General features: G+C 42.9%; 2 protein-coding genes across 4 annotated transcripts; both read right to left on the bottom strand.

Moving 5' to 3' along the window:
- Positions 1-19,413: 19,413 nt before the first annotated feature.
- Positions 19,414-61,063, bottom strand: svild (supervillin d). Of its 3 annotated transcripts, none has more exons than XM_027289277.1 (30): positions 60,710-61,063; positions 60,354-60,484; positions 48,955-49,456; positions 43,582-43,616; positions 40,612-40,667; positions 37,539-37,645; positions 36,434-36,536; positions 34,645-35,207; positions 34,175-34,307; positions 28,729-28,876; positions 28,122-28,205; positions 27,821-27,907; positions 27,481-27,664; positions 27,038-27,210; positions 25,735-25,896; positions 25,078-25,214; positions 24,816-24,963; positions 24,568-24,713; positions 24,154-24,329; positions 23,805-23,940; positions 23,280-23,580; positions 23,048-23,202; positions 22,843-22,939; positions 22,555-22,762; positions 22,333-22,466; positions 22,076-22,231; positions 21,822-21,965; positions 21,442-21,554; positions 20,961-21,110; positions 19,414-20,702 (listed from the first exon to the last, which is right to left on the bottom strand). In XM_027289277.1, the coding sequence occupies exons 3-30, from the start codon at positions 49,320-49,322 to the stop codon at positions 20,616-20,618; spliced, it is 4,491 nt and encodes a 1,496-aa protein (XP_027145078.1). In that variant the 5' UTR covers positions 49,323-49,456; positions 60,354-60,484; positions 60,710-61,063; the 3' UTR covers positions 19,414-20,615. The 3 variants fall into 3 exon arrangements, with proteins under 3 accessions (XP_027145078.1, XP_019127502.2, XP_010743893.3); XM_019271957.2 differs by having other exon boundaries at positions 60,354-60,397; XM_010745591.3 differs by lacking the exon at positions 60,354-60,484.
- Positions 61,064-61,512: 449 nt separating this feature from the next.
- Positions 61,513-69,048, bottom strand: LOC104930723 (glycylpeptide N-tetradecanoyltransferase 1). The gene is made up of 12 exons (XM_019271947.2): positions 68,970-69,048; positions 68,758-68,866; positions 68,443-68,587; positions 67,785-67,912; positions 67,566-67,657; positions 66,287-66,403; positions 66,000-66,170; positions 65,259-65,367; positions 64,934-65,104; positions 64,679-64,846; positions 64,425-64,562; positions 61,513-62,703 (listed from the first exon to the last, which is right to left on the bottom strand). The coding sequence occupies exons 1-12, from the start codon at positions 68,984-68,986 to the stop codon at positions 62,680-62,682; spliced, it is 1,389 nt and encodes a 462-aa protein (XP_019127492.2). The 5' UTR covers positions 68,987-69,048; the 3' UTR covers positions 61,513-62,679.
- Positions 69,049-72,089: the final 3,041 nt, after the last annotated feature.

Below are 72,089 nucleotides of genomic sequence, written 5' to 3'. Positions count from 1 at the left end.
ATCGCAAAAGCACAAGTGCAATGAACTTAATGGACAGATATGCAGTCGGTGCCTGAGGGGGAGCACTGTTAAAACATTTTATCGTGTCCCATAGCACAGTGCATCCACCTTTAGCGTGGACTCAAACGTTTAAATGGGTTTGTGCTGAATTACCCAGAGTGAGAATACTGAGTGGGCAGAGGCACACACCGTCGGGCTGTTTAAACTTGTGACCACTCAGAATTAACACCAATGAAAAGTTCTTTTCATGAGCCAAGAGCAGCAACACTAACGTCACCTGTAACGACACCGACCTGTCAATCAAAGCTGTTAATGATGCATAACTTTAAGCCTTAATATAATTTGAACAGGTGAGTTGCATAGAAATTCAGCCTCAGTACAGTTGGGGGCAGTAATATCAGGACTTATGGAGATTTAGGACTTATTTAGCTCCTTTCTGTAGCATGTAGCTCTATAAAGCTGCCCTCTATGAGCTGAGATTAATTTGTCACCCAAGATTCTGGACGATTTGCCTGTAGATGAGTGATTGTTGAGTGATTAAAATAAATCTAAATGCTAATTAACATCGGATAGCAGCAGTCAGACTATCTGTCACCTGAGCGCTAACTGGCCTGGATTAACCATCGTGCCATATGGAGTCATCAGGAACAATGTCATCAGTGATTCAACCGTAACAAGGACTACATGCAATATGTGTGACGTGTGCGGCAATGGTAACTGCTTTTTAACGGGCTACAGTCATCGTGATATTTTAGATTCAAATTGAGGCTATCAAATTTTAAAACGCAGACGATCGTTATGCAGATTCGGCTCTTTATGAAGAAAATGAAGGCTCCTTCATAAACTACTCATTGGTAACAATTTCATCCAAATGAAAATGTAAAAATCTTGTAAAATTTCTAATAAAACAGGACTCGGAGTGAACGGCTACACTAGCAGCTCTTTTTTTTAGAAAACACACTGGTTCTCTACTATAACAAATATCCACTTATATCTGTCAGATTTGTGTGAAATTATTATAATTATTGTTTAAAATAGTCTCAGATCAACATGATACACATGTTTTGGGTGGCTACTATAACTTAAGCTGGAGTTAATAGATCGATAATGAAGTTAAATGATCATAAATCCTCAAAATAAATGAAAACTGACATCCTTGATCTCCTACACTACTGAATAAAACAATGCTGCATTAAACATGCTCAGACAGTAATTCCACTTTCACTTCACCTGTTTGTTTTTTTTGTTTGTGTTAGTTTTTTCCAAAATTTAATTAAAGCATAAACCGTTGGGATGAACCGTCTCATTTTCAAGAGGGCCCTCAGGCACAAGACGTTAGACAGTTTGCAAATATCAGACAAAAAGCACCTTTGGCGTGCTAATGATTGTCAGGAAAATTAAAAATGAGATTTGTTCATTATTATCTTTCAAATGTGATCAGAGACGACGTGGTTTTATTAAAGTACGATGTCTGTTATGACGGGCTAAATTACATCTGCCTCAGACATTTTTCTTTGACCTTCAGTCGTGCCAGGCGTGTCTTAAACATCCTCTATAGCTGAACTCACTCTTGTTGTTGTTTACCTTGTTCAGCGTCTTCATTTAGCACGCTTCAACTTCAGGCTAAGTGGCCATTTATTTGAATTGAATCACACTGGGGACTTTTTTTTTTCTTTGTTTATACCAATTAGTAAATGTTCGATAATGTTCCTCAGTTGTGACTTGGGAAGTTGCGTATTAGCCCATCAGCGATCTGTGCAGTTTGCAGAAGCGCTGACTCTTAAATCTGATAAAAGTTCAAGTACACCTGAAACTGTTCTGCTGGGCTGCTGCGACTCGATTCGCCTCTTGGCAAAGATGAGACGAATGAAAATGACTGTGTGCAGTATTTTTAATATGAGGTCAAAAACATACTAGCTTTAGTGCACCATTCCTGAGAAGATACAGGAATAGATGAACTTAATTTGACCTTCTCTAAACTTTTGAAGGCACACGTCCGACTGTTCAGTGTGTCGGTGCTTACTGGACGGCATGCTGTTCTCTAACAGGGTGATTAACCGCAACAATCACATCCATGAATCGACCAATAAATGTTCTGGTTCAATTAAATCAAATCAAGTTTATTTGTATAGCCCTTTACAATAGCCGAACGGTACCCAAAGTGCTTTACAACAAAGCCATAAAACAATACATAACAGATACAATTAAAATAAATACAATTAAAAGTGCTGTAGCGCTGCAGGGTATTAAAAACCTTCCAGAAATACATGGAAAGGAGCAGAGAGAATGAGTATACCTAAGTAAACAGTACTGCCCTGGTCAGGATTGAAACGCCAATCTAAAAAAGTGAGTCTTAAACTTTGATTTAAAAAGGCTGAGATCAGTAGTGGTGCAAATGTCAGGGGGCAGTTTGTTCCACAGTCTGGGAGCAGCGAACGTTCGCAGCACCCTTTAAATCTTGACCTAGGGACCTCTAAAAGAAGCGGCCCCGAAGAGCGCAGGGCTCTGCCACAATTGCGAAAAATTTTAATCTCTGACTGGTAAGAGGGGGCCAAGCCATTAATGGCATTAAAAACAAACAACAGAAGTTTAAAATCCATTCTAAAACAGACTGGACGCCAGTGGAGTGACGACAGCACAGGGGTAATGGTTTGCGTCTGGACGTGCTCGTTAAAAATCAGGCAGCAGCGTTCTGCACAAGTTAGAGACGAGAAATTAAGGACTGACTGAGGCCAACGTAAAGGCCATTGCAGTAGTCCAGTCTGAAACTGATGAAAGCGTGGATTGCCCTCTCGAGATCCTGCCGACTGAGAAAAGACTTCAAGAGACGGAGCTGAAAAAAGCTCGTGCTGACAACAGAGCTGATCTGCTTGTCAAATTTGAGCCTGTTATCAAATGTTACCCCAAGATATGTGATTTAAACAGAGGGGCCAGAGTTTGTGGTGAAAACATTCGACATAGATGGTGAACCAAACAAAATGCATTCAGTTTTGCTGTCATTTAAGTGTAAGAAGTTCTGTGCCAGCCACTGCTTTATATCGCTAATGCAGCAGCTTAGTAAGTGCAGTGTTTTCATTCGGTCTCATGGGCAAATATATTTGCAAATCATCTGCATAAAAGTACAAAGACAGGTTGTGTTTTTTTAGAATTGATCCCAGAGGTAGCATGTACAATGAAACAAGGATAGGGCCGAGAATAGATCCCTGTGGCACCCCACAGGGCAGGGGGGGCACTTAAGTGGTCACCAATCATGATAGAGAAGCTCCTGTTTGCCAGGTATGACCTAAACCACTAGAGAGCGGTGCCACGGATGCCAACGTGCATGGTCGACTGTGTCAAAGGCCGCTGTGAGGTCCAGCAGCACCGGCACAGCAGGATTCCCAGCAACCACAGACAAGACAATATCACTGTGCACCTTTAACAACGCTGACTCGGTGTTGTGTCGCGATCTAAAACCAGCTGGAACAGACCCTGAGCTAAGACAAGTGTTTATGAAAAACAAGCAGACTTGACCAGAACAGAACTCAGAACCTCAATGACAGTTTGCATTCAAACAGTCCTCTTCATCATGCTGCTCACATTTCGACATCATGAGACCGAGACGACACCAATAACAATCGATCAACAGTAATGAGGCTTCAGACGGGATGCACTCAGAGGAAAGTTGTTTCAATAAATTGTTTGAGATGAAGAAATTACCTTTGCATGCTTCCATAACTTCCATACGCTTCCGAACTTTTTGTAACTGGCTTTTGGCCTCCTGTCATTTTGCAAGTGTGAATCCTCGGGCAAAGCAAGTTCAGGATTTGCTAATTTCCAGTAAAAAGCTACAGCTGAGGCTGAATGTATGTTGTCAGTTTTATGGCAGTACGCCAAATACCTGTTGTGCTATTACAGTCTCTTAGCATGGGTTAAAAAACACAGGTTGACTGTGAATCTCTACCCTCCCTTTCTCTCTCAGTGAGCTGAGAAAATGGGCCAGTCCTGAATCTTCAGAGCTTCTGTAGTATTCCCGCACCCAGTCCCAGAAGTGTAGAGCAATCGTGCATGAATTTTTAAGCAGCGTGTAGTGCGTGTGTTGTGTTCAGGTGCAGTGAACGCATGTCTTGCTGTGTGAGTGAATACGTTGTAGGTGCACTCTGTGTGAAGGTTCACTGCCTGAATGGTGTGCATCTCAGCAGGGAGCGGATAGAAGAAACAGGGGGTGGATTGATCAGTGGAGTGTGTTTTATGTGCGTCTGTGTGTGTGTGTGTGTGTGTTACGTGTACGTTGACTGAACCTCCCATGGTTGGTTCGGTGGATAACCATAGGGGATGAGGTGTCCATGAGAGCTGTCGCATGAGCAGGTGACATGAAACAGATTGACTTTGTTGTCGTTTAAATGTATAAAATCTCATTTTAAGACGCCCTTTTTATTACATTTTAAAGCGGAAGATGGAGATTATTTTCATATCGGCTAAAAAGGGAAGAAAGCCAAGCTAAGATTCAGGCTTTGGAGCCACGCTCAGAATGATTGAAGGACCTGAATTTTAGGAAACACGCTTATTCTTTCATGCCGAGAGTTACACGAGGAGATCGATACTACTCTCTTGGCTGTGGCTCAGGAGGTAGGGCGTGTCATCCACTAATCAGATTCGATCCCCAACTCCTCCGGTCTGCATGTGGAAGTGGCCTTGGGCAAGAAACTGAATCCCAAATTGTAAATGTAAATCTAACTCTTATAACAGCAGCTAACCTGTTTCTGCTTTAAAGGCAACGAAATCAACCTCTAAACATCACGCTATATACTTTTTGTCTCCAGCCGAGACTCAAGAAGAAGTCCAGCACATGAAAAACAGCCATTCACAACCCGCATGAATGAAAAGGCAACTCATTAACACGTTTAATGGGATCTGGAGTAGAGCTGTAATGTGGCTTCAGGGCAGTTATAAAGAAGATATCTTAAGTCAGACGAATGTGTACAAAGCACGGGGCGCGAGGGTCGCTCATAATAAGATGCTGAAGGTCTTTATGAATGGCTGGCTGGTGCTTATAAGCGCTTTCACTTTTTTTTTTATTTGTACAGAAACTGAAAAGTCAAAAGGTCACTTTTGAATGCCTTTTTTTTAAAACAAGGTTTTATAGGACGTTTGAATTCCAGTGTAGCAATTTCTCAGTTCGTTTGACAGACAGACTGTACAAGGACGCTTTTGGCTCTAAGATTCTGCAATATATATAAAAAAAATGACTTTAGCTCATTAATGTCTTAAAAAAACTGCTGCAGCAATACCAGGTGTGTACGCAGAGGCGCCGCCAGGAATATTGGGCCCCATGACAAAAAAAAAAATCAAATTGGGCCCCCCACCTCTGTGCAGCTGTTGTCACCACATCTCTTGGACCTAACTATCCCATCAAAAGCTTTACATAACTCTAATTATTAAAGGCTTGCAACTGTTTTGCGTCGTATAGTCCAATACTAGTACTAGCAACTAGAAATATATATACTCAATGATGATGGTTTAATAATTTTATATTGGTGTTTACCTATTTGTTTACCTGTCAGTCATGGGCCCTTGGAATTGTCCTAACTTTTCCCCCCTATACGGCGCCGCTGTGTGTATGTGTGCACATGCAGCCGAGAGCTGATGATAATAATATAACGCAACTGTGCAACTGTGGTTTTTTTTACACCTATATAAGACTCGCCTCCCATCTATCAAGCTAACCCTAACGGATCACAACAGAACACACAGATTGCGTTCCTTCCTTTGGTGCATTAAAATGCTGCGGCGGCGTTGCAGGGTGACCTCGGAGTCACGCTGAGACGGATCAGGGGCAGGGGCAACAAATGCATCTATCCCGCTAGCAGCAGCGGAAATCATCAGGGAGGCTGTAAAACAGCAGGAAAATGCTTTTGTTCATAACCCCTTGTCAGGAGGGGTCACAGTACAGATTATTTCACAAACATGTCAAAAGCATACGGGGGCCATTATCGGAAACACACGCTAGCGGCTGGAAATGGGGAGATCATGGTTATTTTTTGTGCCCGTAATAAACTCCCTTGATAGCGAATGCTTGTAATGGACTGCAGTGAGGTGAGACGTGACACACAAAAAAGAAGAAAAGCAGCACAGAGAATCCCTCGATGCTGCTGCTGAGTCTCTCAGTGAAAACTGCTGATGTTGTACTTTGTCACTGCGTTATATATAAAACAAGTGAGAAGATTCTGCCAAAACAAATCTCCCTGAACATTTGTAGATATTAAGGAGGAGGAAGGCGAATAAATGAAAAAATCTAAATCATCTCCTTGACACTTCACCTTCGACGTTCTTTTCGATTTAAATGCACATTAGCATCAGAAGCAACACGAGCGCGGGGCGTGAGAGGCGATGGCGTCGTGCTGCTCGCGGGAAAATTACACTCTTGAGGAAAATTGAAGTTCAGCGGAGGAAATAAACAGAGAGAGGGGGTTTGGGACTGAGAAGGGAGAGACGGGGCTCTTTGATGTTGTTGAAATGAAGGCTCGGGTTGTCTGTGCCAGGGAGAAAACACTTGACTCGTCTGTATCCGAAGAGGACGGGGACTAGTTTTAACTTACGAAAGAGCGCGCAAGCATGATGTCATCTGTGTACAATACAGAAATCCTCCGTGGCGTGTGCGTGCTCTGACACATGCTTGAGTCAGCTTGCCTGACTTCACTTCGGTTCCTGAGGGGCCCCCAATGAGGAGCCTTAGCTGGTCACTTTAGCACGGAGGCTTGTGTTCCCATCGATGCTACCCCGCTTGTTGACGCACAGCATTCATCACAATTACACACTCATCATTTTTAATAACGCTGCGACTCTGTCATCGGGACAGCAATAAAAGCCTGCAAGTAAATTGTGATATTTTTCACGTTTATAGCCTTTGACACTGCGAACAAATGAGGGGGGGCCTGTTAAGGGGAAACAATTTGAGACCTTTAAAGAGCGGTTTTTAACTCGAAATCAGATTAATCAAGCTCGGAAATAACAAACAAGCAGACAAAGGTCCGGTATCTCAAGGGACGAGCGTGATAAATATCATATATCCCGTCTCTCTCCGGCGAATAAAAGCAAATCTTTCTGGTAGATATTCATCCAAGAGCCTGTTAGTCACTGAGGAGACCCATCGAGGTTGAATTACCCAACATTTCTTTGTTCCATCAGCACTTTGAGGCGTATACAACGGCACCTCTGACACCAAATTGCAGATGCCGGTGTTGGAACACAGGTGGGAAAATATCCTCTATCTCCGCCGCGGATGATTGTTGAAGATTTAAAAGAGATGGAGAAAAGGGGGGGGGGGGGATGGATGAGGGAGGGCGGCTGATGTATTGAAAAGAGGGAGAATGAAAGAAAAGGAGGGAGGACGGAAAGAGGAAAACAGTTTTTGGAAATAATACGCTGCATTTACAAACCACCTGCAGAGACACTGAAATCCAACTGAGCGTATGCTGATAGATAAATAATTTGAATATTTTGAGGTCAGCATAAATGTGTGTGTACGCGTGCAGTAAGCGTTACGGGCAAAGGTAAACACAACTATGAAAGCAATTTCACAGCATCTGCGTAGGAGAATGAGTTTGTATAAAACCATAGGAGGCACATATACTGTAAAAATGAATTATTTTGAAGGCTGAACGTGGTGAAAAATAGAACCTCATCAGATACTCATGGGGAAATACCTAATTTAGAGGAAAATATCAAAGCTTTGGAGTACGAAACAGAAGACTAAACCTCCAAACCTCAGCTTTATCACACACATCACTCGTGTCCTCTTGTTGGACTGTGTGTGTCACAGATGATCTGACCTTACAGTGTCCTTGATGAAGTCTAAGTACAGCATCAAGCATCAGCTGTTGATTAGTTTTTTTTTGCAGAGAGGTGCAGAGGAATAATATCCGAAAGGTTTCAATTCAAATTAGATTATCGCGTGAAGTGGAGGTCGGAGAAATGGATTCCGATTTCAACGCTGCAAAGTTACAACAGATCGTCGACGGTAGATCGCTTCTATGATCTAAAACTTTGAACAAGATGAAACTTCTATACATCTTCTATTATATTTTGTGTTTGGACCCCGAATGTCCAGATGGAGGCCGGTACAGTTTTAAGAAGGTTATTATGAGAGCAAACACATAAGCAGGTGGTGGTGGAGTCTGCACAACAAAGCAAAGCTGGCAGTCTCTAGAAGCTTAAAAGGTGCAAACAGCTTAAGCCGCAGCATGTCAGCTACAGGTACAGGGTATTTTGGCACAGGTGTGGTTGTAGCAGGAGTGACTCCTCACTACTAGTTAATACAAAGTCATATTTTTTGTAAACAGCTACACTGATTGGGGTTTTTTTCTCTCTCCACAAATAACCAAATGATTGGATCCATGCTCAGATCAGTCGTTATTTGTCACTGGTTTTAATAGTCAAATCTGAAACATTGATTTCAGTAAATACGCTAACAATCAAACCCTTTGTATATATAAAAAAAAAGTAGTATCTGCTTGAAATTTGATAAATTCTCCACAACTGCAGCAGTGAAGAGGGAGAAACATGGAGATAAAGACGGGCCGAGGGTGAAATGGACATAAAAGAGACAGAAAAAAAAATGACACCGAATGTTCTCTGCAAAATTACTATCAATTTGTCATATCTTTAGACATTTAATACTTTCTCTACAGTTCCTTCGGATTCTTGCCATCAGTCAACGAGGAGTAGTTCACGCTCCAAATAGTGGGAATGACATTTCAGGGAGAATCTATTCAGATAAAAAAAGTGAAGGTGAGAAAGAAATGAAGAGGGAACGATGGCAGGGACCCTCGCAGAACTAATTCAGTGCCCAATGCGTCAGAGTAGGTCACTTCATATCAAAACAGTGGACAAGTCCATTTAACTGTGCCAAAGAACCCGATGGGCTTAGAGAGGATTAGACGACAAGCACACACAAAAAAAGGCTCCCTGGCTGTAATAACTAGACAGAACAGGGTTACAGTCCCATCATCATGCAGAAATGATGGTTCAATTACAAAACTGTCTGCTGCTCCTCCCTAAAATCCCAAGGCACATATAGCAAAAAGCAAGTTTCAGCCTGTGGTTATTGGAGTCGTTGTAGTCACAGGGTTGTATTCTCTTTTTATATATTATGCATAAGTCGACTGTGTCGGATGACATGCAGCAAAGGTCCTGTCATGTTTTTTCCCCCCTCCCCTTGTGTTTCTGTCAACCTCCATCAAGCGACAACCTTCACGGCTGTGAAGTAAAGTCAATGCGGAAATGCCAAAAACTTGCAGTTCCTCAAACGTCCACTTGAGGCTGGCTGCAGAACGAGTCAGTCTCCGTAAGCCCCCCATGGTAAAACGTCCAACTTTAGATCTGATTCTTCACATCTCGCTCTTCTCTAATTAAATTTAGCTCAAATTTCTGGCTGAGACTCTGGGTAGAGAAACCGTCTCTCTGTATCTCTACGTATCAGAGCCCCCATGTTTCCTGTGTTTGGATAAAAAGAGAAAACTGATGTGAAGAGGGAGTGAAAGGATAAGGTGTGTTTAAGTACTTGAGATATGGAAATGCGACGAGTTCAAGGTGTGGTCCTTGTTCCTGAACCTAGTCATTAAACTGATTAAGCCTCTTGGTTCATGTTTGGTCGCCTCACAGCAAGAAGATTCCTGGTTTGAACCTCGGCTTTGGCCTTTCTGTGTGGAGTTCTCCCTGTGAATACTTCGGCTTCCTCCCACAGTCCAAAGACGGTGACTCTAAATTGCATCAGTAGGTGTGAATGTGAGTGTGAATGGTTGTTCCTGTGATGTGCTGGTGACTTGTCCAGGATGTCGGCCAAAGTCAGATGGGAGAGGCTCCAGCCCCACCGTGACCTTGATGAGGAGGAGCGGTTACAGATAACGGATGGATGGATGGATATTTGAACGTTAACATCTGAAGCAGAGTTCATGGCAATGCAACACAAATAATATAATAATAGTGTCATAGAGACACGTTAAAGTCAGAGAACCAATTTTTTTGCGCCATTTCATTGATTGTATGTTGAGATAAAAGTGAGAGGATCACAAATAACTTATTTAATAATAGATTTATCTTTTAGGGACCGTGAATAGTTCATGGCAATCCACTTAGTCACTGTTCAGTCTGGACTGAAGAGGCAGACCGTCGAGCGGTATCTCTGGACAAATAAACTCTGACCTGCAAGATGTGCAGTCTTTGTGAGTTGATCTCCTGTCTCATCTGTTCTCGCTCTACGTAATCTTAAAATTGCTTTTTTGAAGTGTCTTCCTATAAGAGGTAATATCTTTGATTTCCCAAAAGCGGAACATCTCGCCGCAGCCTCATATTAACTAGCGAATCCACATTATGATTTCTTATCCATCAGTGAGCATTTAAAAACCTTTCTCCGGTACTTCATCTCGCTCCGTGAAGCGCTCGTTCGTCCTGGCCTTCTTCACGACTCTTTCAAGGAATGTTTACCTGCTTTACAGCTTCGACCCTGCCACTCATTTCTAATGGGTGAGCGAGGACTTCTATAGTTTCTCCTTCTAAAAATCTCGCTGCAGACGAGAAGGACGTGCGGCCTGTCGACAGTTTACTCAGAGTAAATTCAGTTAGTTGCGACTGTAATTAACCTACATGAAGAGTTAGTTTTGACAGCTGGAAATAAATAATGAATTCTTTTTTTTCCCATGTAGCCAATTATTTTTTTTACACTTCTATAGTCGTTGGTTATGTGAAAGGACACCACAAGGGACGTGTGTTGAAAATATATAAGACATTTAAAAAAAGATAACCATGATGCAAAGAGTTTTATTGATTCAGTTAGTTCATTATTAATCGATGAACTGTTTTAGATGATAACTAGATTGCCTGATGGCAGACAGGTGTGATGATTGACAGATGGACAGAGACAGACATGGACACAAACAGAGACGGACAGAGACGTTATGATAAACCAGTTGTTTTAACTGTTTATCATTATGAATATTTTCAGGCGTGGCCGTGGTGAAGATTTCTCGTTCGGTTCCCGACTCCCCCCCCTCCATGTTCAGTCAAAGTGTCCTTGAGCAAGACGCTGAATCCCACTCCTCCTGATTGCTGTCACGTCCGGGCGCAAATGTGCATGGATGGGTGAGCTTGATATGAGCGGAGGAGGCGCCTGCGTCACTCTTGATGAGCTGTTGACACTTTCCATGGCCGTCTCAATGCGAGTGTGTGTGAAGGAGTGAGTGAAGCACTTTGAGTGATCGGTAGATGAAAAAGACGCTAATTACCATCCCCCCGGACGCCAACAGTTGCACCATGTGGCTTTAATGTCTCTAGCCTACTGTGCATGTAGCCTGTAGGTAACTTGTTGAATATTGTGACACTAGATTCACAAAAAGAATCAACATAGAAATGTAGAATTCTTTTGGGATGTTTATTTTTCTCCTAAACACAAAAATATGGATTTAATTATATAAATCAAATCACAATTTCCCCTCCGTAGCTGCAGAAGTACACCTCTGGGTACAAGTACGTCGTTGTCAACACAACAAAATGAATTTATTACCTTTAATTTTTGTTTGTAAGTGAGTTTCTTTCACCCGCAAGGACATCGTGTAGGTGTTTCATTTCCATTACCTCAAAAAAAAGTCCATCCGCGTGTTGATCTGTCCTTGTGTTTATTATTATTGTGACTGTTTCGCTTTCCAACAGACACGATTAGGAACACATAACCAGATATTAATGTCAGTTTTGCTGCAGTTTCATCACGGCAGCGTGGAATGGATTTTAAAATCCGAATACTACCGGTCGTGATATATCTTTAGTGGCGCTTTGTGTTTCACTTGACCTCGCTCAGGTACAGAACTTTTGGCATTTGCTTATCAAACTGCTCAATAACATTCAGCATCAGCAGCAGCAGGAGGAGGAGGAGGAGGTCTGCTACCTGGATGTTCAGAAAAACAAGGCCGACTTAACGTCACTTTTTATTAATTGCGGCCAAAGAAATCGTTCTCCTCTTTGCTTTCTGTCAGGGTAGTTATGGCAGAGCCCCAGCTGCGTTGTCTAAAAAAAACCCCTCTGGGTGACTTGATGGTCAGGGCTGGCCTAAGTGGTTTTCTCTCTCTTTCCAGCAGATGGATTGAACAGCAAGATGATGATAAACAGGCAGAAATGATGGATGAGAGAGCGAGGAAGACCTTTCAATCAATCTGTCATCCACAGTTCCTCTCTCGAACGCAGGAAACGGGGACCGATGTCACGGTCGATACAGGCGAGCTTTTGTCACTGTGTCCATGAAGGAGGGGGGGGGGGGGGGGGGGTTTATGCATGGGAGTGGTGTACAGCACACTCTGTCAGGCGGCGGCGGCTTGGGCAATGGGAAGGGTATGAATTTGTTTGTTTTCTGTCCGTGTGGTGGAAGTTTGTGTAGTTGTGGGTGTGTGTGATATATATGTGTGCGTTTGTGTGTGTGTTTGAACGTGTTGTGCTGAAGTTAAGTAGGCAAACTGTCACCATCTGCTGCCTGGAAATACCCGCTGACATTACACATCACACAGTATAAATGCTCACTTCAGCAGTTGGCTCGGTGGGAGCAGCTCTCCTAATCCAAAACATGTGTGCTGCGCATGTGTTCGCCTGTTTGATCTGATTTCTTTTTAAAGTCACTCACAAGGAGGTCACCGCCTCCTCCTCGCGTTAAGACTCCATTACAAAGCTTGACTTAATAGAGGATGTATAGCTCTGTCGCAGGTGTAAATAATAATAAAAGGAACGCTGGCTGCTTCAGATTCATGCTGGCTCACCGTCATGGCCGACTGGGACACTTCAGAGGCGACGTCAAGCTGCTGTGACGCATCGCTGTGAAAACTCTGACATCTCTGTACGTTAGGGATCGGATATAAGAAGTCAGAGAGAGTCCGAGTTTGTGAAAATGAAACCAAGGATCTCCTGAAACAATTTAAGGAGGAAACAAACTGGAAAAAAACAAAAATAATGAGCCCCAAGTGGAAACCTCTGTGGCTGTGAAGCAAAGCCGGTGTGGAGGTGCCAAAAAACTGCAGTGCCTTAAACGTCCACTTGAAGCTGGCTGCAGAACAGATTCAGATTACATTAAGGCTTAAAGTTATGCACGATGAACAATGTGGACAGAAACCAAACAGCATTCAACCAGGAGGCGGAAAAGACGGCGAGAGCCACCACACTCGACTACATCCATCCTGTGTTACTATGTTCCTCTCTTGGTTGGTGGTAATTTGTTTACTCAGTCAAGGTTATGTTGACACACCATTACTTTTTGGCAAATCCTTCGAGTTTAACAAAATGTTGTCCAAAGGGACTCGACGCTGACAGTGTGAACATTAAATATGGTTGATTTTTGTGTGTATTTATTTGATGGATACTATTCTCCCTCCGGACATTTTGATGTCGATTACGTTTAACCCTCTGGGGTCCAAGAGATCAACCAAGACTGCAGAGGCTTCACAGAATCGCCATTGATCGGACCCCAGAGTGTTAACTGACAGATATGACTGACTGATATTTTAAAGATGCAGTTGATGCAGACAAATGTATTGTGCCTGTTGGTATAGAAAAGAAAGTATGTTGATATTTTGGTATATTATTAAGTGTTTGTTGTAGTTACTATATGAAATGTGGTTGTGTTGATTTGAGACAGTTCTAATAATGTTGATAATAATCTTTATTTGTGTGTCATTTTTCTAATAATATGAGAAAACAACTGTAAACAAGCAAGACGTATTGCAGATACGAATTCCCCAAGCTGCCTTAAAAGATTAGAAAAGCCTTCTTTACACATAAAAGACAGTTTTAAAGTACTTACAGAGCTACCTAACCTGAGGTCCTCAGGCAGGTTGTTCCAATGTTTGAAGGCACTGAGAGCAAAGGCCCGTTCACCCTCGGTTTCCAATCTAGACACGACGAAAATAGGCAGATCAGAGGACAACAGGTTATATAATACGGCATGTGAGGTGGGCCAGGAGGCAAGACTTTCAAAACTTAATAAAATCTTAAAATCAATTCTTAATCTGAGCCAGTGAAGCGCAGCTAAAACCATGAGTGATGTGTTCAGATCTTCGTAATTCTGATTTACTTATGTTTTACATGTCGCCACCATACAGCAATTCAAATCTATAAAATACAACGGCAGAAAACCCAAATTTGGCTTGTTATGAACTTTCAGAAAGAAAACCTAGTTAACCCTGATGGATCAGTATATATGCTGAAGTGCACATGCTCAGCTCAGAGAGTTATCCTGTTGCTCCGAGGCGGTTCTGGGAGAACTTGGCGAAATAAATCTCAGCAGCAGGAATCCAGAGCTGGAGTGCTGCTGGGAGGGAAGCCAGAGAGCAACATTGATTAGCAACATTATCACCTTGATTCTCCCCAGTGCACACACACAAACACACAGGCGTCCAAGGTTATTGCAGGTTTGTTTCGGCTCAATATTGGCTGCTGCATTCAAAGAGACCAATGAATTTTTCAAGGCTTTGGATTTCCCACGTTTTTTTTTGCTCTTTCTTTCTTTCAAAGCGAGTCCAGCACTATTGCTTTGTGAGTTATGAGAATCTGAATGACTCACTTGTCAGGTTCATCTCTGCTCCTCCAGCTAATAAACGTGTTATCTTACAGTGAGAGACGGCTCTCTGATTGGCTCTCTCTGAGGCAATCACTTCTCTTAACATGTCTCATTTGGATGAGGCGTTTGTTTCGTCTCTTTCTCTTGTTCTCCTGCTGTTTTCTTCATATTTTCTACTCAGCAATTGTGAATTCCATCTTATATACATAAAATATAAAACGAGACAAAAACATATGCTTGAGATCAGCGCAGAGACAGCTCGTATTCACCCGGGAATATGCTGGCAGTGACAGTTTGACAGGAATTTATAAAACATGCAGAGTGTTTCACGTCTCTCACTTTTTAAACATTCTTTTACAAATAATTTAAAGTCTGTGAAAAGACTTCATTCAGAGTACATTAAATATATCGGAAAATAGTTGCTGCAAACGACTTTGAGCGATATATTACTGAAATGTAGAGTTAAAACATTTTTCCAACAGTTTTCAGTCCAGGATTTTGTGGGCGGTCCTAAAGGGTGGCTCGATGACACGCTGAAGCCACCCTGACCATGTGAGTGGGTGGGGCTTTAGCTCATTCAGTGGACACGCCTCCACAGTCCTGCAGCCAAGAATCATTTTCAGCCAATTTTGACACCTAATTTCATAAACTTGTCGATATTTTTAACCATTCAAATTTGGACTTTAAAGAAACGGATCTACATTTAAAAAAAAAAAAAATACAAATTGGCTTTCTTGCAGAGAAACATGACACCTCTTTTAGACAACAAACTGGTATCATTCTCTCTCTAATTAACTCACAGCAAGAAAGTGAATTAACACACTTCCCAAAATGTCAAACTGCTGCTTTATTGTGTCTCTTAACACTGAAAGCATGTTTTTCTTGACTATAAATGAGCTTCTTTATTTGGGAAATTCAACTTAATGTCTTCAAACTTTAGAAACTTTAGTATTTATGATTATTCAAAGCAGAGAAGAACATAAAACAGTACGTATGGTTGCCCTGGTGAAGCTATTTGCATGTAACATTATAGTTCTATAAGAAAATGTCATTTTTAGGCAGTTTTACTAAAAATGCTGAGTCCAGGCTGAGTTTAGGATGTCTTGTTCAGACAAAATCTGAACCCTGTAGACCATTTTCCCCTCCTAAGATGCCCATTCAGCTCCATCATCTCATATCCAGCGTGTTATTACTCAAGCTAATCTTGTATTAGCAGCTTCATTGTTTTCCGGCATGTCAGCCTCATTGTGGGCTGCTGTGGCACCTGAGCCATAAGGCGGGAGCGATGCAGGTGATTAATGCTCGCAGGACTAGAGTTGATCATAAATAAACAAACCGGCCGCCCATTTGCTGTTCTGAGGAAGCAGCGGCTGCTTCCTGCCATCTGTGATGGAAATAACGCTGCTGCATGTTTGTTGGCATCAGTGTGACGGGAGGATCTATAGAGAAAAGATGTAATATAAGTGCGTCCTTTACAAGATGCACGCCTTTCTCTGTGTGTTTACAGTGGGTCACTGACCCTGAGGCTGTAATGCACAGATGTGCTGCAAATCAGCCAGGCAGGTGTCGTTTAAAGCAGCTACTGTAATGCATGAGTCACGCAGAAGAAAATGGATATTCATGAAGGTCTTGGACACGGTGTTGGAGAAATGTTTTACCGCCCACGTTTTCAAGGAGCTCCCTTACTTTGTTTTTGTTTGCTACTCATTACTTATTGATTATGTATGGCCCAAAAGGCTGCACAGATTTAAAGCCTAACAGGCTGGTAAAAGTTGGACATGCACTGCCCCCTGGTGGTTAAATATGAGCATGACTGTAACTATATTCCTTTGAGAAAGCTCAAATCTGGGGCTTGTTGTAGATCCGTGAAGAGGATTCTTCAGTTTCACATTCAGGTGGGGTGGACCCAGGTATGTAGTAATGGTGGGACTGTTTACCATGCCATTGTTTCCACTTGGTTCGTTGGTGTTTCTTGTTTTGATGACTCTCACCTGAGGTCTGGTGTCGACGATTGTCATTGGCGTCAAGAGGCCAAGTGTGAATTGTTGTTCAGTCTCCTGGGAAGGGTTGAAAGAACAGGGTTGTAGGTGTGGGGGATAAGTGTTGTCGGAGGCATCCTCCTCTGTCAAGAGATGGTTTCTCTACTTTTACAAAGTTAGACCTCCTTCACGCCTCCCTGTCCCAAAATGCAAATTGCATTGTCACTAAAAGAGTGTCCCTTGTCCCTTAGGTGTAAGAAAACTGCAGAGCCTATTCCTGATGAGTTGGCTGTGCTGAGCTGAGCCATGTGTTTGTGCATTGGACCAAAGACACCAGATTGCTTTTGTGGGTGTGGGGACTGCTATTCTTTGGGGTGTACTAGTTTCGGTTGTAGCTAGTTTCTGGGTTTGAAGAACACCAGGATTCTTCCAGATATGTAAGGGGATGACAATGTTGTTTTGTCTATCACTCTTTTCTCCATCACCCATGTGTTGGTGCCCTTCCTCGATCTTGGAGCTGCTTTCCGAAAAGTCCAGATAGCGTATCTACAAACTTTGAGTGTGACCCTCAAATGTTGGCGTTCGTTTTCTTGACCTTGGATACTCGTAGACACTTAGCCTTGCATTGCACGGATCTCATCCCATCATGATGCGATGGATTAACCTGTCTTGTAGAAAGATGACCTGGATAATTGAGAACCTTCACTGATAACTATTTTATGCCCAATGCATTAGTTTCCAAACTAAATTGGCTATCGAGGACACTGAGGTCATGTCTTTTGTGTATTCCATTTATTTGGGGATTTTTATTTTGTTTTTGTGTGGAGACGTAACAGAAGATGTTTGGGGCATTAAATCACAATCAGTGAGATGAAAAATATAAAAGCATAAGCAAAAACAAAACGAGACAGAGGTGCAGAGCACAAGATGTCTAGATATAAGGATAAAAATGGTTATACCAATCCCATTTGTCCCAGTGTTTGTCTCACTTCTCCTTTTGTAGTCGAAGGGTAGAAAGTAGAAGTCCAAAGTCATTTTCTTCATTATGCAGAGTAGAGGTGATTATGCTAATAAGACGGGCGATGGTAGGATTCCTCTGGAGCATTTTGTAATTGTTTCTTTGTTACTTGAAGCCACAAAGATCTTCAAAAAGGTTTAAGTCGCTCTTATTGGCGCCTTTAGGAACTTTACCAAGATACAAAAAGGTAAATGTGAAATCAGACTTCAGGTCCAGAATACGTGAGACGAAATTGCCCACTTCTTTCCAGTGCTCTGGGAATTTGTTGAAGGTTTAGGCAACGTGGTAAGACAACGTGGTGAATATATTGGGCTGATTTGAGTTTTTATTTAAATGTGAAAGGGCAACAAACAAATAAAGGATCCATTATTTGCCAGAGACTTTAACATTAGTAAGATATAATTTGAGTTAACTGAATAAACGAAATGTCAGCAGCTATAATCAATATTTATATATTGACAGACTATTTGTCGGTGAAATGAGTCACTGCTACTGACAAACTCCCAAATTATCACCCTCAGCTCTACAGAGCATTTCAGCATCTGTTGCATTTGTGTTTCCAGGCCGCGGCTTTGCGGTTTGGTTTTCATAGTGTTGTTCCTACTTGTTATCATCCAGTTATCAACAACAACAATGTGCACAACCCGCCGAGTATTAAACCGCAGACAAATCTGGCCACTAGCCTAGCTAGCTGCTAGAGTTCAAGACATTTCAGGAGCTGGAAAACTAAAAAAAAAGAGTTTAAAAAAAAAAAGAGTTAATATGTTTTAAATCAATGAAGTGGACACAAACACGACTCCAAATGAATGCTAATGAGGTTCTGCACCTGCTGTGTGCGTAAATTTGCAACTGTTTGCTGACAAGGCGTTGTTTATCACCTTAAAAGCTATAATTACATCCCAGCCAGGTTCTGCAACCCCTTAGTAGCCCAAAATTATTGCCGTTTTAAAATAGACAAAGACAAATGTTTTATTTGTCTTTTTAAAATAGTGTCTGTGTAAAGGAGGCTTGGACTCATGCCTTTGTATTTCTAAAATCCTGGCCCAGGCCTTGAGCACAGGAATATGACCGTGACCGATCACAAGGCTCCTGAATGTTTATTGAAACGAGAGATTCAAAAACATCCAATCAAACCAAATTATAGAAGCAAAAAAACAACAACAGAGCTTTCTCACAGTGGACATTTCGACACAGATGTTACCAATAACACAAACCTGGCTGTGTTCAATTTACATGGACCAGATCCAGGACTCTGGTATTGCGCCCGCTGGCTCGCTGGCACAGCTTTCCGAGACCCGTACAACGAAACAAAGCCATCGTTAACGTTATTAGTTCCACCTGTGCTTCTGCCACGAACAAGGCGTATGAAGATGTCTGGACAAATAGTGGCTCTGTATTGTTCTTTATTGTCAAACGAACTCGTTAACATCACAGCGATTCTCAGAATCTCCTGCAGATGTTTTAACTGCCATCGTGTCCAGATAGTGGTGAGTGCTTGTGTAAGCCATTACGGACTGCAGCAAAAAAATAGGTCAAGCGGGAAACAAGCAGAAAAAAGACACAGCAATAAAACAGATGATTGTCTACTCGTGGATTTGTACTGCAGCACTACTTGTACCCGGTGGCTGTTAGTGAAACTGATCCCCGTAGGCTCTTTTCACATCAGGCATTTTGACTCGTCATGTAGGGAAAGCACAGGTGTCGCTAATAACACCTAACGATGGCTCTGCTCCATTTAAACAGCCCCAGTAAGCCATCGTTAAATTAATGATTTACACCTGTGCTGAAGTGGCATCAGCCAAAAAAACAAAACAAAAACTCAAACAAATCAGAAGCAAACATTTTTAAAAATACTTTATTTAAAAAGGGAATCTTGAGCGTTAATATCTCGTTTTTTTTTTTCCCCCACCACCAAATGTTTTACTTTTATGTGCCATTACATGAAAATCTGGCCTGGAAGCTGTTTCTCCACATATTATTATTCAGATCTCATCCAAAAAGAAAAAAAAAAGATGCATATTGCAACAAATTAATACATGATTGTTGAGCAAAAACACTTTTGTGAACATCATGCAGAGACATCGCAGGCAGTCGTATCAACAGCATGTTTAACACATAAAAAAGAAAAACACATTCTGCAGTTTTACGTTTGTGGAGTCAGCTACAGCTACAGAAGGCAGTTTATACAGCACAGATACTCTCGCTGTCTCTCGCACATCCACACACACACTTAATACTTTTAAAGTTGCACATTTACACTCTCTCTCTCACACACACACACACACACACACACACACACACACACACACACACACACACACACACAGATTCACAAAAACATTTATAACAAGACAAAAAAACAAATAGATTTGGTCCAAAACAACCAGTTTGACAGAGGCAGTTATTCAGTACCGAACTTGCAGAGTTAATGTTTGAATCTTCTTTGGGATTTTTAAACACATTTACAATATAAAAAAAAAAAGATTTTTCTGTTGCCATGATAGCACAGGATGAGTCACGTGTCCGGAATATAATCTGTCTTTTTAAAACGACAGGCGTTGTCTGATTGATTTTGTCTCTGTCGACCTTTAGGCGGACACATTTCAGTTGAATCCCGGTGAGCTGAGCTGAGCTGTGTTTTTTTTCCATGAAATACAAAAAGCGATCAATAACCCTCAGTTTTAAAATCACGGGCGATTTTTTATACAAACACGTTTTCACACAGAGATCGACACCGTCTGGAGTAAACATAAAAACATTCATTTATAGTATATTACATATTTATAATGTGAGAGGGTAACTAATGTATTTTTTAACCATACAAAGGGAAACGATTAACAATTGCACATAATGGTTGGCTAAAATACCTCGGTGACACGTTGGCACCGTTATTAAAAATAGATCAACATTTGAACAGAATTGTACATTTAACTTTTCTTTATCCTTCACAAAATGAGGACATGATCGTTTTTTTGTTTTTTGGAATTAAAAAATGTAAGAAAAGCTGCTGAGAGCACAAAAAAACCCTCAAACAAAAACCAGACGTGTTTCAGAACAGGCCTTTGCTTTTCTTCAGATTCTTTTGCTTCCAGTTTGGCAGGGCGTTGAACTCCACTCGACTCATCTCAAGAAGCGTCTGCAAGACGTCAGAGTTAACATGAATGAACATGTATCTGTGAAACGTTCGGCGCGTTTAATTTGCTGTACGGTGCATTTATGGTCTTTAGAAGAAACATGCTGACGAAGCTTGTCTGCTATTTTTAGCTTTTCTACTGTAATGATGTCATCGCGCTTTTCTTCTGTCAAGCAGCTTACACTCAAAAACCAAATAGTTTTAATCTTCGACAGTGCATAAACTTAATGTCTTGTGATCTTAAGTAACTCAGCGCCCTACCTTGAAGTCTTGGTCTGACAGGTAATCCTCCAGGCGTAGAGGGTCCACTCCCTCCGGTAGAGGTTTCCTGGTCAGCTCCTCGATGGAGTACTGCTGCTTACTGAGCTTGGAAAGCGCCTCCTTCACCAGCATCACCTTGCTCTTGGGGGCCTGTGTACACATGTAAGGTACAGTGGGTAAACAAATGCAAAACTCCAAACACTACACTTCTTATGTAAAGGATTTGAATGACACATAAATATGTGCAAATTCATATTTCCAAAGAATACAGCGCTCCTGAGTTTACAATCCAACCTCACTATTCACCACTCACTTTATACTATGTGATTCTGCATGCCAGCTTTAAATACACATGTCTGGAGGATGGCACTTTATCTGAACAGATCTGGTTGAGTGAGATGATTTGGATTCTTTCTGGTGTCGACTACATGGAGACAGCTCGCCTAACCCCAACAGACAAAGAAGTGACGAAGCATCCCACCTTTGAAGCGACACTGGTGTCCTTCTCCCAGTATGGGAAAATGTTGGTGAAGGTGAGAGGTTCGCAGCCTGCTAGGACCAGATAGGCCAGAGGGGGGCGCCGAGGGTTCTTCTCTGTAAATCACAAACGTTTAGAAGACATAAAAAAAGCATCCTTTGAGATCGAAAACAAAAACAACAGCAGTGTTTCTAAAGACTAATTAACGTTCAGTGTCTGCTAACATTCATTACAGTCAATGACTGTCTTCTAATTGTTGTTCTGTGCCTCAGAGACTCTCTTTGAAAGACAGTAAACGAGCGCCGGCTCTGATCAATTACTGGAGAGGGTCAATTAAATCCTCCCAGACCATTTAGCCGCAGCTGTCGTCTGCGACCTCTGACCTTTGCAGTACTGCAGCACTGTCTCCATGGCGCACTTCCTCTCGTTGTTCCAGCGGATCTTTGCGGAGCCGGTGCACTGCGTGTCGTCGGGCTGCCAGCCCTGCCACAGGTAAACCTCCATCCGGTTATCGAGCAGGAACAAGGCTGGAGAAGCAACGACACGAGCAGTTACGTAAGAGGCAGAGTACAACATGTCAACAAAATAATACATATAACTCACTGTTATTATTAGTGTTACAGGTGTGTGTGTGTACCTGGCTGTTGTGCCGAGTAGAGGTTCTCCTGCAGGAACGGCATCGCCATGACGCCCTCCGTCACCCTGGCTTGATACAGCTGCTCCTCTCCTTCGAACACTCCGGAGCTGGCACTGAGGCGGAACAGCCGGGGTGTGTAGTTGTACTTCCCTGGATCTGGAGACGACACACACTCACATCAGCTCACAGAAGCAGTTTGAAACGTTCCTTTTTCTTGCTGATAATTTGGGAAGTTGCGTGTGAATGTGAGGACACACCTTGCAGCATGCAGTCGTACGCCTTCTTGTCTTGCGGGCCCAGAGCCTTAGTGAACTCTTCGGGTTCGGCTCCTTCCTCCACCTCCTCCACTTTCAGGCTGCTGCTGCTGCTCAGACCTAACTCTGACGGACACCTTGAAGAAAAACAAATGCAGAAAAATGATTGGTCCACGTACTTTGCGTACATGAGACAATAATATCTGCCTTTCTTTATGCGCTTACCTCTGAGTTACTTTGTCCGCAGCTCTTTTGGCCACCTGCCTGGCACCGGGGTGAGCTTTGCAGCCATGCCATAAGTAGAGCCGGCTTTTCTGAGCGTTAAGAAGCACCAGGCTGGCACGGGAGCGCAGACTGGCACGCTGGCAATCCACCTCCACCAGCGAGGCTTCCACTTCTGCTTCACCACGGACACAGAACAACCTCCAGACAGCTGGAGAGGAGAGCGAGACGTGGTTAGGAGTGACATTTAAAATAATCAGCAGTAAAACAGTGCATGTTTTGTTGTCTTACCGGTGTTTTTATCTTCTCTGCTGCCTTTGTGGATCACCAAACCTCCCTGGAAGAGCTGGAGGAAGCATGGATGCTCTTTTCCCTCACTCACCAACACCTGAACCAGTCAGATACAAACAGATGAAGAAAGATACTTTGATTTAACACACAACTTTTAATTAACACTTTATTGATGTGCATGTGGCTGCGATGGGCTGATACTCACTTGTGACCCCCTGTGGCTCCCCAGCTCCACTGTCATCAGTGCAGAGGTTCCTTTCTCGCTGATGCTGGAGTGCCGGCCTTGCCAGAAAAAACAAGCAATCCTCTCTCTTCCAGGAGTGCCGGCGCTCAGCTCGCCGGGTTTCTGCCGCTTCCCCACTGACAAAAAACAGAAGATCAGAGAATGAGATCAGAACTTCGACTTGAACTTTGCAGACTTCCTCTGTCCCACTCACCGAGCGTGGTGATGGAGTACTTCCAACGGATGATGTAGGCGTCGCCCTCGTGTAGTTGGCCCAGGCTCTCCTCGGGCAGCTCCTCCTCGCCGTGCTCTTTGATGTGCCAGGCGTCTACAGCTACCGTCGCCAGCTCCGCCTGTCTCCCGTCGTCCGCCCTCACCAGGCCGTGGCCCCGCTGCACGTTCACCCCCTCCAGAACGGTCTTCACCGGCTCCGGCTCGTTGTCCAGCAGGGCCTTGGCGTCACATGGCTGCAGTTCCAATTCAAACGGGGAGCGTTCGGCCGAGTGGACGGGGCTCTGTGCGGACAAAGGACGGTTTTCGTCAGTTTAACGTGTGTTACTTCAGTCGGTACATTCATGAACTTCTTTATTCCTTTAAAACAAATACCTACACATCAACAGGCCACAAGAAAACAAGAAGTAAAGAACATATCCGATTAAGACATGAACCCAAAACAGGGACAAAAACCGTTTCATAAAAGCTGTCACTGCTAATTATACGTTAGTCTAATCTCATCTACCTTGACTTCCTCTGCTTGTGCCGCTTCCTCCTTCTTCCTCTCGGCCCAGTCCAGGAACTTCTCTCTGAACAGGGCCGTCTCATTGTGCTCCGACAGTCGGCCAAATAGAGTCCAGCTCGGACGACCCTCCCCCTGCCTGGAAATCACACAAAACACACACAGACACAGGATGCAATCATTTATAAATGTCTTCCTTCTCTGTGCAGCTGTACTGGCAAGGTGGAACCACAAGGGGGCCACAATAACACAACCAATGATCTAACAACCTTTGCTGCCCATTCATGCCCACTGTCACATTCATGAAGTACAAAGTAAAAAGGTGCACCACACAGTGCAGAGCAGAACTCACAGAGGCACATCTTTATCCGTGCAGGAGGCGTCTAAAGGGTTCACTCTGCAGCTGCTGTAGTCATAGCTGCCGCTGTAGAGCTGCTTGCCCAGTTTCACAGCAACTTTTCTGTCACCCAAGGGCACGTCTTTCCCATGCCAGACGTACACCTCGCTTCCAAAATCAAACACCAAGACCTGATGTGGAGAATTGGCAAGAAAGGGGGGGAGAGAGACGGAGATGGAGAAAGTTTATGGCGGTTATGACAACATCCAAAACAACAGAAAGGATCTGTATTGAATTGTCTGTCTAGACTATGAATATCTAGAACTTTTTATGAGCCTCTGCAGATTTTTCCAGGTGTAAAACAGATCAGATTTGTTTTCCACACTTCCACGCAGACAGATGAGGTCATTACTGTAGCGGTGGTGTTACCTCTTTAGAGTTGAGCAAGGAGACACTCGGGATGGAGGCCCAGGCATCTTCATGAGGCACCAGTTTGTCTCCCTCGAGTCTGTACACACCATTAGAGTCTAACACACCACTCTCATACAGCTCGTCCTCCTCTGGCTCCCCAGCTCCTACGACACACACACACAGAGCACAAAGAGCATACGTGGTTAGACAGATAAATCCTTCATCGTGACAGTTTATACGATGTGAGTATGAGTATGTGTTCAAACCTCTGTACTGGGTCTGTCCTCCCAGCAGGCTCCAGAACTCTTTGGCCCATCTGCTGTCGGTGTTGATGCCCTCTTCTAGCACCGTCACCTGGGAGGCCTTACACCCGAGGTCCCTCTTGGCCTGAACAAACGACGCCATCTCCGACGCCTGGTCACACAAAAAGTATTGTACATGTCACAGCTGTATCTGAGTGGAAAGTTTAACACTTGTCTAAACATTCGGATAAAAAATTGGTTTCGTTCTGTGTGCGAGGGTCGTTACCTTAGCTTTCTCTATAACGTTGGCAAACTCTCCGCTCCACATGTAGCAGTGCTTTGGCGTTATGAGTAGGAAGCAGTCGCCGCTGTTTAGAGAGTGGGCGGTGGGCTCCATGAGGCGCACCTGAACGTGCCTCCGACCTGCAGAGGAAACAGGTAATATGTGGTTCCATAGAGTCCATACAAAGTCAGAATAAATATGTGTTCTGAGAAAAAAGTGTTATTAACCACCAGCCAAATTTGAATAATTAAAAATAAGTAAAGATGAGCAGCTCCAGGACTGTGGGGGCGTGTCCTCTGAATGTGCTGAAGCCACGCCCACTGGTGGGCGCAGTCAAGCAGCTATTTTGAAGCGACTGAAACGTGTCAGATGAGTTCCGAAAATGACATGACCACCTGAAACACTCTGAGTGAGATGAATTCATCTCTATCTTTCTGCTCAGGGTGGCCTCAGCGTGTCATCGAGCCACCCTTTAAGGACCGCCCACAAAATCCTGGACTGAAATCTGGTGAAAAACTACTAACCACTAACTCAACATTTCAGTAATATATCGTTCAAAGTATTTACAGCAGTTTTACCACCATATCGCCGTGCATCACACCTGCATTCAACAGCTATGTATACACAATAAACAGATGCATGTTCTTTAGTGTTTCTGACCTTTGATGCGAATGAGCATGAGCTTGTTGAAAGGCAGCGCGCTGTTGTTGGTCACAACTTCGGTGGATTTCACACTGCGCAGGTTGACCTTGCGGAAGTTCTCCTTGCTGGCGAGACCCGCCAAGGCCACGTCGGCCAGGTTTGCTCTGGAGTGTTTTGCCACTTTAAAAAAAAGGAAGAGAAAACAAGACGAGAGATGAGCAGAGCTGAGCTGACACACTGTGTTCAATCATCGCTATTTCTTGATCTGATCGGCCGTCTCGCTAATTATAACAAACAAAGCCGTGACCAGATGGAGACACGAGGTTTTCTTTTACGTGTCACAGCTGTGGTGTTCACTTCCTCTTGTGTAACCTCTCAAAAGGTTTGACCTCAAACTGAGGTCAGGCTAGTCTGTGAAGTTCTGTCCATAAAGAGGAAGTGAATATAAGATATACGCAAGCAGCAGACAAAAATGAAATACTGTATATGAATATCGTGTACCCAATGAGCAACAACAGCTGATTGTTCGACTGTTTGACTTTTGCTTTCATGCAAAGTGTTATTGTGCACACACATACACACATACACACACACACTGAAGTAACCAGGTTACTGTTGGCTATCTGCAGTAATCTGATTCATTAATCATCAACGAGAAACCCAGACTCTAATCAGGGTTGAGGATTAGGGTTTACATGGGATAAAGACGATTCTTTTGGCCACATATATATGGAACTGGGTTACTTCGACTTGAGCCAGTGACTACTGTATGATAAGAAATGATTTCTTTAATCAGAGTACAACTCTGTGCTCTGTACAGTGAGTCTTAACTTACTTGGAGGATTGTGGTGTGCTGCAAGAGTTTTATCGCTCACCGTGCGATGATTTGAGGGCTAGCTTTTGTATTTCTGGTGATTTGTTTCTGATAATAAAAAAAAAAAAAAACTTGTTGTGTTTTAGGAAGGGAACCTGTTCTTTGTTTGCAATGAAGTGCACATACAAATTGAAATGCAACTATAGTTTTGGTATCTTAAAAGCCCATGTGGAAATCTCTATATTTAAATAGCATAACATAACAGTACACTTGGTTTCTAAAAGGTCAAGCACACTTGATTGACTTCCTGTGTATCCTGATGGGAACTTAAAGTTGTTCTCCAGTCACACAACAACCTCCAGAAATCACTAACAGCCACGGGAACCTTGTAAGTTTATCAGGAACAACACGACATTTCTTGGTCCTTGAAAGCTGTCGAGCTATATAAGACTCTTAAGCCCAGGTAGGGAACTTTAATAGCAACACAGTAGATTTAAGCAGTCTTACTCCTCTCCACTTGGATCCTCTTGGCCTCCACCGTAGCTATGTTAAGCCTCTGCTCCGTGTAGACCTGTCGGATGTCGTTGCGAGCGGCCAAAGCACGCAGAGGATTCCTGGAGCCCTGATTCCTTCTGGTCGGTCGCACTGCTCGCTTGTGTTCTGCTACGGCTGACGTGAGCCTGATGAGACACAAAGCAGAGGTGATTTTTAATTCAAACAACCAAATAGCGCAGAATGACTGAGTTATGAGTCATAAGTCAAGAGTTATGGTCATCAAATGATGTAATGAACAATAATACTGTATAATGATGTTATTCATGACAATAATGAACAATAATACTGTATAATGATGTTATTCATGACAATAAAGGGAACAAAAACAGAAAAAAAGTTCTTAGGAAAATGGTCAAAAATGTCATTTGTTATTGTAACAATTATTCTAAACTCACTTCGGTGTATTGGGCTGGATCTGGCTGAGGTCTTCCTCTGTCAGAACCACGCTGGAGTCCAGGAGTGTCGAGGGCGAGACGGTTTTGTAGAAGTTGCCGAACGTCTCCTCGTCATCCAGCGTCATCACCTCTTTCTCTGTCTCGGCTGTCACCTCGATGGTGGATGTCTTGCTTTTGCTCACGCCTGACCCGCCCGCCGCGGCAGGAAACAGGAGGGATGGAAAAGGGAGTGTTACACAGAACTTTTCTCTCGCTAATGATGTTTTGTTTTGTTCAGATCAGATATATTTAATGATGTATTGGATATCCTTTCGTGCGAGCTTGTAGAACAATCCTGTACCTTTATTGTGGAGCTTGTCCAAGAAAGACTCGAGCTTGTCGAGCCTTTTATCTCCTTCCACCTTGACGTCAGTTCGACTGGAGATTTCTGTCCACCAAAAACAAACGGAGGCCTGATTAATCGTGGCTTAGGACAATTAGCCATTATTATTGTTTCAAATTCTTTGACAATTACTAAAGGTTTTAATGAAATCTGCGTCATCTGGACTTAATAGCACACAAGAGTCCAGTTCAAGTATCGTCAACAATCACATGACTCAAATATGACTGATAATAACATGTGTTAAAGGGGAATCTACTACCTTCATGCGGCTTCACAGGTGTGGCATTAGACTTCTTTAGAGTGATGAGAGGAGACTCTTCCTTCCCGGTATCTGACACGAGACCTGGAGGAGCACATCGGAGACTACAATTAGTTATTGGTTATCATTCATTATTGATTAATCTGTCAGTTATTTTCTCAACTAATCGATTAATTGTTGTCTAAAAATGTCAGAAAATAGAAAAATGACCAAAACTCTGAACAGCAGTGCATCAAATTTGTTGACAATTAATGCGGTCGATCTACTAATCGTGTATTTTCAGTCATCTTCATGGTTCCCACATTCGGTATCCAGCAACCCTGAAGATATCAGATCTAATGTGCCTGTGTATGAAGGACTGAATGTGATGCAGCAACATTTCATTATGTTGTATGAGGCCTGCAGTGACTGATTGTTCATTTTCAAAGAATATTGCTTATTAAGTTATTGATTTTTATTTTTAGAAGTGTAAGACCTGAGATACACTTGAAAGAAGGCAAAAGTCCTGCAGTAGCACAGAGAGTCTGCAAAACTGACTTCACAGCAGAAGCATGTGTCAAGCCACATTGAATAAACACACACACACAGACTAGTTTTATGGTCTTACCCCGCTTGGCCATGCGTCCAGCCACAGTGAACTGGATGGAGTCGTTGGCTGCTCCTTTGCCCTTGTTTTTCCACTGCTCCTCCTTGTCTTTAAGGATCTTCATCCTCTCCGCCAGCGACATCTTGGCCCCGACCTCTATGTTGGACTTCTGTTGGAACATTTATTCAGTCGTGAGCAAGAAAGGTTGCGTGAGTGTGGAAGAGACTACTAGTGATGGTGAAGGAAGTTTTCTCTGAGATATTGAAACTAACAAAACAAAACAAACAAAAAAAAAAGATGAAGAATGTTGAGGCCGGCCAATAAAACACCAAAATCCCTGTTTATACACATCCATCCATCCCGGGATTCAGTAGAGCTTTCCTTGTGTGATTTACTCCTGCTGCCACTTTTGCACCTGAACTCCACCATTAAAAATGAATTAGCGGAGGTTTACTGGTCCCCCCGGTCCCTCCGGACCCCAGGAGCTGTTACAGTAATTAATGATATTCCACTCCTAAATATTTGAAGCGTTTTATGGCCCTGCCTGGGTTTTTTTTTTTTTTTTTTTTAAAAACGACTGCCCCCCCTTATTCCTTCGCTAATAATGAGCAATTCACAGGGTGTAATGTGCCATGAGTGACTTCTTTTTTTTGCAGTGGCTTACAGATAACAAAGAAAATCTGCCTGCACACACACACAAATAAAAATGAACACACACAATCACACTGGAGCAACAGGAGGACAGCGGGTGCTGCAGGAGATGGAAGCAAATGACAAACAAATGATCGCGGCTCCCAAAAAAAAACCAAAGAGCTTGTTACAGCCAGAGGAATTTGCTTTGTGGATGATCTGCTGACTGTTACACTCCAACTCATAGCATCATTACTGTAAGCTCCGAGGAGTCAACTTAAACATTCACAGATGTCAGCGGCTTTAAAGCGAAAAAGATGTTGCGGCTAAAGTGGTGAACTGCGGCCAGACTGATGTCAACGTGGTATTAGAGGAGGAGGAGTTTCTCTGCAAAATAAGAAGCCTATCCTGTAATTTTTGACGTTAAACTGATGTCAATTTAAAACCTCGATGATCTGTCATTTAAACTTTATATTCTATAAATTAACCTCCAGGGCATTATTGGTCGTCTACATAGTTTGTACCAAACATCAAATGTATTTCCAGATGACAAGAACACGTGAGGAACTTACAGAGACGATTAAGGGTTTCTTCCTTGACAAGGTTTCCTAACTTGAGAAATTCACACAGACACTGGCATGTAAAGAGAGGCGAGGAGTCTTCAGTTTGTAGTTCTGCTAACTCACAAACAGAATCAGTGCTAATTAGCCACAGCTGAACACAGTTTTTGACTTCAGTTGACTTTAGAGCGAGCAAAGTCAAAGATCGGCGCTTAACTGTGTGTGAAATTTCTGCTGCTTGTTAAAGCTTAATTGTTAAAGCTGTACAAAAGCAGGAACACGCAAAGATTACGTAATACTGCAAAAATAATGTTTTACAAAATGGCATGACTTAAATAACTTTCTGGCTTTAGCTCCTAACAGAATATGTATTATTATATATTGAATAGAGCTCTGTGACATACTTGAGACGTGTCCATGGTGAACTCCGTGGACAAAGAGAGTTTGTGTGATAATACCTACAAACGATTGATGATATAAACTTGCTAGTTTGAGCACCTAATAAAATCAATGCTTACAGCTTCCATCCATTATATTCCACAAGACCATTTATCAATGAGACTAATTATCTATTCATTTTGCTCTACGATGAGCTGGCTGAGCGTCTCCGCTCTCGACTCTCGCCCAAAGTCAGCTGGGATAGCTCCACCGTGACCCTAATGAGGATAAATGCCTACAGATAATGGATGGATGGATCTTCTCAGTTTGTGGACATAAAAACAAAAGTCATTACGACGTTACGTATAGTTCGGAGCATTTCAGCAGAAGCAGATCATCATTTACCTAAACAGGCCAGAACCATTGGATGCTGCAGAAGCAGAAGAAACGAGTCTCTGACTGGAAGGTCAAAAGTTTAATCCAACAACAGTCTTTGTGTCTAACAATATATTTACTGTTGAACCATCCTGGAGCAAGTCTCTCCACTCCTGCTTAACCAATCATTTCTGATACCCTGGCAGGAAGGAAGGAGCTGGAAATTGCCTGCCCGTACAACAAAAATGTAGTAAAACTTGAACAACAAGCCTGAGGAACTGTATGTGTTATTTGCCTTGAATTAATGGGAAACATGCCGTGATATACAAACAGCAATGCAGTCACAAAATGGAAAAGTTTCACTCAAACAAACTGTAACAACTCCTCCACTCTCTCTCTCCCCCTCTCTCTGCCTTGCACGCCGCTTCCTTTTTGTGCTCTAATGTCAAACATGTTTCATGGAGTGGTCAAATATTAGCCTGACATGAGAGAAGAGTTCAAAGAAATACATTTAATCACGCTGGCACACACACTGAGAAAACACACCAGGGTCGGACATCAAAGTGAGCTCTCGCCGATTTCATAACTTGAAAGAATATGATGCATCTCCTGACATATAGGGCGGTTTCTGCAGACAGCGTTTGTACTATGAGACTTCATAAATCCTGTTTCTTGTATCTTTAAACTTTTAAAACTCAAAAATACCACTCATAATTCCTTACACACAAGCTTTCATCGCAGTCTCTCAGTACAATAATTCTTGCACATGCATGCAAACTCTAATACCTGTTGTCTCAGACTTCAGACTTGAAGCCTTCTCACACACTTAAAAGAGTGACAGAGCCCCTCCTGCTAGCAGCACATCTCTGGAGTCAATCAGTGAAGGGAAATACCTTGGCCTAACAGGACCCCAGAGAGAGTGGATGGGAGGGGAGGGGAGGAAAGGGTCTGGGCCTCAAACCCCCACAGGAAACCATTTTTCTCAGTCCTGCTATACTGTACAGCAAAGGCAGTACCCTCAGCCAAACCACCGACACAGATATCGACCAACTGCAGGCCAGCGAACCGCATTCGTGTAGCGACGGCAAGTGTGTTGACAGCCCTGATTTCTCTGCGGTGAGAGCCGGAGAGTGTGAGAGTTTGTCCAGAGCGCAGGTAGAGAGAGAGTCCATGCAAAGAGGGGACACATGTATGTACACGCACTCACCTGAAAGGACGGGGAAAGGTTGACAGGCGGGTGTCAAAGTCAAAGAAGGAGGGGTAGAGTCCGCAGGACTGGAGGGTAAAAAAAGGGAGGAGGGATAGAAGAAGAGGAGAAGAGGAAAGGAAAGATTAAGAGGACTATGGAGGAAGAAAGAGCATAGCAGGGCAACATTAGACTGCAGGTTTTAGCATGGAAGACTAAAGACGTTTAAAGTCTGCTGTAAAGTTTGGGAGGACAGGAGAGGAAGGAAAAGGGAAAGAGACGTTTTGTAAAAGTGCATGCAGAGAGGACAAACACCATAAACTGGGAGCAGTGCTCGTGTGATTCAGTCCAATTTATGATGGCATGATTTAGCTGGAATCAAGTAGAAACGTCTCACCCCTGTGGGTAAATGTTTCTAAACCTCTGAGTTCTTGAACAGCTCTTTTTAAAAACACACTCACACAGTTTTAGAGATAATCAGATCATCTTTGGGCAATTATCTTTAAAACATTTTCTGGGAACATACACTTCCAACTTATCACAAGTCTGGATCGGATCAGTCTTCAGTGAGTCATCACTTGAGTCCAGAAATTTAGCAAATCCTGAGAGATTTAAAAAGCAAACTGAATGTTTCAAAATATTTGTTTAATGTCTGTGCGGACCGCGCACTTTGAAATGTACTAAAACCGAAATTAGATGCAGAAAACAGCGGCTTCCTGACACAATTAATCATTCACCAATGACGATGTAATCATTACTCAAGACAGAGACAGACTCAAATTTACAACAATGCCTCGCCTTTAACAACACCGCTGCGGCGTACAGAACAGCTTAGCAGGAAACATCTGGAGCCGGTTTGAAGATGATCACGGTGTGTGTACCATGCATGTTACATTTCCCTGGTCTCCCACATATCAACCAAAGAGCAACAACATCTGCTCCGGGTTGGCAGCGCAGGAGATGAAATGACATGCCTGAACATGCAAAACCGTCTGAGCTTTTCCTCCGCGAGAGGAACGGAAATGTAACAGGAGTAATCGAATGCGAGTAAACATGCCCGTAGCTAATGCGGACATGGCATCGATGTTAGTCATTTAGACAAACCGTGTATTATCTCTGATGGGAGTTAGTCGCTTGGAGCTGTACAGTAGCGGCCGCAGTGCACGGCAGCTTCCAGACCGATTCGCAGGCAATAACCTCAGATAGAATTAAAAAGGAAGAAATCCGCAGACGTTTTGGACTTCTCTCATGCATGCGAGTGTCGAGGAGGCAGTTTTTCGTGCCATTAAGGGGATCGCACTAAATTATTCCCGACTTTGTGTTGATTCATCATAATGAAAACAGACCACACAAATGTAAAATGACTTCAGTTTTCGGTATTCGGTTGACTGGAGGATTTGTTCACATTTCTTGGCTGCCCGTACTTACTTATAAAGTGGCTTTTTCCAGACTAAAGGATTTATTTTTTAAGGTTAGGTCATGCTTGGATGAAGGATGAACCCAAACCCTGAAAACCCTCAAGAGGATCATTGATTTTTAACAGACATCGAGCCAAGTGATGATCCGTATAAATAAACATGACATCACTTCTCTTAGTTGTCCAATCGTCTGTTTTGGGGATATTCCTTGTGGCACACGCAGAGGGGTTTTCCACTGCTGTAGCACACTGTGGAGTGCAGTGTTGTTTTTCCACTTGAAAACTTAGCAAGGGTGGTCTTGTTTGTTTAGGAGAAGAGCATGCCGAAACCCGCGCAGGCTTCGAAATATGTCAGCTATCTCAGTGCGTGTCTATTAAGCGCTGACCGGTGTAAAACTGCTTACATGAAAAGTCTATAAAGAACAAAAGCTCGCTTACTTACTTACGGGGGAAATTATTTTTCTAACTTTGAGGAGAGGAGAAGGGAAGAGGGTGCAAAAACTAACAAAGGAAGCCATTAGCTTGGAAGGATTGCAGGTGTTTGGTCATGGTGTAGGATTTTATTTTTACAAGGGGAAGGGGTGTGTCTGTCTTTCTCTTTGGGAGGCGAGCTGAGCGCTGGATCTCTGGATTTGGCATTACCACTCCCAAATCTGTTGCTCCCCTCCACAAGCCCTCCTAACCTCACAACCTTTTGGCAGCGACTCAGGGGAAATAAGCTGATTCAGCAGAGGAAGAAACACGTCCACGGCCAAATCGTTCTCTCGAAAAAAACACACACACAAAGCTGAGGGGGAAGCCTCGGCATATGGCAGGATTTGCTCATTACTGCCCTTTTTACCCCACCCCGGCAAAGCAACGCATGCCAACAAAAACACACGACACAAAAGAAAAGAGTGTGCTCAGTAAACAAAGACGCACCTTTTTCTTCCAGGCATTTTCAGAGTCTTGGAGCTGCCCGAAGCGATCGGCCAGCGACGTCTGGATGGCCTCGGAAGGCTTGGCCTTCCTCACTCGGTCCTTCTTCTCACCTTCACTAGTGAACTCTGCCAGTCTGAAAAAGCCAGAAGACACACCAGTTCTTTCCCCTGATTTTACAAGGAGACATTCAGATTAGTATTTATATATCTACTAAAATATATTTAAAGGGTTTCAAAGATGGATCTTTAATTTAGTTTGTTGTTGTTGTTCAGTTCTGATTGTCTGAGCTCTAACAAGTAAATACTGGAATTTTCACACTGACAATCACTAAGTGTGAGAAGTAAAACAGTGTGTGTGTGTGTTCAGTGGTAAAGCAGTGCATCACCCCTGAGGCAAATTTAAAGTCATGGATAGACAAAAAGCCGTATTCTTCATCATAATGCATGCTGTGTTTGTGAACGTCCAGTGACCTCTGTTTGAGCAGGGAGCTCTGGCTTCCGTCCAAACTGCTCTCCAGCTCCTCAACATCCTCCGACACTGTCGACGTCTGCTCCAGGCTCTCGTCAGGCGAGGGACTCCGCATCTCCTCGAAGCTCCCTCTGCTGCTACCGCTGCTTCCCTCCGTCTGCTGCCTGTCGATGCTGAAACTGCCTCCGTCTGTGATATCGTCAGTTAAGGACTCGTCCTCTCTTTCATTTTGCCCGTTGGCCTCCTCCTCCTCTTCCTCTTCCATCTCCTTCTCCTCTTCCTCCATCTCCTCTTCCCCCTCCCCCTCCTCCTCCGCCTCCTCCTCGCTCTCGGGGTGGCTGAGGGTGACGTTGCTTTGTCGGGCCGGCGCGCACTCTGGCGTCGAGCCCTCGCTGTGGTCCGACTCCACGCTGGTGGAGCGGCTTTTCTTTAGGATTCCCTTGATACCTCGCGGCCCGGAGTCTTGGCGCTGCAGCGAGGCGGCCTGGCAGGGAGGAGAGGGAGGGGGAGAGGCGTCTCTGTTCTTGCTGAGGGGGAGAGCTCTGTCCGATTGGAGACTGGGAGGCTGATGAAGAGAGAGAAAATGATTTTTTACTACTAGCCATAATGTTTATAATATCTGTAAAAGACGATTAAAAATGTAATACTACTTTAAGAGTATTGTACGGTGCTTGATTATAGCGTTTAACTCTCTGAGCAGACCAACATTTTCTAATTTAAGCTCCTCTGCAGTGGCTCCAGAGGTTTTCTTACTGCTCGTCTCAAGGGTACAAAGACTTATAATACACAAACACATACACAAACGCCTGTTCCAACTACTGCTGCTTCTGCTTTCGGTGACCTGCTGCTGTTATCAAAAGACTCTGGGTGAGTGTGTGTCAGATAAGCAGGGTGAGGGGGTTAAAGTGGAGATAAGTTTAAAGAATAAAAAAGTCTTGAGAAAGTGGGAACAGCGGTGTTAAGTTAACGGGGTGAAACAAGAAGCGGCAAACAGTCTGTCAACAAAGGCCGAGTGGGATTCATCCTTTCACAATAAATCTCCGAGACTTGTTTGGGGATGTGTTTGTTGGGTTTTCCAGAAAAATAATAACACATGTTAATAGAAAACACATGGTGTGTTGAGTAAGCCCTTTTTTGATCCGACCATAAAATGCGATCATGCATTTTACAGTGTAACACTCGCTTGAAAATACAATAAATACGGGATAAGAAATGACATCTAAAACACACCCTTTTGTTTGTGTGTGTGTGTGCGCTCCATGTTATTGCTTAGATGACGCAACAGCAGCTGGAACAACAGTAGACGACCCACTGACAGGTCAAAGGTTGTGAGGGAGCGCTGATTTAAGAGGAGATGAAGGAAGGAACAGATTGTGAGGCCCTGCTGGGTGGAAAAGTGCAACGCTCACCAGGTGGTCTTCTTCTTCTTAAATGAAAAACACCAGCGTGCGTCGATGGTACACAGTGCGTGGACGTGCTTGCGTTACTTGTGAGGATCGGTTTAAGATGTGTGTGTGGCACATCAGTGACATGAATTACAATCTGCACGTCGACATCAAAAACCGAGAAAATAAACTAAACCAGACGCAGATGGGAAAACAGAGCCAGCGTGAAGGTGAGTAAGAGTTTTGGAATTGGTGGGCAGGCCGTGGTAACATTTTTCAGTTGCAAGTGGTCAAAATATGATTTTTCCATGCACAATCCAGAGAGGTTTTTATATCTGAAAAATGTGTGACACCTTTATAGAAGCTCTTTAGAAAACATTTGTAGAAAACAGAAAAACACACAGACCTTTTCTTCCACAGCGGCAGCAGATTCACACTTCTCCTTCCATGATGGTTCATCGGCGGCCTCTTTCTCCTCCATGACCTTGTTTATATCGGTTTTGGAAAGGCTGAAGACGATGACAGAAACATACAGAGACGGGAAAAAAACATTATGTCAAAACATTTCAGCTACTTGATACTGAAAGAGCTGACATGTGAATTGAAACCACAAACCAGTAAAACAGAGATAGAATTTGTTTTCATTACTTTGTACTAAATGCAGCATGAATGCCACTAAATCGGAGTGAATCCTGTATCAGTATCAGGGTGTTAGTTATTACCAATTATTAATGAATAGTCGCTGATTTGGTACTTTGTAATCAATCCAGGCACTGAGCCAGCGAGATGATTAAGACACTGAACTTTGCTGACACACACTCCGGCTCGTAATCATCTCATCTGTGGAAGGCAGCGATGCTCAGGTTCACTTTGGGTTTCAGCAGGCTTCCGAGCAAAGTCTGCATGTTATGGTTTTGTTTTTGTAGTCGGGAAGGTTTGAACTGAGTGACGGGAGATTTGCTGGAAAGGTCACGACGTTCAGCTAAGTTGCACGTAATCAAATATAGTGACATCACCTCTGACTTGGGAGGAATTTGACAGTTTGAGAGTCGGTTCAGACTCCACGTGGATTACTCATCTCTTTAACCTATCTACACACACACAAAGACAAACTCAGTCCAGGTTTTTTTTACTCCAGCGGTCACAGCGCTAAGTACAATCTGGCTCTCACTGCTGCGGCTATTAACTTAAGTCTGGTTTGCATCACCATAGCTACTCACATAGCCCTTATGTGTGTTTTCATGTATGTGCGAGAGAGAGAGAGTGTGTGCGATATTAAGAGAAGCTCTGCAGGTTTATCTGGTTTATCTCTGCAGCTGTTTACATCATTAGACAGCCTTTAAATTGGTCTGTAATTACCTCTGAACTTGGTTCAGTCTGTGTGTGTGTGTGTGTGTCACTTGGTTTCAGGGTGAATCTGTTCCCTCTATCTGCTTGTGTCATTGCGTATGTAATGTCCTGCAGCCCAACAAATGTGCTACTCCGATGCCGATCGGTTTGAACCAGCCCACCTGCTCGAGGACTCCTCTTCGTCGCTGCTTATTAGATGACACTTAACCCTGTCGTTTGCACGTCGGCGGCGGCTGCTGCTGCTTCCATCATCCGTCCCCTCCAGGTCCTACAGGCAGAGAGAAAGGTCACCTAAAGGTTAGGATTAGGTTTGAAAGACTGTCTGCTGAAGTCCTGCACGAGCTGTAAAAAAAACAGATCACGATAAGGGAAGTGAATGAATGAACGAGGCTCCACCCCTACACTTGAGCGAAGCACTTAACCCTTGCAAGTGCAATCAAGGAGCACGTATGATTGAACTACCCACCCTGAGTACATACGGTAAGAGCAGAGAGAGAGAGACATGAGTAATGCTGGTACTGTATTTTCCACATTAAAGTAAAGTGTTCTCAAGGGGGTCATTATGGTTTGTTTTATTTATGTTTTTTAAAACCATCTTTAAAGTTTAAAGATCTCCTCCAGACAAATTATGACATAAAAATACTTGAATAACTTCAACTATTCCTAGATTTAAAAAAAAAAAAAAGGCTCCAGACAAGTTGTGAGGTCACAAATCCTGCAAAAGAGCTAAATGCTGAGCTAAAGGTGAATAGAGACCATACCTGATCTGATTTAAATGTCTTGACTTCCTCGTCCTCCTTCTGCCGTGGTCTATCGAGCAGACGTTTTTTAAGTACAGTGTGAACCACACAGCTGTGTGGGTCCTTTTGTCAGTAAACACTATATCGAGGCCCTGGGGTGCCCCGGTTAAGATAAGTGGATCTCCAGCTGTGAAGCTGAGCGACGGAAATCAGATGTTCCTTTCTCACAAAATTACAGAATTAGAGCCCTCTTACAAACTCACTGATCATAAAGAAGGAACTTACTTTTTTCATGCAGTGCGAGTGAAAAATAAGTCTTAATAAACTCAGGAAATTCAGTCAGGTAATTCAAATTTTCTTTTATTGCCAGACGTTCTGGAACCTCACTGCTGTTTTGTCTCTCCTGCCTTGGAGACTCTGACTCACTGGTTCTCAACAGGGGCTGTGGAGAAGCAATGAGTGATAAGGGGAAAAGTGAAGACAGCGAAGGGGTATCAGTCACTGCTGATGAGTTTCACGTGAGGCATCTTAAAATAACAGAGATCTAGGTCAGAACAAAAGGGAGGAGAGAGCAGAAAAAAAGAGAAAGTAAGATAAGTCTTGCTCGTTTTCCCAGCAGGTTTTTTGGTCGGAGCAACTTGCTACCATCTGGGTTCACTTGGCCAGCCTTGGCACTGCTCCTGGTCTGTAAAGGCCAAGTTAGAGCAGCTATTTACATCAATATTATGAAACCTAACCACTTCTGAAACCTAAGCAGCCTGGGAAAGCACGATAACCTCTGCATTTTTAAGCGCACATGTGTACTGCGTATCTCCCTTTGGAACAGGGACATTATCAAGTTTTTAGTTCCTGAGCGAATCTTTTTTTCGCTCTCAAGACTTCTCTTCCCACCGCTGCTTTAAGACCTCCAGTGAAGTGTGAAGTCATGGCTTTGGCCAAGTGTTCATCCAGGTGCGGGACAGCTCAATGCTGTATGGAACAGCTCAATTTGTTATTAATGGAGCAAACGTCCAGAGAGGGTTGAAGTGTACACCAGCTGCAATGGAAAAGGCTGGGAGTAAATCAGCAAGGGGAAATGAAAAGAATTAACCGTAGACTGTAGAAAAATACAGATATAGCATCTGTGACAGCACACATGAGTTCATAAATTAATGCTTCGAAGCTTGGATTTGGTTTAGTGCATGCTCTCATCTGGAGCTATGACATTTAATTTGGGCCAAGGTGAGAAGTGCAAGCTGCAACCACCGCGGCTCACTGCCGAGACACCTGACTGTCTGGCGAACACGCCTTCGATCGCGCTTCCATAGATTCCATAGATGATTACTTAAAAAATGGAATGAACTATTCATCAAAAAAGTAATTACATTAGGAAATGTGTCGCCTTCCACCTACACATGCTGCATCTTTTGAATTTTACACATACACAAACAGAAAATGAATCATTGCGGTCGTGTACTCTGGAGGGATTTACTCACCATCCAGCTGCTAGCCTTGCCTCAGTGAAAGCTCGGTGGAAGTGAATGACAAAGTGAATTATCCATTGTTCCACCTCTAAATCAAATGTTAGACGGAGAACATGCCGATCCCTAAACGTAATTACTGAGTTTAAAGCAACTTTATGTAACTTTTCTACCATAAAATAACGGATTTGAAATCATTTTGATGCCACACTGATGTTAATCAGGTGAATGGTGTCTCTATCATTTCCACTCTGCACCCCCTGCGTCTCTTCTTGCACGATATAAATTTGTGCTTCGGGTATGATGCCCAGCAAGAAGTACGCAGCGGCACAGCACTAAGTGTGCATTCAGACAGGATCAGGCACTGTGGCGAAATGTCGTAGGGTTGTGCGGCAAAGGGGAGCTGAGGTGGCTCAACTTCTATGCTGCAGGTCAGCCTGAGGGTGTTGTTGTTTTCCAAGAGAAATAAATCATAAATCAAGATTCAGTTTTGGTACAGACTGCCTTATTTTGATGTCATGAGTTGGGTCTAGGGATTGTTCAATATCATCATTTCCTTCCTGATATCTGAACTTACTGATCGCTACTGTTGTTGTATGGCCTGGCGCAGACTAAACCCCTTTAAAAACAGAGAATGAATGCCAGAACTTGCTTCTATTATCTAGTTTGACAGTCAAATTGCTGATATTTAGCCAGCTTTTTAGCCCGGTGGCAGCACAGCACACATGATTCGCCTTAATCTACTCATACATGTTGTGTATTGGTTGGTTAGGGGGGTAGTTAGGGTGAGAATATCAGGGTAAGCCAACCACAGTCAGACTAGGGCGGATCATGATTCAGCAGCCTGGGAGAAAGTAGGAAACAGGACACTCCCTCATTTTGGGGCTAATAAATTACATAGTAATTGAGCACACAGACATGCTGGCAGATAACCAATCCCACATTTTAGGCAGTAATGGAGCCATTTCCGGGTCTGTTTGACACAATTAAACAACATTAATTATAAAACATTTGGATAAGACAAACTAATGTACCTTAAAAAGAGACATCTTGGAAGTCTTCTTTGAGGAGTCTTCAGGCTTCTCGTCCACTGAAAAGAATAAAAACACAAACACACCGTGGCCATGAACACAACAGTGAGAAGAAATCTGCCTTAACAGTAGAGTACAACTGCTTCCTGCCAGGGCAGTATCATATGATCTGTCAAGGTGTCTTCTTACAGTGAGGATTTAAGTCAGGACAGTGTGTGTTTGGTTTCCACAACATAATGCACGGTTGAGTTTGTGGAGAAGGTGAGGTCAGACGTGGTCAACCACACACTAGCTTTTTGTGAACAGAGAACACAATCGTACGGAAAGACCGTTCAGGCGTGCGTTGATTTACCTTTTTTAAATCTTTGTGCTCGGTTCAAATACATTCACACACTTCTCTCTCTGAGTGGAGTCTTCCCAGGTCAAGGGGAAGTTTTTCGTGGCTGTGGTTTTAAAAAATGTAGACATGAATCCTCGCAGGATATAATCTTATTGTCTCTAACGTGTCTTTGGATCATGGAGATAGTTCATTCACGTCAAGATGAGTTGGAAAAAACACACTGAGCTCCAGTAGATTCAGATTTTATGGTGAGATAATAGACATTTTAAAACACTATTATAGTGTGTGTGTGTGAGAGAGAGAGAACATTTCTTGTGGGAGTTGTTTAATCGGAAACAGCCGTGAGAATATAATCTTTTAATCCGAACAAAAGGAAGACATTAAATTTAATAGTACTCAAAAACAACACAAATTTCTTAAGTCAGCACACTCAGGCCCGTTCTCCCACTCGAAATCTGTTTTATTACCTTGACAATGTAACATTTCAAGCCAAAATTGCTCCCCCTCCTAAGAAAACAAAGGAACAAACAAATCCAAGTAACGTCTCCCTTTCCAGTGGAAACAGAAATGTTGCTGCTGAGGCCATAACGCTCGTAATAGTTTTAATTTATGCCTCTGCGCTCCCCTGCTGTCCAGAACTTAGCATGATTTAGTTCAGGCGATGAAACATTACACATTGTAGACTGGTGACTCCACTCAGACTGCACTCATTCAGTTTTGACTGCAGTCCAACCTTTTCTACATCATCATCATCCATCCAACATCCAAGCCAAAGAGCGACAGACAAAAAAAAAAAAAAAACTCCACTTAAGTTTAAGGACCTCTCCACGAATGTTTTCATCCATCTCACAAGACACGTTCTAGCCGCTGAGAGCTTATTTGATGGACCTTTGACCTTGTAATGGCAATTAGTGTCTCCACGTACGCGAATATTAGGTTTCCTAGCACTCTGAGGAACAGCGTGGAGTCAATCAAATGCGCATAATGTTTGTGTGGATTTGTTTTTGGCTTGTGGGATAGCTGAAGGCTCGGGGAAACCCTTGATGTGACCATGAGAGGCGTTCTGGCTGAGAGCACTGAATCCACTGCCAGCTTGGACAGGAAGCGCCTTCAGCCATGTGAACGCACTGCCAATTCTCTCTCTCTGTCTCTCTAATTATGTAAAACAATAAAAATCTCCAGTATTTAGTATTATTTTGTATTCTGCTCCCGAATAATGAAGTCATCATACTTACATCACATTCACATTTTTAAGTATGACATGGTTAAACAGGCGTGCTAAAACAGATCATGACGTTTGAGCCTAAACATTTGAGGCCTGATGCCGTTTTTTTTCCCAAGATAAATAATTCAAATACAGCAATTGGATGTCCTGCTAACAGACCAGAACAGCCATTGTATGTAAAACTCTGTGTGGCAATACGCAGCACAGTGAGCAGCAGACTGTTTATTTCTGTCTTTATGTTGTGCTTTAATTTTCACGACCTCTCATTGTGTAACCCGTTTTTACGAAGAAGAAGAAGAAGAAGGAAGAACCTGGACTCTGTAAGTGATTCAAGTCGAATATGCTAATCAGTGTTTGGATAAAAGCTGTGATTTATTTGCACATGGATACGCCAGCTCTGTCTTTTAATGTTTATGCTTGCTGTGCACATGTACCTGGAGAAAAAGGTCAAATGTAACGTTATAAAACGATGATTGGATTGAAAAACCAGTAAAACCACAACAGGTTAGACAGAAAACGAGCATATAATGTAACCTCAACATAGTTCCATGCAGTTAATTACATTTTAACTTGATTAACTTAGATGGTACAGAAATGTTGGGCAAATCAGACACGTTATGTAACAGTTGTTCAGACGTCCTGAAATAGTGAAATAGCCCAGCTGTCGGGACGCTCTTATCACCTCGCTCTGTCACTATCTTCCTTTCTTGTGCAGGCTAGCACACATACAAACATGGACACGCATCAATGGCCGGCGGTAAGCAAGCAGAGCCAAATCAAACACGTAAACAGAGAAACGCATACAGACAGGCACGGGCAAAAGGGCACAATGACAATGACACAGACAGACAAGCAGACAGACAGTGGGCTCAGGTGGCTGAATGTGAGTCAGAAAAGCAGCCAGCGGCCCATGTGTCAACTTAGCCATTTTCTTCTCTCTTTCTATAGCGGCAGGCTCCGAAATATGTTCATAATGCGAGCTGGCTGAAAGAAGCTTCCGTGGTAATTGCATATGATCAAACCGTTGCACAGAAAACACACGAGTGTAAGCGCATGTCCACTAAGTCACGGTCTTTGAGCAAAAAAAAACTCGTGCCAAACATTATCTCCCTTGTTTTTTTGGACAGAGGAAACCATCGCCCCGAGGCAAAACATTCATTTTGAATTATGAAGCGAACCAAAAACGAGCCAAAGACATCGGTGGATCTGTTTTCTTTCACTCCTCGTCAGTGGCAGAGTATTAACCAGCCAAAATCTATAAAACCAAGTAGGTGATCTGACATCAGCAATGAGCTCAGTATTCCTTTAACACTGAGTAATAGAGAGCGCTTGAATGAGTTCAGCGATACGGCGGTCTTGCGGAACAATAGAGGACCTGAGTGCAGTGAAAGTGGAGAGTTCGTCTTACCCTTTGGCTCCTCTGTGTCATCAGTTTCCAGCAGCCTAGGAAGAGACAGAGACAAATGAGGTCACTCTCTAGCAAGCTGAAGCGAGGACAGAAATTATGTGTCTGTTACAGTTGATGCCGGCAAACTAGACAGAAAAAAATGAGCATATTACTTACGTGACTATAATCCAAAAATGTACTCTCAAGATACACACGGCAAAAGAAATGATGCAATGTAAACCAAACTGACAACAGCAGCTGCAGAAGGCCACTTACTACGTCTCGTATGATACATTTACTCATGTTGCTCTTTCGGTCCCATGTTGGCAAAGATAAAACAGCAATGCCTGCGCAGCGTCTGAGGATGGCCATTCATCTCTAAGTAATGGGCGTTAAATATGGATGGGGACAGCAGCTGCCTGTGGGGTAGCGGCGATGATGTAACAGGAGGAGCGGGAGAGACGACGGCTTTGAACACAATGGAGGATCTCGATTGACATCTGGGAGGGGGTCAGAGGTCACCGAAGAAGGGGCGATGGCTCCAAGCCGATCTGTAGCTTCAGGATACAACATTTCTTTTAAAGGATTTATTTATTTATTTATTTGCTGAATGAAGTCTGTGCCACATTAAAAAGGAGTGAGCTGTGGAGTGAACAAAATAAAACTAACCACAGCGAGTTTCAATTAACCACATCATAATGTGACTGAGCAAAGCAGGTGAACCATATTATGCTAAATACTACAGGACTTAACACCCAATACGACTGTGATGGAGTTTATTTCCTTTCAGCTGTGAAATATATGAAACAATAATTTTAAATGGAAGCTATGCAACTTGTTCATACGTCCGGAGGCAGAGAAAAAAAAGCCACGCCTCACGGATAGGGGTGTTGTTTATATGTGGATAATGGTGCACACTATCAGAGCCTCTTCATCCACCCGTTATCTGTAACTGCTTATCCTCATCGGGGGTCACAGTGGGGATGGAGCCTATCCCAGACAGGGTTACCCTTGGACAAGTCGCCAGCTCATCTCAGGGCGCCCATTCACACCCACGGCAAATTTAGAGTCAACAAATAACCTATTAAGTACATGTTTTTGGGAGCCGGAGTACCCGGTGAGAACCCACGCAGACATAAGGAGAACATGCAAACTCTACACAGAAAAGGCCCGGCCGAGGTCCGAACCAGCAACCTTCTTCTGAAGCGACAGTGTTGAGCACTGTGCCGCCCTCAGAGAGTCTCTCCCGAATGAATGAATCACTGCTTAAATTGGATGTGAGTGTCTTGATTAATGGTTTCTGACATTCCCAGAAATTGCCGGATGCAACACATTTATGATTGGACAGCACTTCTGTTGAAAAATACTGTCCCCCCCCCCTTAGAACTGTGCAGATGTATTATGCAGAGAAACACTAAAATATAATTAAATATTGGATCTGACTGCGTATCGTCTGACTTTTCCTTGGACTGGTGTCATGTGTGAGTCTGTGAAACATTGTTTAAAAGTAATTTCTTACAGCAGTGTATTATTATGAGTAATTTTGGGCTTGGGTTTGGCTACCGCGGAAAGTTTTGACAGCTTCGGGCTGACACGCCTCGCGTACAGCTTTGTGATATAATGGGAAATCTAAAAATGCCGGGCCGAGGTATTTATGTCGTGTGAATGTGGTGTTAGTCGGAGATGGAAGATCACAAACTGATGTAGGTGTAACGATCAATAAACTGATGCAATGCGTGGCTACCAAAATGATTACACATTGTCACATAATATACTTAACTTTAGACACATAACAGCTCTGCAGCTGCAACACTGGGCTACTAGAAAGTCTGCAGACTGTAGCGAGCGCTCTACTCCTGCAACCCTCGTCTGCAACCACAGTGCTCAGTGACGCTTCAGCCACACCCACAGCTTGACTGCCGGCTGAAGGGAAAAGGCTGCATGCGTCAGTCGTCCGCTGCCATAAAGACTAACCGGAGAAGAAGAAGAAGAGTGGCCTGCAGTGCAGAGGGAGGATGAGGAGCGGCGGCGCTACAGAGTAATGGGGGGGCGGGGAAGTCGACGAAAAAGGTAAACATAGTCAAATCAAGGCAGGCGAGTCATTAATCAAACACGGTAAACTTCCTCGCTCTTGAAATTATGTCACACACGAAGCATTAAGTGAGACGTTCAAACGGGAGGGACAGAGAAGACGAAGTGCAGGAGGGATATAATCACGGCTGTGGCGTGATTAAAAGATTTCGTCTTGAATGTCTCTAATTTGTGCGCTCGGCTCTTGGGAAGCTGCGTTCTTCACATGGCAGGTACTGAAACTCTGTAATGGTTCAGCCATGTAAACAGTAATTAGCCCAAATCCCATTCGGTCCCGTTTGCAATCCAGTCGGCTAACCCCGACATGCCAGTAGCACAATTACCGGCGTTTACTACACACACTTAATAACACAGAACATCAAACCCAAAATACTACACGAGACTATTCCCACTCATGCGGGAAATTTCTTGAATTCATGTACAGCACTTGTGTACATACATCTGCCAAACTCCCATAATCTTCTGTTGTTTACTGTCATTTATTCACTGCTGTCTCCTAAAAGTCGATGAGTCAAAGTCAGCAGTCGAGAAGACCCCGAGGCGCCTCGCATTTTGTCAGTCGGATAAATGCACTTTTGTTTTTTTGTTTGTGTTTTAGCTGCGTCATGGTACACAGAGCGATGCCGAAGCAGCGGCGTGATGGCAGGCTGTAAACCATCCAAGCCGAGCCTCGGAATGACCACAGACCACAAAACTGTGATGGAAAGCGGAGGAGGGTGATAAAAATGGAGGGCGGTGTGACGCCAGACTAGAGTGATGCTGGACTAGAGTGAGGCAGGGCAAGGCCACTCCAACATCTATAAACAGATATCTACAGAATCTGTACATGAGGGTTCAAGGGTTGCGCGGGCCGGCCGTCGGCTGACATAAAAACTAACCAGAGAATAAAAAGAGTGGCGTGCAGTGCAGAGAGAGCATGTGGAGTGGCAGCGCTACAGAGTCATGAGGGAAAGTTGATGAAAAGTTCAAATTAAGGCAGGCGAGTCATTAATCAAACACAGTAAACTTCCTCACTTTTGAAATTATGTCACATGCAGAGCATTAAGTGAGACACTGAAACGGAGACAGAGAGGCAGGGAAGCGCAACTCCAATATCTACAGTATAAACACTTAAAACTGCATATAAATACAGAATCTGTAGGGGGAGGGACCAAGGAATGGAAACACAACTGGTATTGACCAGTCATTTTTAATGGGTTTAGGTTATAGCAGTCCATACGAAGAGCAAAAGAGGCAGAAATACGACCTCTGAACACAATCAGCTACTGTCTGACATTGATTTATATTTCTATTAGCATTCAGATGTAGATATCTGTTCACTGAGATTAGCAATTGCCTTTATAAATCATTCTTGTATATCAAGTTGATAATGAAACTGCCGCTGACTCATTTTCCAGATATATCCGCCACAAGCCAAGACACACTGACTGTTGGCTCCAGGTCAGTTGATAGCTGATGGACTCTTAGACTGGTGTGACTCCAGTCTGTTGGCTCCTCTGATGCTCTCTGCTCCAGCGCTGGACTGAACTCAGCTAAACCACTTTTAAACTGGACGCTTGTGCAACCTCCTCTATTTCCATTCACTGTGATCGACCCTTCTGCTGACAGCGCTGCTATGATGCATCTAGAAGGGTGATGTTTTCACGTCACAGATGTCTTACAGATGAGACTGACATAGGCCGATAGAGTGTTCGCTTAAATCTTGAGTCAGTTACAGCCCTATTAGAATAACCGGCGTTTTGGAATGTCATCCTTCGAGTGTAACTTCAACAAGAGAAGGACTCTCGTCTGTGGTAGATAAACACGTTGACAGACAGTTTTCATTATCGCTGGGACAGCTGAGTTCCAGTTTCCTTTATGCTATTCCTGTAGACACACAAATATGTTGCCTGCAAGGGTTCAGTGAATGTGTGTGACGCTCCAATCCTGGGTGACGCATGATATACAAGTAAACCACTACCAAGCTGCGGGCGAGTAAACAATACTACATTATAGGCGCCTCAGTCTAGCTGCATGTATGGGCACAAAATTAGTAGCAGCCACCAGCCAAATGCTGGTAAGTATACACACACACCGTGGTATGTGTGTTGCGTAACACACAACTGCACAGCTGGACCGTGACACGCAGCGAACGTCATTACAAAACTGACAAGATTAGTAGCTAACGTGACATGGCATGCGAGACAAACACATCGACGTGCTGCTTTCATGCTCTCTGTAATTAAAAATGCAGTCCATAACACTGTGTGCACTCTGTATTCTGCCAAATATTCAGAAAAACATGTCCACTGCGACGCACAACACGGCTGCTTTCAGTGATTTTTAAACTAAAAACATTTTTTTGAGATTAGTAGAACACCTGATAGCTGAGATTTGCCGGAACATGCCTCGCCACACATACTTGATTTGCCTCTGCCAGTCCGTTACGACGCAAGACATCTCTTTCCCAATCTCATGAAAATAATTGGTTCATAGTAACAAGCCATCAATCACAGCTGTCTAGATTGTCCTACTTCATTAAGCGCAGCGCATGAAAACTTGGCAGAGCCCAATATAGACCCCCATCCCCACACTAATAACCCCCAATCTCTGACATTATCTCCACACTCTGTCCATCTCAGTTCTTCTCCTCCTTCGCTCTTTATCGCCATTCCCTCGGGCTGTTTCTCAAGAACAAACACGTCTGGCTATGCGCGCACGGCAGAATCTCCTGCTTGATTACAGCTCAAACATCCCAAAGACTAGTCATGTTATAGATATATATATTCCATCTATGTCCAATTCTACAAAAAACATTCCTGGCAACCAATGAGAAAACTCTTCCAAGTCATCCCGTCTGCTCTGTCAAAACATGTGCGTTCCCCCATATCGCTGCGAAGTGAACCAAAACAAGCAGCTCGCATGTCGAAAGTGCAAAACATACCATGGCAAAATAAATGAGGCTGTCCTCCGCTTTGCAGACATGGCCTATTTTGGAGATGTGAGCTGCCGTGTTTACTTCAAACAGAAGACAGCACTAAACGTTCTCTGGATTGTTGCCTCCTTTTCACTCATTAGGAGCCAGCAGCTCCCTTTACAGTAATCTAATAGATTAGACCAGTTAAACTCTGAATGTTCTCAAAATCAAGGGACACCTCATAAAAAAGGAGCCACCGGTTGCAAATATTGGTGATCTGAAGAGATTGAAGGAGATTTATTTGAGGTCAGGTGCATGTACAGACTGAATTGCTGTTCAGCACTCTGCCTGTAGAGAAGCCTGGACTCACTGAGAACACCAACGCAACAGTTGTGCATTAAACTCACCTGGAATAAGAGGACGTCTTCACAGAGGATAAAACTGTGTCTGTTTTGAGCTGGGTTGTTGCCTCTTTTTCCGAGGCAGGCTCATCATCGGCGCGCTCCACAGGTTCTGCAACTTTATTCCTGAGGCCCCTCCTGGTGTACGTTTGCTCTGATCCATTATCCTCATATTTCTCCTTCTGCTTGGTGTTGGAGGACACGCTTTCGGATGAGTCGCCAATTTTCCTGTCCCTGCGGACATATTTGGAGGTGAATTCGTCTGTGTTGCCGTAGCGCTCGGCGAGCTCCCTCCTCCTTTCTGCCTTGTAGCGGGCAATTCGCTCAGCCTTGGTCTCCGGGGCCGAGCTCTGCAGCGTGTCTATTCCATCCATTCTGGAGTTCAGCTCAGTTTGGGGTTCAGATGCAGGTGAGAAGATGCCAAGTCGCCGCTTCGATTGTCCTAATCAAGATATCAGCTTTATCTCCTCTGACAGCAAAGTCTCACTCCATCCAAATTATCCAGGCGCTGCAAACACAGGAAATGAAGACATCATTAGCATGTCATGATTGCAGAGCACAATTTAAAATGACGTCGAAAACTGTTTAAAACCAAAACATACACTTCTCCAGCTTTCACAGGAAACTGGCTCAGCTGTAGAGCTCCAAGCCAAACCCTGCCCTGCCCCAGCTAATACTCCCCCCCACGGGAATGATGTCAGCCAGCTCTGCACAAAGACAGCCGACCACCGCAGCGAGACTCTCATATAACCTTTATCCCATCGACTCACTTGGAGCCAGTCGGAAAGAGGGAGGGGAAAGGCAGAGAAAGTGAGATATCACACACAAAATAACATTCATCCCGTTTTATTCCTGACTTAGTCGAGGCTTTGAGGCTCTTGAACGTTATCCCACCTCATAATGAGTCTGCAAAAACAACACATAAGAAACTAAATTACCCCGAAGTGTGAATGTGTTTGTCTAGGCCTGTGATAGACGAGCTACACGGCCTCTCAAGCAATGCATGCTGGGACGAGCGTCACCCTCCTGTGTCCCTGAAAAGACTTATGCGTTTAACATCTCCTTTCCACATTTAGCACGATTAAAAAAAACAGAATTATTAAAAAACTTTTGACTTTTCAATAGCATGTGAGAAAAATTACGAGTTTGGTTCATTTAGGGGTTTTTTTTTCCGTCTAGCAGCAAACCACACGTGGCTCTGATGCAGAGGTTTGAAAACTGCTCTCACTTAAACGTATCGGCGATAAAAATCATGTGTGTGCACTTTTTAAATTGCTCCACTCCAAGACATTTCTCAAAGCACGAGTATGCTTACGATGCTTTGGGGCTTCTGCCAGAGGACGTCCAAGGAGAAGAGAAAAAGTGAATATATTTTTTTTTAAAAAAGGAGGTGTATTTATATTAGAGGGGGCCAGAGGGGTTAAAGTAGCCCCATGGTATCCTTTAAATCGCAGGGCATGAGTTAATTTAACACGCTGCTTCTCACATTTATAGCCAGGAACAGGGGTATAGGAAAAATATAAATGAGAGTGCTGAGTCTAGACAATGTTAGTAATGAGAGCGTTTAGGAGAAAGACTGAAAGTGAACAAAGGGTCAAGGCAAGAGGGAAAAGAGGCAAGTTTGGTTAGAAAGGTGAAATAAATGAGCTGACTTCAAGAGACATCATGACAAGCTTGAACAAGTCTCAAGTGCACCCCCTGTGACCCCTGACCACCTGCTGGGTTATAAGACTGACCCAGACTTGGGCTTCTTGGCCCCCCTCATAAAAGATACGGCTTTGAAATATTCCACAGGAAATCGGTGTATATGTCGAGGGATATGTATATCTGTGTGTCAGTCTTCACCTCGACCTTTCCTCGCCTTTCCCCACCTAACATAACAGTGCTTGGCTAAACAGTGCCTCCCTTGTGTAAAAGTTAAGTTTGGTCGAACCGTAAATTGTAACTCTGCTGGACGATGTCACGTCGTCTGATCTGTGTCATAAAGCTGAAGACACCTCCACTCCGGGAAAACGTATGCTCGACACATGTGTTTGTTAAATTAACAAATCGGCACTTCCATTCCAGTTACAGTAGTCCAGCGATAAGTTGCCAGTTAAAGTAGGAATCCGGATCAGATGAAGAATTTACTGCACAATATGAAAACCAAATGGCCTATTAAATATGCAGGCATAAGCAATGGTAGGGGTAAGTCCACTACCACACAGCCTCAAGCCTGCACAGCTCAATGAGAAAAGGATGTTCGGAGTTGTATTTCATGTCTGCTTTGGGGTTGGCAGAGTTTAGCACTTCAAGAGACGCATCTTGGTTGTGATGTCCATGAAATATAATGGTATAAATACCAAAACGTAAACTGTCTATGGATGCGTCTTTTTAAGCTTTCACCCCACCTCGAATCACTTCAGCGAGGGAACACTCGTGCAGGTAGGCAGATGTCAGGGCGGCTACCGCAGACGTGACGCAGCATTTAGATCAACAGCCAGTTTTACTCATACGCAACATAACTTGTTTCGGGGGTTTAAACTGTCACTCCAAAGCTTGCGGATTGCCTTATGAAGGCAAAAAAGATCCAGAGTTTGGATGTTGATTTCTGGACGATGCACACGCTTACATAATTCACCTAGGTCACTTCCTATAAAAGGAGTGCTGAACAGTACGCTAAAGCTTGTCCATGGAGACCCAGAACATCAAGGCTGCTTTGTTTGGAAGCGGACTTTGTTATTTTAAGCAACAAGGGGGGTGGGAGACTGAACACACAGCTGTGAGTCATGCTTCAAAAATCATCACCCCCTATCAGCAAATGTGAACTCCCAGGAATATTTGTTTTGGTAGGGCATTTTAACACTGCCAAAACACCACAAGGTCCCTTTACCTATTTATGGTTATTTCTTCGGGAATACAGATGTGCAGGACCAAGACAAACTGAGGTTCTGAATAAGGTCTAATGTTCTAGTACAGATTAAGTACATGATGATAGAGGTGGTGTAGAGGGAGAAAAAAACAGATCCACTTCCATTTGCGTTAGATTGACGTGAATAAGTGGGCTTGTTCAGTCTGTCTGTCTTAAAAGCACTCAGTGTCACATCTCAATGGAGGGGTTTTGTTGACTGACGGAATGTGAGAAAAGCTATCCAAGCACACGCATGGCTTTTGTTTTAAAAGGACGACAGTACATTAATCTTGCTCAGTATGCAGTTATACCAGTACTACCTGCTAACCCGTACAGCCGATATCATTTCTGCTCCTCTAGGGCATGTAAACAAACGAGAATCCTCTGTTTCCAATCACTAGAGTGTTCTCTGACCTTCTGTTGCCTTTTGGGAGTTGTTGCTGCCTATGAGAGGAAGATCTGTCTCAACAAAGGCCAAGTGTGTCACTTCCTGACTGTGCCCCATATCCTTCTTCATAAATGCTCGATTAATCAGGAAATGCCACTCATGAGCCTGGTGAACGTCCAAAAACTTTTAAAAAGGGTTCAAAAGCCAGATGTACCCTCTGTAACTCAAAACAGTATCAGATTTAGTAGCATCATTTCCTCGCCCTCCACGATGGTCCGGTTTTTGGATGTTTAATTCTCTGTGAGGACCACGAGTAAATATTTGAGCAGTTACTCGAGGATTACATAATAGCTGTTCTAGATCTATTACTAAATGCAACATACCACAAATGCAGAAGTTGCAACAGCCACATCATTTCAAAGATGATTTGAAATGTGTGAGGAAAGTTTTAGCCGCTTTCATCTCAGTCATGGATCCTGTAGTTGAGTGGTACCTAACCCCAAAGCATCATGTCCAGGTTGTGCGGTGGCAGTGTTTACAAAAGTAATAGCGATATTGCAGATAACTCATACCTTAAAGCTAAAAAACAGCCCTGTAGGGATACTACTTGCTGGAGTATCAAAGTAAGCCAATCAGAGGCAGAATACAGGCAAGTCAAGACTGTCCTCATAGGTAATTATCCATTACTTTACACAATGAAACCACGTATGCATTACTTTTCTGCTTTGTTTTGCAACTTTTATTTTGTTTCAGATTGGCTATAGTTTAGTTTTTACCCACTGGGTTACAACTCCCCCTGGTTGGGAATTACTCACTGTGGTTACAGCTTTGGTTATTCTCAGTAATTTTACTTGCCGGCGCTTTCCACGAGAAAAAGGTGAGTCAACTCAAGCACCTGAAGAAAAATTTCATCATGTCATTGTTTCTCACAGCCCACTGATGTCATGGGGGAAAACCGACTTCTTATGGGAGAGGAATACCTGTCACGTGGGTCCATAAGGAGCTTATACACATCATTAACTTACTGATTCATTCCAATACAAGGGTCAGACAGAAAGGTGCCTCAGAGGCAAAAGCTGACCTCTAGCTCACCGGGTTGTATGTTTTGAGAATTCACATGTCCACACAGGAGGACAGCGCAGGAATGCAAGGCAACACCCTACTCATAAACAGTGGATCTGCATGGGAAAAGCAGGAAATCTTGATTGTATAATAGAAAAAAATAATAATCTGACTCTTTGTCTTCAAGTGAGTAACGCCCTGAATAGGCAAAGTGACAACCTGATCACTTCATTGGTCCTGGTCCAAGCTATGTGCCTGCAAGGTCTGTCTAGCAAACATTTAAGGTCGTATGACAGACAGTCTATCTTTTCAGTTCACCAGAGAAGCCACATGTGTTTCTATGAGCCATCAACTTAACGACAAGGGTCACAGCACTAGAACACTGAGAGCGAGCAACCAAAGACGGACACAAACTATTGTACAAACGTGTCCAACGTTGTTTCAGATCAGATCAACATCTATCTCGTCTTATCTTACTTTGAAAGTCTTGGTTTAACACCGCAGGAGATTTACACCTGAGACTGTCTGTATTCTGACAGTTATCTGATTTAAAATGTCTGTAAAGTTGTACTGATACTACGCAGACAAGGTATCTGCTCAGCACCAGCACTTTGTACGATGACAACAGTTTGCCACTGTAAACCTTCAGGAATCCACATAAAGTTACCGCAAGCATCAGAGAGACGTTAAAGACATCGACTTTCCTTCACTGTACAAAAAACCCCCCCCAAAACAAAACAGAGAGGAGGCAGTTAAAGACGCTGCCAGCTCTTGACACACATTCTTCCTGAGGGAAGAGGGGTGGAGAGTGGAAACTTTGCTCCGCTGAGAAAACCAGGTGCCAGTGCATGGACTGAAAAGACAGCAGGCCAAAATTTTTTTTGAGTTCTTCAGCTGGTACAGCTCTGGGGACTTTTACCTGAAAGTAGCAAAACAAAAGACGGAAGTATCTCCAATGCAGAGGATATGAAGAATTTCACAGAACAGGATATCTGAGCAGCTTACAAAAGTATTCTTTCTGCTACAAGTTTACTCACGTAATGTGTATCCCCAAGTACCGATGTGGCAGTGTAAGAAAAGCCACAATAAAAATCATATTTAGGCTTAAAAGGAAATCAAATCTTACCTCGATTCTGTTCGATATGCATCCAGAAAGTAACATAACTTATGTAACTCCTGTTGGTTAATAAACAAATAATTACCAGGAAGTGCAAAAAGGCACATCCTGTGATGTATACAGTATGCATTATGTTGCATGGTGTGTATGACTGCATCCAGGTCATGTGACCAACTATTGAAAGCAGATGAGTACGGGTCACCAGCCCCCTAATCCAATAACCAAACATGAGAAAACAGCTGGGGAGGGGGGGCGGTTTCAGGGTGTGTCACACTTTTTTTTTTTTAAACCACCCTCATACAACAACCAACCACATACTGAGTGACCAATGTGTTTCTCATTAAAAAGCAATCTTTCAACACTTAAGGTGGTTTAAGTACCCTGCCTGCAACCGCTGGCAGAATTAAGTTTTAATTGCAATTGTAGAGGCTTGCAACACTTCATCCTGTTGAAAGGAGCCTCCGTTAATAAAGAGCTTCAAACGATGATTCTGACAGGATGGGCACGGCAAAAAGCCCTTTTCGTTCACATGACTCAACTCTCCCCCTGGCTTTGAGCTGCAAGGAAAATAGGAAAAGAGGGGGAGAGGGGGGGGAGAAGGGAAAGCAGAGGAAGGAGGAAGAAGTGTATGCACGGCAGAGGAAACAAAAAAGGGAAGACGGATCAAAAGAGGAGGAGAAGGGTGGGTACGACGGGAGAATGGAGAGAACTGCAGAGGTCAAGAGAGCGGGGGGAAAGAGGAAAGATGGAAAGGACTGACGAGAGAATGAGCTTTTTGTGGGGGTGGATGTGATGGCTTTTGTAGGGGCATGTGTCTCCAGGGTGCCAAGGGGCCCCGGTCTGGTGGTAGAGGGGGGGAGGATAAGATCTGCTGCTGCTGCAGAGGAGGAGGAGGACGATGGGGCAAAAACAGGGCCAGAGCCTAATCCATCCCTCCCTCTCTTTCTCACATAGACACAAACTCCCTGAAATCCCTTTTACCAGAAGTCCTGCTGACTGTAGCCAGTCACCCGAAAGGCAGTTGACATAACAACCCCCTGGGTACTCAGGCCTGCACTCTGCTTTGGCTAGGTAACTGACACTGTAAAAACTGTACTGACCTGCTGGAGGCAGAGCTGCCTTTATCACCAGGCAAAGAAATCCCTTTTTTTTCCCCCAAAAGGGGTACAACAGCATACATCATTCAAATTCAATGAGGTTTAACAGAGGAGCATCTGCGCGTTTTCCTCTTTTTGTATCCAACCTTCCGCCTTTCTGTTCGCTGCATTCAAAAAGGAGCCATTAAATGTGACGTATGGGAAAGCAAACAAGCAAATTCACAAAGAACACACACACGCGCGCGCACGCTGAAGTGCAAAGGGACACGCAACTGAAGACTCACAAAAACAGGGCGACACAAATACACACTGGCGCTCCGACAAGGCTGCAATCATGGAAGTGTGGAGTGGGAAGGGTGGGGTTTGTGGGGCTTTATCTCACTAGGGGATCATATGCATGCATGCTCGCACAAATACACAGCGCACAATGTGTTACTCTGGATTGTTTTCAGTGTTTTATGTGGGCCAGAAACAAAAACACCCACACGGTTTTAATGGGACAGATGTACTGTAGTAGCTACAGTTAAAAGCACCTACGCTCACACCGGTTGCTACCCTTTGTTGCACCCTGACATACGGAAAGCATTGCCTCTTTCCAGCAACACTTCAGCTGCATTAGACCTGCCAAGTTCTGATGGGAAGACGGAGAAATGTAGAAACTGACTGTGGCGTTGTGGCACCAGCGCACTCGATCGAAGCTGTTTCAACTACTTTTAAAAACTAGGCCAGTCACTTTGAGTAGAGCTGATCTTTTGTTGGGTTTTTTCCCCCCCTTCCGTGTTTACTTCCAGCATTTATTTGACCAGTTCCTGAAGCCACTTTCCACCACAAACATGCTCAGCGTACATGTACAATAAAACTGCAGTTGACAAGTGAATGACTTTAGACATTAGTACGAACTTCAATGGCTGGAAAATGTTGTAAAAATGCATGACCTCACTTTAATCTTTCACTCAAAGTAAATGCGTTACAGGTGGACAGCAATTACTCCACTCGTGATTATGCAACTACATGTGCACATATGCCGGTTTACACATACAGTGCATCGCAAAGGCATGCGAGTCTTTGTGTTTTCTACTGTTGTCTTGCTTACAGTTCACCGCAGACACAAAGCATCCAATGTGATTTTCCTGCTGGTCAAACGGCCGATTAACGCCCGACTTCATTCCCAGAACTGGCGCCTGGAAGACACAGACAAGACTCAACAGGGAGGGAGGACGACATTAGCAGGGTGGAGGAGATGAGGAGGAGGTGGAGGAGGAGGGGGCAGAGATCAGTGGGGTGGAATGTCTCATCTAGAGTCGTGCTCGTGAGGTTTCTCCGGCTCCTCTCGGGCTCTCTGGTGTCCGCTGTGCAGAGCAGACACCATCTGGCCAGCTGGAATGCTACTAAGCAGGGGGTGGAGGGGTTAGGGGGATCCTATGTTGCAGGGGGGATGGGTTATGGCTGAGAGATGGATGGACGGATGGATGGACAAATATTAACAGTAGTGGACAAAGAACATTGTGGCAAGTACAACCTAGCAACAATTTTCTTAAAGGGGTACACATGCATGTGTTAACGTGTACAGTTTGTGGGTTTGTGTCAAGTGGCGGTTTAGTAAATATGTTTTCATTTGCTTTAGCTGATTGGCTTAACATGCAGGCTGGATAAGGGGCAGAATAGCTGGCTTAGCTTTGCGCAAACAACATCTGTCTATAAGCAAATCTGAAGCTCAGTCATGTTGGCATCTCGTTTGTTTAATATGTAAAATAACCAAAGTTTCTTTTTTTTCCAGGGAGTTGCGTAGCAGAGCGTTTCTTGGAAGTCACCGTCCCCCAGTCAAGAAATAATCCAGCACATTACCACCAGTAACACCACGACTTTCTGTTTTCACCCTACAGGTTTAAGTTTAGGTTTATGCTAAGCTAAGCTAACCATCCTGCTAGCTGTAGTATCATGTGTACCACACAAACATTAGGGTGGTGTCGATCCTCTCGTCTAACTCTTGGCAAGAAAACAAATAAGCATATTTTGCAAAGTCAAACGTTTTGTGGTTCGTTTAAATTATGGTGAATGATCCTCTAGATGACTAAACTAATCTCCATAGCAGATATTCATAATGGTTTAACCTTAAAAATACAACTGGTTCCCTAAATTCCTGTAAAGCTGACATTTATGGCGCAATAGCAGAACGACTGAAATCTTAATAATCAGACTGTGCACATAATTTACTGGCAATAAAACTCTAAGAATAAGCTGAGCCAGGGCAGTATCATTTGAATACTCTCCTGTCAGCGTGCTCTACATGCCCTTTTCACTTTGGATTAAAAGATGCTGCTGTGTTAAAACAACGCTCGCACTGTACCCCCTACATATGGTTTATGAAAGATATATCTGCGTGTTTTACTAATGGATGTTTCATGGCATAACATCTGTTACTCACATGAGCACAAAGGCCATGAAAGCCTTGTTGACATGCACAGAAAAGGGTTCCCATAAACCAACTTGTTTTGAACTTGAGATTCAAAACACCCGCTTATATTTTATTCTACGGCTTTATTTTCGGGGTTGACGGTGGTGTCAGATGAAATTCCGCTCTGGCACGGAGCTAAAACAAAGTGAAATGTAGTATGGAGGGAGGCCTCGCGCTTCCTCGACGCATGGAAACTATTATGTGTGCGCAAATCAAATCAAAGTCTGAAGTATAACCATATGTTTATATGCCATGCAAATATTGCACTGGTTAAACAACGTCATTGAAGTGGGCCTCGGCTGTGCAGTTGCGGACCAAATACAGTTACAGTCTTGGTGACGAAGCTGGAAGCGGTCCACTCTAACTGCTAGCTAGGTTTATAAATATTTCTTCATGGAGATTAGCCTGAGGGTGAGCCCTAGCAATCTTCCCTGTGGAGTTCCTACTGCTCATATTGTCACATCCTTTCGGCTTTATATAAATATTTGCACTGCGGATCTTCTTGGCCGTGCAGCCGACATCGAGACCTGCTGAGAGTGGAGGAGAGAGGGAGGATAGGTCCGATCTACAGTGGTGCCTGACTCTGTTAAGAAGTTTTACAGTTCTGCTGTTGTTTCTTTCGCAATGATAATATTAATATCTTACTGATGTGTGTAATACGTCTTCAAAGCTCAAGTAGAGCTTCTACCAAAGACTGGCGGATTCCTAACTTTTTTTAATATGATCACAAACGGGGCCACAAGTGCATAATAGGAGGAATTCCAATAAAAGCAAGTGATAAATGGACATTCTTCTAGAAAATTATGCATGAAAACAATCAAACTGCTGATTTATGGATGGATATAAAAGTAAATATTTGCTCATTTTGAGCTAAACTTGGGCTTTTCTATCTTAGAACCTTGTTAAAACTCTTAATAAGCCATTTACAACCCCAATTTAACAATTCTACATCTTAATTTTCAGTTAAGCAACTCTCTATGGGAAATACATTCACATTTCACCTTCATGACAGGAGAAGACAGAACGGCAGCAGAACAAAAGCACAATGAGAGGCCATTAACGGATCTGAACATTTTTAAAAAAGAGAGAAAGTTCTCGCAGAAGCCAGAAAACGACAGGGCAGTGCTTTAGTTGCACGGTATTTGAGGGGAAAGTCGATCAGTACTGAATCTTGCCCAGATGGCAGTCAACATCACGTCTGTTTTTACTGAGGACTTCTAGCCTAATCACTCAAGGCCGTTCCATTTCGTCAGGCCGTTGTATTTCTTACAGGAAACCTAGAGTTTCCTGTTATATTACTGATCCAGGAATTGCACTCATGACAACTTCTGAGGAAAAAAAAGACAAGTCTCTGCAGCAGGAACGCTCATCCACCATCCACTGTTGAGTAACAGGATCCTTCCTGCGGCGACGCAAAGCCACCGCAAGACTGACACAGGGCGTTCAGGTGAATGAGAACATTTACCACGTAACGCCAAGTCTTGTCTCGAAAACAATAGAGCGCCTGTCTCTTTGTTTGGTGTCTTTACACGGTCCAAAGAAGACACAGGTAAAGATCAGCAGAACAATGTAGGTGGGAGAAAGAGAGGGAGAGAAAAGTATGGGAAGGGCCACTCCCTGCTTGGACAGGTTGGGATGTTGTCAACTTTCTGTTATTTCCCAACACGACGACAGTAACACACAAAAGCGGGACACGCTGCGTTATTGGTGAAGCTGAAGAGGAACACAAACGTGTGCTGTCCTGCTCTGCGCCTGACACACGGCACGTCTTTTTTTTTTTGGGGTCTTGCTCAACCGCAAGTTTGGATCAGGAAGGTCTTGGGAAACCTGTTGTGACACAGGCCGCCCGCTGAGGTGCCGCATAGCGGGGGGAAAATTACAGTCTTGCAAGCCTCAAATACCATAGCCCTTGGATATGAAGCTTCAATGAGTTTCATTCTATTCAGCAGCTGAGAAAAAAAAATGGGGGACGTGATTGATAGCACAAAATTAAAGATAGCGAGCTAAAAGACAGATCGATACATAGTGCAGTTATAATGAATATTTTGATATTCGATAAGTCTTGGTTTATTGAGATAGACATCACATAAATTTCAAGCATTTTCAAGCAATTCACAAAAAATTCAAGCATTTTCACAACCTTGAAAACACTGAATTGAAATTCAAGCATTTTCAAGGAATTCAAGCACCCGTGTGAACCCTGGATATTAACAGCCTGGCAACAAGTGATACAGTAAAGATCACGAATAAACAAAAAGCTGTCTCATCCATCTCAATACACTCATTGCCCAAGCAGGTTTTTTTTTACATAACCATGGCACCTCTGACACGGATAAACATGACATGACTTACATAACATAGTGTGCTTTACCATAGCAGAGTTTGCATGCTCTCACCTTGCTGTCACTTTGTTTTCACAGGTGGGTTTCGCAGACTGTCACTGTTTGCAAAGGACTGCAAGTCACTTGATATGTCACACATGGGGGAGAGTATTATCCTCAGAAGATACGACATAACACTGTGGGAACTGTTTAAAAAAGGAGGAAGGAAGGGAGGGAACTGACTGATGCAGTGACGGCTGTATGAACCGATATTACACATCATACATCCTTAAACGTTATGCACGGTCACAGACGTGCATTTCCGTAAACACACACACACACACACCAGAGGAAGCGTCCTATCAACCGGCGTGAAAGTTACACTACTACAACAACAACATTACGTTACAACAAATCTGTACATGACATACCTGTAATCCTTTACGGAGGTCAGCTGCAAGCGTCACATCCACGGTGATAATGAAACACGACGAACAGCACGTTATGTTTTTTTTTTTTTTTTTGACAGTTTGCTAACGTTCAACCGCAAAGCACGTCACCGGAGGTCGGTTAAAACGACCGTTTACTCACCGACAACGGCGAGTCCTCGACGGGAGTGAGAGAAATAAACAAAAATAAGACACACTTTGTCTACTTTTAGTGAACTGTCCGGCTCCAGAGAGACAGAGAGAGAAGAGAAGACAGGGAGGGGATAAACGGCTCTGTCCTGGCCGAGCAGAGTGCTTCAGAAGCGGCTGTGTGTGTGTGTGTGAGGAGCAGGTTCGCTAACTTCAAACTTAAAACGCATCCTCGCTTCTGATTGGTTCAAACTCAGCGCGGTGCTGCATTCATGTGCATCAGGTAAACGCCCACTTCTCCGATTGTTAGGACTTGTGACATGTGTGTTGTAAGTGTTTTTTTGTTTTTGTTTCCAGAAGCAGAAGTTTTTATTCAAATATGTACACTATAACATTTTACTTAAACATTTTATTGTTTGTGCTGCTTTGTACTTACATTTCAGACGGAAGCGCTGTGAAGTGTTTAACAGATACGAATGTTGTTGGCAAATGAGCGATTTAGGAGTCATCCCGTAAACCTATCATATTCCTTCATTTGATTAATTGTGAGGAAAAACTGCCAAACATTTAACACACTAAAACAAAGATAAGAGAAAATTCCAACTATACAACACATTTTTTTGCAGCTGAACAATGTTTTTCTGTCCAATTAATACATTTTTTTGCAGCTGAACAATGTTTTTCTGTCCAATTAATCAAACTTTGCCTTCCTAAAATAAAAGATCTAAAGGATCCTGATACAGCCTGTTTTGGGAACAGCTACCCAACAGCATGAATTAGAGTAGTTACATTTACACAGATCTTACTTGTGCATTAACAATGTCCTTACAGATTCAAAGAGGACATTGGACAGATACTCTTTTGATACACTGGGCTGTTGTAGTCCTAACAATAAAATGCAAAGCAGGTGATGTGTAAATCTACAGAGTGCCTCAGAGTGTAGTAAATAAAGCAGAAATAGTAAAGGTTTCAGCGCCCCCTGCTGCTCACATTTACACAATGCATGTGTCTCATATTGTCTTCCATCTATACCCCGTGGTTGCATACTCTGAACCAAAGAAAATGTGACTTTCTTGTAATAAATTAGAAGGTGAGTTAGTTTAATAATAAGCAAATGACTCAATAAATAATATGCTTATTAGTTTTTCTCTTTGTCTTCATGACAAGTTGTTAAAATGACATATAATGACACATTTTCTTGTACTTGTGTTCCACCTGCAGAAACCTGCTCTCTGACTTTTTATGTGATGTCTACATGAGATTTAACTTGTTTGCATTTACGCCTGACTTTATGCATCTGCGTGCGTGACTGTGTGCAGATTGTAGACACTTGCACACAATCTAGCTATTCTTATATATGCGTGAGTGTGAAAGATTAATGTTGCTGTTTCTCAATCAAATCAAAGGGGTGGGGTGGTGTGTGTATTGCCTGCAGCAATGTCCAAAGACTACACACAGACACACACAGACACACACACACACTTTATATTGCTTGGATGTACTGGGTCCATTTTCTCCATCATTTCAGAAACAATCTATTCCTGTCACAGAAATGCTGAACCAAGTTAATAACTGACATCCGGATGATGAATGTATTTACAAATGGAATTTCATCTTTATTTCTTTCATTGATTTCTGTGTGTGTGTGTGTGTGTGTGTGTGTGAGAGAGACAGAGAGAGAAAGAGAGGGCTAGAGTGTGTGTGTGTTTTACAGTTTGTCAGTTTATATCTTAAACTCAAATTCGTATTGATGATGCAGTTGGATGTCTGTCAGCGACTCTGGTCCTTCCATCGTCACAGCTCTGTCTTCCTTCAGTGGCAGGTCAGTTGGGAAACACCAAGCCCACCTGTAAAACACACACATTACTATGAATTACCGACGACTGGCAGCTATCAAACACCTCCACTGAACCTGCAGTGTGACTTGTATGTCGTAAAATGTTACGTGTCGGTGACGTTTCAGCTGTCATGAGTGTGCACAATACTTTGAAGATTTTGTGTATTTTTTACGATCTGTTTGTCTTTGGAAAGGTGATTCTATATATGTAATTATTAAACGAGCTGAATGAATGATCAATGATCTGATGGGTAGTGGACAAGGATTTCAGATCCTTTACCTCAGTAAGAAATATTAAAGTATAATCAGGAAAATGTACTCAAGATATTAGTACTCAATGGGAAATGGACAATATCCCTGTGTCTGTTATATTTTTTTATTTCTCATGCATTAATGTAAAAGCAGGATTTTACTTCTTTGAGCTCATTTTGAATTATTTTATCTGGGACTTATCTTCATTATGGATTTATCTGCTGATTACTGTTTGGTTTCTAAAAACTAAAACTGTGATTTTTACTCATGCGAGATCTAAAGCTCATTCTGCAGCCAAACTGACAGCTGCAACGAGCAAGGTGTCGGACTGGCTGGCTAATTCATGCTAAACCCTTAATGTCAACAACACTGTTTGTATTTCACGGCGAGGATCAATAATTCCGTCAGTCCTGACATTTTAATTAATGGTGAAGTCATCCCATCTGTGACAGACGCTAAATATCAAGGAGTTATAACTGACACAAACCTGACTTTGAAAAAAACAAGCTAGCCTGATCATCGTTAATGTTCAGATTCATTTTAAGAGCGTCATCAGGCACCGGTTGTCTCCGTCTGCAGCAAAGCCTTTTGTTCATGCTAAGATTTTTTCCCCCCATCTGTCTTATTGCATAACAACCTGGTGACAGGAAAAACAAATCCTAAAAGTATTAGATAATAAGCCAAGGGATTACCATCAGTGTGATATTCTGGCAAAATATAACTTCCTCACTTTTGATAACTTATTTTTCTTATTATTCATAATCTTGCTTTTAGAGGATACCTGCCCAGATGGTAGGACTTTGTGGTATTTTGCTGTTTCATGTAGAGTATTTATCATTTTGTGGTTGTTTTTTTATCTTTTCATGTAGAGTATTTATCATTTTGTGGTTGTTTTTTTATCTACGTGCACAGGGTCAACAGATGCTAATTAGGATTTATCCAACCAATCATTCAAACTTATTTATTAATTATTAAGATAATTAAAATCTTTGCATTTGTATAGCTGTGACTATGAATTGTGTTTGCTGTGTTCGACTAGTCGATTCAGTTGTACTTATACATACTTGTATGATATTTTATATTCTCTTCATATCTCATCATATCTTTTGTACGTGAAAAAAGAAGTATACACTATTTCCCTCTGAAAGGTAGTGAAATATAAGTATAAAGTAGAATGAATAGAAAAGGGGAAAAAAAGTAAAGTTCAGATCTGTATTTGAGTAAATGTACTTAGTTACATTCCACCATGAACATGTGTGTTAGATGTGTATAAACTTAGATTTGTCCTAAAACATCAACACTGCATCAGGAGACATCAGAACTTTCAGTTTTATTCCACTTTTCTAAGAACTTTTTTAGATTTAATTCACACAAAAACACCAAACTGGCAGCAGAGACTGAGAATGGTGTGGAGGATTTTAAAAACACAGAATGACGGCGACGTGTCCTGACAGGTGGAGATGTTACAGTATTCAGTACCTTGTCTGGGCTGACATTAGGACACATCCAGTTGTACAGGTAGTAGTGAAGGCTTGTGTCACTGACGCTGAACTTGAGCTTCTCCAGGAAACTCTTGTTATCCATCACGTCGAGCGCAGAGAAGATGTCAGAACCTTTCTGTCAGTGAGAAAAAAAAGCCAGCATCCATGTCAAATAAAATATTTATGTTATTTTAAATTTAAACACCTTGGGCATATTTTAAATCAGGGTGATTTCTCTCCTGGCAGACTTACAGATTTAGCCAGAACCAGTGTGTCCCCCATGAGGTCGACCACGTCTGTGGCAGTAGAGGCAACGTACAGGAGGTGAGCTGCTCTCAGGTCAGTGTGGACCGGGTGATTCAGCACTTTAAAGGAGATGCTATAGAAACTAACCACATCTGTCAGTGTCCCATCATCTCCCTGTGGGCAAAGACGGGGAGGTGGATCAATTCTTAAGTTCCAAAGCCGGTTTTTCCTTTCCAATTAAAAATAGAGACTGAAACTGACCTCCACAACGTAGGTGTCAATCACGTTCTCCCTTGGCAGTAGCCAGTGCTCTACTTCCTGTAAAGACAAGCTGGGGCTGAGGTGAAACTTGCTGAGGTGTGCTTGGAGTAGAGAGTGTATCCCCGCAACATCATCTTTAGTCATAGGCCGCAGACCAGCTGTCTTTGTCACCTAGAGGAGGAAAGATATAGCAAGATAAGGGACTAGATAAGAATACCACAAGTGATTGAAATCAGTGTCAGTCCAACACTTTGGTCAATCAGTGTTGTGTCAGGCTGTAATAGCACCAATGGCGTTTTGCCTCTAGGTGGCAGCACAAACTAACCTCAGGCAAACGGTTCAACTTGACAGCTCTCTGCGGGTTCATGCTCGGTCTCAGTCCCGGGTAGTTCACCTCCGCCAGCTTTCGGTGATTCAGAGGACGATTCCAGTATCTAAAAGAATTGGATTAATAGGGGTATGACTTGTGAGCTAATTTGTAGTCCCCATTGTAACAAAATCATTTGGAAGTAATAGTATATGTAGTCTAGATACTGCGTGAAAGTGACACCAATAATACCATAAAGAAATTTTGCATTTCATTGAATTCTTGATTGAATTAAAGACCTTTAAAACATTTTATTGCTCGATAACATTAAATATGCATGAATAAATAAGCCAATACTAAAGTAAGAGTTTTATTTTATGTTTGTGGCATGCAGCAAAGTGCCGTGGGCCTGAGTCACTGCTGTAAGCACTGAACCTTAGTACATGGGGTGCACACTCATCTAGGTGAGCTACCCATGGCATCCCATGGTTGTGTTTTGATGGGATTTGGCCCTGGCAGCCAAAAAGCAAGCAATCCCACAACTGTCATCACATTTCTATTGCTGTTTCAAACAAGTAAATAAATCAAAGATCAGAGAAATCTGACAAAAAGTCTTGTAACTTTGACAGAACCATTTGTTCACATCAAAACCTATCCTCCATATTTAGAAGCACACTGAAAGGGGCTTTAAAGTTTCAAAATTGCGGCTTTGCTTTGCCTGGAAGTCAAATGTGGATCGACCCTGGTCACGGCCACTACCTGCAGGAGCTTAATGGTGTGGGCAACACTACATCAGCCGTGTAGACAGCCTGGTAGAGACCCTGCTGGTTGACCTGTCTGGTCAGCTCTCGGATCAGAACTGGAGTCATCCGCTTGAGGCGTAGCTTCTTATGAACACACAGGAATTTGACCTGCACCATCCGCTTCTCCCTGCAGAACACATTTGCTTTGAGGAATTGAAAAGAAAACTCACTACAGTGCTTTGAATACCAATATCACCTATCAGATTTTACACATATCTCTGGACATATTCACGAGCTACTCACGTCTCATGCACGCGGACGTCTGCGGGAACGGCAGCGATGAAGCCGACTAACTTGTTATTGGTAGCCACTCGCACACCGCAGTGCCACTGTGGCAGCCAGTTAGGAGGTTGCAAAGCCCTTAAGAGGAAAAGGAATGACATTGTCCGCTACATGACTTGTGAATAAATGTATTGCAAGTTCAATAAACTCTGATTACGGACAAGTTCCAATAAAAGAACTGAATGAATTGAAGCAGCTTGCTTATTTTCAACCTCAGGGGCCACAGACATGCACCTGCTCCCGGAATACTAATGCTAATTATTCCTTCCAAAGTAAATGTTATTATGTTTTGATGTAAGTGTTCCCCGAAGGTGGAGATACAGTTTATGTAAATCACACAGGAAAAAAAAAAGGCAGTACTAAAGAGATTAGACTATCCGTTTTGTAACTGAAACAGTGTGTTGGAGGGTCTGGATGGAAAGTCTAGCTGGAAAAATGATGCTGTACTGTTGAGACTCTCAACACTGTAATTCCTTTAGAGCAACTCAGAGCCTAAAATAAATATGTTTCAGCCGTGCTGAGCAGTTTGAATGTCTGTGAACATTAAAGGAATAGTTTTGACACTTTAGCAAATATGTTCTTTCCCTTTTTTGCACAGAGCTCAAAGATCTCTGCATTACAAAGAGGGCTACAGACAGTTAGCTTAGCTTCCAGACTATAAAAACTGTAGAAATATGGCAGGGTTTGGGTTTGGGTTGGGTTTGGGTTGGGATTGGAGTTGGGGCTGGGGTTTGGGTTGGGGTTGGGTTTGGGTTGGGTTGGGGTTGTGGATTGGAGTTGGGGGGGTTTGGGTTGGGGTTGGTGGGTTTGGGTTTGGGTTGGGTTGGGTTGGGTTTGGTTGGGTTTGGGTTGGTTGGGGTTGGGTTTGTTGAGTTGGGGTTGGGTTTTGGGTTGGGGTTTTTGGGTTTGGGTTGGGTTTGGGTTGGGGTTGGGTTGGTTGGGTTGGGTTGGGTTGGGGTTGGGTTTGCCATTTTTTTTGTGAATTTGACAGTCAGTTTTTCGTACATGCTTGGAAGGAGTGGGTGAGACGTGGGAGAATGTGCTGGTTCCACTAAATCCTACACATTGGACCTTTAAATGTTTTGATTAAATTAAATATTTTGATTAAATAACATCAGATCTTCTTTAACTGTCTGCCACAAAGCAAAAAAAAAGGGCATATTCCCCAAAATGTTGAACTATTGCTTCCCAATAAAAAGTTTTTCTTTGCACACTTAGAAGTGCCAGTTATGAAGCTTACCACTGCAGATACTCCGGAGAGAAGTCAAATCTGATTGTGTTGTCGTCAACCTCCATGTAGTTCTCATTTAGCAGAGTGCATAGCTCTCTCAGCTGGAATGAAAGATGGAAAAGTCCTCAACTTTCACATTTCGACTCCAAAATACAGCTTCCTTACTTCTGGAATTTCACCGGTAAGTGATGCAGTTTCTAACGATGTGACTTACAGTAAGTAACTTACCACTGTGGGGCTGCTCAGGTCCAGAGTGTCCCAGGAGAAACCTTGAGGTAGAGAGTAGGGCTCCTTCCGGACAATGGCTTCACCCTCTATTATTGGGCCATGAGTCACATCACTGTCGACTGCATCATCTGCAATGTGAATATTTTCATAATTAAAGGAACAATCCATCATTTTGCATTTTACTCGTCCCTTTTCTGGCATAAAAAAAAAAAACGGATCCCAATCTCATATCTGTCCGTTCAACATGACGCAGCAGCCAGCAGCTTGGTGTAGCTTAGCATAAACACTAGAAACAGATAACCTGGCTCTGTCCAAAGGTAACCAGCTCTTCCTAAAGCTCACATATTCACGTGTTATTTCCCATTTGTCTAAACTGTGTGAAAACTGAAGTGTAAAAGTGACAATTTGCACTTTTTTTGGGTTGTGTGCCAAACAGTTTCTTAGCCGGAAGCAACTCCCTGGAGTCTCCACCGGTTGCCCATGCTCAGAGCCAAGAAATTGTCAAACACATACTAGATATTTAATGGATTGATATAAGGGTGGTATCCATCTTCCCATCTAATTCTCTTCAGAATGAGGAGAAGCGCTTTTCCCAAAACATCAGAAACGTTTGCTTCAAGTATCTGCTTTGGTTTTTTTACGGAGAATTACTTCTTACCCAGTTTGGGAACAGGTTGTGTTTCCCAGAAACGAAATGTGTGTCTTTTGGCATCTTGCAGGGTCTTGGGTTGAGTTGGGCCCAAGGAGAAGAGGTGGAGGGCTCTCTGGATCTCCTGCTGCTTGCTTTCAGGCAGAGAGTTCAGCTATGACAAAACAAGACAAGGCTAAAGACGACTGACTCTCAAACAGCCGTTTAATCCCTACAGTCAAAAGCTGTTTCATGTGTGATATGCGAGTTTATAAGTGTTCACAAGAGTGTCGCGCATTCAGTACATCGCAGCATGTGTCCACTCACACATAAAACACAACAAACCATGGCAAAAGGGTCTCTGCGTCCTTCTGGTCTCCAGGCATCTTCCTTCTTTTGCTTCTTTTTGCTCTTCTTCAGACTGCCGCTCTTGTCCTCGGTCAACTTCGAATCACTAAAACATATTTTCACACACACTCATCCTTCTTTTCAGTTTTAACAATTGCATTTTTAATCAGCCGAACAAAGAAAGAACTGAAAATACTTTTAACACTTACGAGTCTGAACCAGTCATTGTGGTAGAGTGCTAGTCCTCCGAGATCAGGAGGTGAATTGGGGTGTTTTCTGACACATTTGTGGTTTTTCTGGTCTTATCTCGGAGAGCAGTGAGGGGAGGAGAGTGACCGCCTCACCCAACCCAACTCCCACCCAGCCGATAGATAACAATACTAACAATTAATTAATGCTGAATAGAGCCCTGATTAAAACTTATAGCAGCTTGATACTGGGAGCACATTTAATTGGTCGAGGTTGTCTACAGCAAATGCAGAGTTCTCATGGTCTTCTATTTAAAATTCAGCACTTTTTTTTCCACATTGTTATATCTCTTGTGGACTTGACTTAATTGTCTGTGTTCAGTATAACGTACAATATTTAACTCTGGCTCAGGATACAATTAACCTATTGTCAACACATGTTAACATATTCATTTTTATGATGTTTATTACATTGGAATATTGTGTGCTGCATATTAGAGGCATAGCAATGATAAAGAAAAACAAACTGCTTTTGTGGCATACTGGTATTACATAATCTGAACAACATATGTAAAATAAAGTATTAGTGATGAAAACAATATTGTTTTTACTGGTTCTGTTCCTGCTGTGGCAATGTGGTAAATATATATTTCACCTTTTTTTTGTTTTTTGCTTTTAAGAATATATATCATCATATTTAGGCAATTTCTTTTAAATGTTTTTTTCACTAGACCAATAATTTTATTTAATAAACTGCCCAACATTCTTTTGGTGGTTAAAAACCAGATCAAATAAATTCACAACTCCAGGATTTGCATGAAATAAATAGCACATATTAAATTATGGTCATGCAAAATAAGTACATTTATCAAAATAAAAGTAACCCTATTGGATAAAAACACAAATCAGGAATCAAACATTCAACCAATAAGTGATCAACCGTGTAATCTATGAACATAAGACCAGAGAGTAACTGCACTCTTCTGCCTCTGCTGCGGGGTCAGATAAGGCGGAGGGTTGTGTTTTTTTTCTCTCTCTCTCTTTGTTTTTTAAAGAGCGGAGTAGTCTAATCTTCATGGGAGTGTCTTTACATCTTAGACATCATGGGGCTCAATCAGCAGCCACAGAGTTTTCTGCTGGTTTATTAAGCAGCTCTCAATTCAAAAAGGGGAAGTTATTGTTTCTTGGGTTTTTTTTCTAAGTTAGTGTTAGTGTGTTAGTGTTAGGGTTAAATAATAATCATGCTGGTAGGGCTTTTTTATTGAATAAAACATATTAAAATACATAAATAGATTCATCCATCCTTCAGTTATTCTTCTAATGTCCCTCAAGGGGAACAGCAGTGGGGCAAAATATGTGTTAACACAAACATTTCTAATCACAATATTTTAATCACTTCACTTGTTAGTTGGACAAATTAATTTATGGGCTCACAGCTTCTCTCTACTCATCGCCCCCGCTGCTCCCGCTAATAATAATAATAGTGACATCTCTTGCGTTGTGCTCTCCATTGTTTACCCAAAGGAAGGGTTACTGCAATCCCCGTGGAGTCTGTTGCATGCCGCTTGGATTCATTCGCCTGTCAATTTGTTTACATAGCTCAATATGATAAATCACAAAATTTGCCTCAAGGGGCTCTACAATCAGCACAGCATGCCCATGAGCCCCCTTTGCACCTAATACATCTTATCACCATTTGTGCTATAAATGCTCCGATATGCTTTGATCCGAATGTTTTTTCTAACTGAGATATACATGTAAAATACTGTAGACGCAGCATGCATTTATAAAGTGCAGCCTGGAGCTGTTTTTTCCTCTATTTCATGGTTGTACTGTGGTATTATCCTGCCGCTGAAAGCTAAATGCCAATAGATGAAGGATGCTGCTAACACCTGTCACCACTCATGGTGAAGTAGGGGGAAATTGTGCAGTCCTATAAGTACTTGGCAAAGCTCATAAACAACTGATGATTTGAAGAGGCAGGGGTGCAAGACAGGGCAGAGGAGTGAGCTCCTCTTGACGTTCAGGTGTTTCAACATAAAGCGACATAATGCTAATTTTACTGCGTCGGTGATCTTGTGATTTTGTAATCTTCCGACAGGTTCAAATAGTGCATATTCTATTAAACACTCGTGGTCGGTGAACCTTTCTTTGCCCGGAGAGGAAGCACCAAGTGTTGGGATGCAGGTCGGATGACTAAACAGGTTCAGCTGCACATCCTGAAGGCAGCAGGAAGGCAGACGGAATAAAATTTCCAGTTGAACGGCACAGAACACGTCTCCGGTGGGCTGATGCAGCTTATAAATGCGCTGTATATCTATGTCTGACAGTATATCTCGCATTTATTTTGGTTTTATAGCGGCTATTGTGTATCATTTCTGGTTTTTCATTCTTTAAAAATCCCATCAGAGGCCATTAAAATTTCATCTCATGACTGTGCTGGAGCCCTTGTGAGTTACTGAAGGAGTCAGGTTTGTCACAACGGTGAAAGATATTTTACCCATTTTTCTCGAGAAGGTAAGTAATTAAATTTTAATGTATTGCTGATTTCAGTCCATCGGTGGTCGTTGTTGTCATGCCCCACATGTTGACGGCACATTTACTCTCATGGTCATGTCAGAGAAGCTGATTACTGCTGTGCTTCACGGCATAAATATGCATAAATATAGATTCTGAATGTAATATGATCACCCGCTGTTAGATAGTTGTCTGTTTTGACTTTTTTCTTCCTCAGTGACCCCCTTGACTGATGAATTTTTCTTTTCACTTGACACATTTAGCATTTTGGACAGCCCACATAGATGCTGCTGAAAAATACGATTGGCCAGTTTGTACCCTCCAGGTGAAGATGATGATTTCCCAGCAACTCTACAACTTAATAGAGTTTTACTTGTTTTAACCTTTAGTCCAGAGAGTTCAAAACTAGCATGTGCTGAGTAACCAGTGTTCGTTTGTTCTTGAGGCTTGGAATCATCAAACGCAAGTATAAAAAAAGACTGCAAGACTGTTTGAATATGCCATGGCACGCCATTATGCAAATCATGTATCAAACTCCAACCTGAAACTTTGTGGTACCTGAAAACATTCCCCCATCCCCAAGAGGAGAAGACAATCCTGGGAAAGCCCCAAGATTTATACATT

The sequence above is a fragment of the Larimichthys crocea genome, chromosome XVI, assembly GCF_000972845.2.
Source record: "Larimichthys crocea isolate SSNF chromosome XVI, L_crocea_2.0, whole genome shotgun sequence".
In the NCBI taxonomy this organism is placed as follows: Eukaryota; Metazoa; Chordata; class Actinopteri; family Sciaenidae; genus Larimichthys; species Larimichthys crocea.
Note: the sequence above shows the minus strand (reverse complement) of the source record. Positions and strands in the feature narration are given on the sequence as shown.

Excerpts from the sequence above, each read along its gene's own strand:
- svild (XM_027289277.1), bottom strand. The coding sequence starts at position 49,322 with ATGGATGGAATAGACACGCTGCAGAGCTCGGCCCCGGAGACCAAGGCT. Across the intron at positions 36,537-37,538 it reads GAAGAGGAGTCCTCGAGCAG|CCTTTCCAAAACCGATATAA; the intron begins GTGGGCTGGTTC and ends CATCGTCTTCAG. Across the intron at positions 22,232-22,332 it reads GTACGACTGCATGCTGCAAG|ATCCAGGGAAGTACAACTAC; the intron begins GTGTGTCCTCAC and ends TGTCGTCTCCAG.
- LOC104930723 (XM_019271947.2), bottom strand. Across the intron at positions 66,171-66,286 it reads GACGTCCGCGTGCATGAGAC|GGAGAAGCGGATGGTGCAGG; the intron begins GTGAGTAGCTCG and ends TGTGTTCTGCAG. Across the intron at positions 62,704-64,424 it reads CTAATGTCAGCCCAGACAAG|GTGGGCTTGGTGTTTCCCAA; the intron begins GTACTGAATACT and ends TGTGTTTTACAG.